The sequence below is a fragment of the Cajanus cajan genome, chromosome 1 (assembly GCF_000230855.2).
Source record: "Cajanus cajan strain Asha chromosome 1, NIPB_CcT2T_4, whole genome shotgun sequence".
In the NCBI taxonomy this organism is placed as follows: domain Eukaryota; kingdom Viridiplantae; phylum Streptophyta; class Magnoliopsida; order Fabales; family Fabaceae; genus Cajanus; species Cajanus cajan.
The window spans coordinates 41,470,218-41,542,306 of NC_138517.1; the positions used below are offsets into that span (position 1 = coordinate 41,470,218).

The following is a 72,089-nucleotide window of genomic DNA, read 5'->3' on the forward strand; positions in this document are numbered from 1 at the left end:
AAATTGGGTGCATTATTGACACAACTAAGGTAAGAAGACTATCTACCTTGGGCACCACCAAGGAAGTAGCATGAGAAGTAGAACTAAATGAAGTCCACTTCTCCTTCACAAAATCTTGAAGTTGAGATTCTTTTTCTTTAAAAATAATGGACTTGTGAATCTCTTCTTCAAGATTAGTGGCAGCGTGAAGGTAAGAGTTAAGGTCTTTATGAATAAAGAGAATAGGTTTCATAGGTTCTTTAGTGATTAAGCAATTCTCTTTAGACATAATTCCCTTAGAGGATATTTCTTCCTCTTTACTCTTCCCTACCTTTTCTCTTTTTCTTTTGTTTTTCATTTGTGCTTGATCCTCCGCCACTTGTTGAGGTGAGAGAGGATAAAGTACAAATTTCTTTTCCTTGTGAGTGAAGGTAATTTCATTAGTAAGACCATCATGTACAGTTTTCTTTTCAAATTGCCATGGTCTTCCTAACAAAATATGACAAGCTTCCATTGGTACTATATCACATAAAGCTTGGTCCTCATACTTCCCAATGGAAAACTTGACCTTCACTTGTTGGTCAACTACTATGTCACCATCCTTATTAAGCCTTTGCAAATGATAAGGTTGAGGATGTGGCATAGTAATTAAACTCAACTTTTTAAACAACCTAGTGCTACAATATTTGCACCATGAACCACTATCAACAATGAGAGAACAAGCATTATTTAAAACATTACATCTTGTATGAAAGATGTTCTCTCTTTGTGATAGGGTACCACTAGGTTGATTATGAAGGATTCTCCTAAGCATTAGGAGCTCTCGTTCATAAGGATAAATTGGCTCCACTTTGGATCTTTTAAGCTTCGTTTCAACTTCACTCTCACTAGAAGAGGAGGTAGTAGTCTCTTCTTGACTACTATAAGTGTCATGCCCCCTTAAGATCATGACTTTCTTTGTAGGGCATTGAGAAGCAATGTAGCCTCTCCCTAGACACTTGAAACATTTAATATCACTAGTCTTTGTGCTAGTGTGTGGAGTGATGAGATCTTTATCCTTATCTTTATTTTTCTCTTTCTTCTTAGCCAATACTTTGGAGGGTTCTGAAATAATTTTCTTTTCAAAAGGTTTTTCCTCCTCCAAGTAGTCTTTCCTAAGAGATCTAGAGTGGGAGCTTTCTCTTTTAAAAGATTTTCTCAACATTTGTTGTTCTACCCTTACACAAAGTTGGACCAAGTCATTTAGGTCCCTGTAGGGTAGTAGCTCCACTTGGTCTCTAATCTCTAAGTTAAGACCACTCATGAATCTGGCTACTGTAGTGGTTTCCTCTTCTCTAATACATGCCCTCATCATGTATAGCTCCATTTGTTGCCTATATTGTTCAACAGTCATATCTTTTTGTTGGAGCCTTTGGAGCTTATTCATAAGCTCCCTGCCATAATAAGAGGGAATGTGTCTCCTCCTCAATGCACTTCTAAGATCATTCCAATATTGGATAGGAGGATCATTGTGGAGACGTCTTTCTCTTTCCAAAGAGGTCCACCAATACATTGCATGCCCTTGAAAGCTAAGGGTTGCAAGAGGGACTTTTCTCTCTTCACTCACCCTGTGGCAAGCAAAGAGTTGCTCAACCTTCATTTCCCAATCTAAATATGACTCCACATCATCCTTTCCAAAAAATTGTGGAAGATCAACTTTGACTTCCCTATGCTTTGTGGTCCTTCTAGGTGGAGGTTGGTAGTGATCCCCTTGATTCATGCTTTCATTAGGGGATGTGTATTGGGAATTGAGCTCCTACTCTTTTTTTTATGTTTCTTCATATCTTCTTTCAATTTTTCTTCCTCTTGCTTTAAAATTCTCAGTTCTTCCTCAAGATAAGCAAGATGTCCTTCTCTTTCAATTATTTCCTTCTCTCTTTCAATGGACTCTTGCTTTTTCCATAGTTTAAGTGATTTGAGCTTTTTAGTGATATAAGAAAGACTTTTTGGAGAGCTATCACTTTCACTATTGGAGGAATTTTGAGACATTTTAACTCAAGAGATATTTTTCACACAAAAATAGTTTTTATGAAAATAGGGTTTTGAAGTGCTCTAGACTTGGCACTTGGAGGTCTAAGAGTACAAATTGAACTTTGGAGGGAGGTGAGCTACTAAAGAGCCACTTAATAACCAAGCCTCTTCAAGTAAAAATCTCTAAACCCCCTTGTACTTTTGTCTTGCACAAAACAATTTTCACAAAGAACTTTTCTAAAGAAAAACAACAAACAAGTGCCTATGTGTACAGTTTATAAGTTGCTTGAAAACATAAAGAGCATGAAAACATAAATTGCTTGAAAACTTAAATGACTGAAAACATAAATTGCTTAAAACATAAATGGCTTGAAAACTTAAAGACAAGAAAACATAAACTAGACGTTGAAAGCAAATAAACCTAAGTGAGAGCTTGAAAGGTATCAAAGACCTTCAAGGACCACTCTCACAAGTACTACACGTGATTAGCTATAAGAGTTCTTAAGGAGAGATGGAGATACACCAAAGGCACTCCAAGACACTCCTTAATAAAGGCCTTGTACAAAAATTTAGAAAGCAAAAATTACAAGTCAAAATGAAATTCAAATTTGTTTCAAATGAAATGTAAATTCACACTCCAAATGAAATGTAAATTTACTCTCAAATGAAATTAGTGGCTGCACTTAATTTCAAGGAAAACAAAATAGCCACTAATTTAGAACAAATTTAGAGACGGATTTTGTAAGGAAAAACTAGTTTTAGTAACCAAAATTTCCGTCACTAAATTTAGTTCTAAATTTTCACAAAATTTTTCACAATTAGCTTCACTCCTTCTTGCTCCAATTCAGCCACCAACTGCAGCCTCACAAAGGTGTTTCACTCCTCTTTTTAGAAGTAACCTTGAGGTTAGTCACTTCTAGATGTTTCCAAGAGCCTAGCCACCAAGAGAGAACAAACTCCCTAAGCAACCACCAATGCCTTCAAGTGGATGTCCTTTGCCTTGGCCTCCTACACCTTTTAAGAAGCACTCAACCACCTTCAAGACTGAATATTAGTGCTAAAAACTGAAAAAGAACAATTTAGAATAGCTACACCAATTGGTAGAAGAAGATGTGACAAACTAGAAAGAGTTCCACAAAAATGACAAGCAACAATTAAAGGAAATTTGGAAAGCTAGCACTCACAAGAATAACCTATGAATGGCACTAGAATGGATTACCAAATCAAAAGCTAAGATTAGAAAACAAAATAAGACTCAATAATGTGGCTGGTCACAAAAATTTACATGCCAAAACAATACCAAAACCGAGAGCTATACATCACAGATTTTCACTCCTTTTTGGCTTTTTCTTTTGCTTTTTCTTTCTTTTCCTTTTAGCAAAATATTTTTCACTTCTTTTTTTTTTTAATGTTCAGGAGTTTCAATGCCTTTTACACACTTATATATCTCGGATTTAATATAGAAAAACTGCAGTAAAAATTTTACACAAAACAAGAGATGTCAACAAGCATGTTTTCACTAGTGCTTCACTATTTTGTAGGAATTTTAGGTCAAATTTTTAAGCACTATTTTTCTTTATTTTTCTCATGCAATTAGGAAACTTACACCTCTGTTTTGCCTCTGTTTTATAGCTCAAAAAATTTTAATAAGGTTCAGCCACACAACAAATCACAAAGGAACCTAATAGGAGAGTGTTTATGAACTTTTCTTGACAAAACTTTTAATATGACATAAAGGAAACCTAACTCTAGGAAATTTGCTAGAACTAATAGCAAATTAAGAACTCAAACATGTAAAATAAAAGCACATATAGTAAGGTACAGATTTAATAAGCAAAGACACAAGAAATTTTGGACACAAACAACACAAAACAAAATTAGGTCAAACAAGCTAGTCTAGGAATTTTCAACATACAAAGGACTACACATGACTTTCTAGGACAAAACAAGTGATTCAAAAACAAAATCTATGCAATATGAATGTTGTCCAATCACGGACACATGTTATAGAATGGAGAGACTCAATCAAAAATTAAAAACGCATAAGTATAAGAACACCTAGGCGCACCACACAAATTGATTCAAGAATAAGGAACAAGCAACAATATGAATCAATTATTTCTCATGTGACAATTAGGATCCATCAACATATGAACAAAATTAGATCCATACAGCAAACATAAGAAGACATGTAATAGGAGGAAGATACAACACGGATTCTATTAGAAAAAGTTAGAACAAAAAACCTCAAGAGCACTAGGCTCTGATACCAAAAATGATGGAACTAGGTGAGGAGATTGATGTTCCTTCACTTTGCTCCATGCTTAGGACCGTGAATGATCTTGAGGTTAAGACTCCAATGGTTCGTTGAAGCTCCTTGAAGTGTTCTTCAATGGAGAAGAAGCCTTGAAGTGATTCGGTGTTCCTTAGCTTGCGTAGGAAGCTTGAGAAACCAAAACAAAGTTGAAGAACTTTGTTAGAAACCTAGAGTGTAAGTTCTCTATGATTTTAGGAGAGGACTCTTGAGAGAGAATTCTGAAGTTTAATTCTCATTAATGTCAAAAGTGTATACAAATGAAGGAGTTACAAATATATAGGGAAGAGGTTGCTTGTAGGAGAAGCTAACCTTAACCATGGTTCAATAGGAACCATGGTAAGGTATACTTAACTCCCACGGTTTAGGTAGCTTGTAGGAGAAGCTAACCTTGACCATGGTTCACTTAAGAACCATGGTAAGGTAGGCTTACCTTGCTTGAGTTTAGAAGCTTGCAAGACAAGCTTCAAAACTCAAGAAGGAATACTTAGAAATTTCGGCCAAAGGAGAAAGAAAGAGCTAGGCAGCCTTGAACCAAAAATGCTCCATGATTTAATTTCAAAATCCTTGATTTGGTTTAGTTAGGTTCATCATATGATGATGAGACCTAGCTAAATCAAATCTATGAAAAATTAGGAGCAAAATGAGTCCAATATGCGAAATTTTGCCTAGGCCTAACTCAGGCCCAATTTCTAAGCACACCCTCAAGCATTGCTAAATGTCACCCCCCTTTTCCCTACTAAAAAAATACAAAATGAATGTATCAACTAGGAAGGTTAAATGGAATTGAATTCTCCAAGTAACCTGCCTCAAAATCAATATACAAACACTAGGAAAAGTAAGTAAAGTGCCTCACAAATACAAAGGCAAAAATAACCTATACAAGAGACTACTATATGTACAAACAAATGAAAAGGTCTTTAAGATCATCCCATTCCTCTTGGTTCTTTTAAGATATCACCTCTTGGATTCCTTGGCCTTGGCCATAGTCTATCATCTAAGTACCTTAGTGGCCAAGGTCCGTCCTCCCGAGTGAGACCTGCATATCCCCTCATGAATTTCTCTCAAAATGTAGTCCGCTTGTGTTGAGTCGATACATTTCAACAGTGGTGCCGAGAAACCCTTGCGATATAGTTCTCCGCCTACGACTGAATACCTGGCTACTTTCGTTTAGAGTGTTTTGGCGGTAGAAGGATCGGATGGCTCTTTTCTAAGTTCAATGTAATTCATTATTTCAGTGATCCAAGTCTGGGTAGGCTCATCGACCAGCATACATTCGATAGGTGTCACACTTGGAGTTGCAAGGTCAAGGTGAGGTGTAGTTTGCAGTTGTCTAGGTTTTCGGCTATTGCTAGCCAACCGAGCTAGCTGATCGGCTCTCTCATTGTTTTCCTTCGGGATGTGTTTCACTTGGACTTCATCAAAAGTGTTGCGCATTCTCTGAAATAAATGATAATATTTCAGCAAGTTAGAGTCTTTCACCTAGAAGTTATCATTTACCTATTCCGATACAACTTTTGAATCTGTCCAACACATTTATCGTCGAGCCCCGATCTCTTGCGCCAGTCTTAAACCTGGCAGCAATGCTTCGTATTCGGCCTGGTTATTTGAAGCTTTGAACGCAAATCGCAAAGATTGCTCGAGTATCAGCCCGGTTGGTGCTTCAAGGATTATTCCAGCTCCACTACCTTGGTTGTTGGAAGACCCATCCACATGCATCGTCCACAAGTCACTCACGAATTGTCCTTTCGGCTGTAACTCATTAACAAAATCCGCCATGCATTGAGACTTAATTGGACCTCGTGGTTCAAATGTTATGTCAAATTCTGAGAGCTCAATTGACCAGGCCATCATTCGCCCGACCAACTCTGATTTGCGCAAGACTTTGGCGACCGAGTAGTTAGTTCGGACTATCACACGATGACTTTGGAAATATTGTCAAAGGTGACGAGCCGTGTGAACTAGTCCGAGTGCCACCTTCTCTAGGAGTTGATACATTGTCTCTACTTTCTGCATCATTCGACTGATAAAGTATACAGACCATTGTACTTCTTTCTCTTGTATCAAAACGGCACTGATTGATTCATTTGATACGCACAAGTACACAACCATATCTGCCCGAGGATCGGGTTTAGAGAGAATTGGGGGGGGAGCCGAGACGCTGCTTCAACGCCTGGAAAGCCTCTTCGCAACTGACAGACCATTCAAACTTCTTTACCTTCTTCAACAAACCAATGATAGGTTTTGCTATTTCGGCCAGGCATGGGAGAAATCTTGACAGAGATGTGAGTCGTCCGGCTAACTTCTGGACTTCCTTAAGATTCTGGGAACTTCTCATATTGATGACCGCCAGGCATTTATCAGGATTGGCTTCGATGCCCCTTGTCGACAGCATGAAGCTGAGAAATTTTCTACCAGATACGCCGAACACACATTTTTCTAGATTTAGCCGCATGTCATATTTGCGTAGTTGCTGGAATACTTCTGAAAGGTCAGCTATGTGTTGGGCGAGGTTTCGGATTTGATGACCATATCGTCGACGTATACTTCCATATTCCTGCCGAGTTGGTGTCGAAAAATTTTATCCATCAACCTTTGATAAGTTGCTCCTGCATTCTTCAAACTGAAAGGCATCACTCGATAGCAATAATTAGTCAAATCGGTAATGAAGGCTATTTTTTCTTCATCACGAGGATGCATGCGGATTTGATTATATCCAGAGTAAGCATCAAGAAAGGTGAGGATTTTGTGGTCTGATGCGCCGTCGACCAATCGGTCAATGTTTGGCAGTGGGTAAGCATCCTTTGGGCATGCTCTATTGAGATTAGTGTAGTCAGTACACATTCTCTATTTTTTGTTCAGCTTCTTCACCATGACCACATTTGCCAACCATGTAGTGTACTGAACTTCCCGAATAAACCCAGCATCAATCAGTTTTGCAACTTCTGTTTTGACTGCGAGTTTTCGATCAGTTCCCATTTTCCTTTTATGTTGAGCTACCAGTCGTGCTTCGACGCATATCAACAATTTGTGACACATGAAATTTGGGTCTATGTCGGGCATGTCTGACGGTGTCCATGCAAAAAGTTCTTTGTTCCAAATAATAACGTTGCTTAAGGCAGAACGATCCTCCTCTAACGCATCGGCGCTGATGTATGTTACTTGAGATGAATGTGATCCGATCTGCAGCGGGATTTTTTCTTCAATTGGTTCTATGTGCTCTTTGTCATTCATTCTCGGATCAAGATCCCAAACTGGCAATTCATCTGATGCCGAAGGGTTCATGACGTGAACCCTTTTTGATTTTGGTTTCCTTTCTTCCATGGGAGCTATTCGCAAGCTAGCGAAATAGAATTCTCGAGCCGCCTTCTGATCGCATGGATTGTAAGGATCCTCCCCTTGTCAGATGGAAATTTCATTGCCAAATGTGGCATCAACACGATTGCCCCAAGATGTTCAGTGATGGTCGACCGAGAAGAATGTTATAGGATGTGTTGGCTTGCACCACAATATACTTCACCTCAATCTCCCTACATTCCTGCCCATCAAAACAAAAATGAGTGAAGAGCTTAATGTATCCCCTAGTGCTTACCCTTTCTCTTGAGAAGCCAACCAGGGGATCATCGTATGGAATGAGCTCCTTCTCGGAGATACCCAACTGTTTGAAAGTATTCCAGTATAAGAAATTTGCCAAACTGCCCTGATCTACCAATGTTTTCTTGACTATGCAATTATGAATTTTGACACTAATCACCATTGGATCGTCCTGCACAGGGTCAATGCCTTGGAAATTAGCATCTGTGAAAGTTATAGTTGGCAGTCTCCGAGCAGGCTGTCTGTCAACAGCGTGGATCGAACGAACGGCGCATAAGTGTCTCTTTTGGGCTGAAGAGGTTGGGCCTCCTCCGCCAAATCCACCTGTGATTGTGTTAATGACTCGCCTATGTGAAGTTGTGGGCTTGTCTTTCCTGTCTCGTGATCTGCTTCGTTCACGCCGACGCCCTTCAAGACGGTCTTGCCTATACCGGTCATGGTGTCGAGATTGATATGTGGACCGATGCCGAGATGAGTCTGGCTGATCAACGAAATTCTGAAGCTGTCCCTACTTAATCAAATCTTCAATTTTGTCTTTTAGTGCGGCACATTCCTCAGTAGAGTGTTCACGATTGCGGTGATACTTGCAAGATTTGTTGGTATTAGCGCGTGGTGGAGTGGATGCTCTCTTCAGAACTGCCAACACCTCAGACGCAAGAGCTTGCTCTAGTACCGCCGCCCAACTTGCATTCAAGGGAGTGTAATGAGAGTATTAAGGACCACGCACGGGCCGTCCCCGAAGCATTATTTCTTTATTGCGACCCCGAAATGGTTGTTCAATTGTCTTCTTGGTCTTTGTCAGGCTGTCGGTGCGTTCTTGGTTGCAAAATTCAGCTAACTCTTCCATTTGCATATACTTATCTGCTCTTCTTCACAGGTCGTTCATGTCCGAAGGAGGCTTCTTACAAATGCTATTGACAAACGGCCCCGGCTTTAAAGCCGTTGTGAGGTGATGGAGTGCTACGGCGGGGTTAAGGTCTCGAATTTCGAAGGCTGCTTTGTTGAACCGATCCATGAAAGCCCAAAGCGACTCCCTCTTGTCTTGCCGAAGGTTGATCAGCGATAAAGAGGTCAGATTGTGGGGATGACTTGTTGCGAACTGTATAGTGAACTGAGAAGACAAAGTGTTGAACGAGTCGATAGAATTTGGGGGGAGCCGAGTGAACCAACTCAAGGCCCTGCCTTTGAGAGACGTTGGAAAAATTCGGCACAAAGCAGCGTCATCTGTGGTGCTTAACGTTACCTACGTAAGAAAAATGTCAAGATGCTCATCAGGGTCTGTTGTGCCATCATATTTATCAATTCGTAGAGATTTCTAGTTATCCATCAAAGGTAATTGCATAATAGAGGGTGTGAAGGGGTGCCGGTGTGATCCAATGGTTGTTAAGTCTGTGGAACGACCGACAGTAGGCAAGGCCAAAGGGAACTTTTCGAGCGCAATGGCCGAGGCGTGAGGGGCCGAAGTGTGGACATCATGAGATTGGTAAGACCCTTGGGTTTGCGTGTTGGTTGGCTGAGTAGGTTTCCACGAAGGATCTTGTGGTCGTGGGTTCGGGCCCCACGGTGGGCGCCAAAATGTACCTGTCTGAAGGGAACACTAGTAACTTTCTTATCTTTTGTGGGTCGAACGAGTTCTCCAAACGAATATTCTAACGAGGGGGAGGGCACCTGCAAAAGGAACTCCGACGCTCAAGTCAGGACAAACACAAATATCGATAGCAATTAATGAACAGTGACGTTACCTCGTGACATGAGCTATTTATACTGACATTAATGGGCCCTGACTCCCATGGGCCCTGCAACAAGATTACCATATTAGGTAATACGCCTATAATCGGCTTATTGATGTGATTAGCTCTTAACCCTTGATTAGGAATAATCCTTAACTCTTGATTATGAGGGATCTGAGTTTATGTAGCATTTGGTGGCCGATCAGTCATCGACTACCTGGTTCGGTCGTTCGGGTGTCAATAGGATATCGGCCACCTGGTGGCCGAATGGTCTCACTAGTACAAAGAGCAATAAAGAAACAATGAATCCAAGTAATAAATCTCGCACATAATCATCGAGATATCAATAATTGTTACAATCATTCTAACTAACCCTAATTCTTCACTTAAATTCCCCTCTAACTTAACTGTCAAAGTACCTTTGCAAATGCTCTCTCTTCGTGGACTGTGGAGCAACAAGGACGTCACAATCATTGGGAGCATCTGCAAGATCTAGGTACGAACATTTGGCACCCATTTTGAAATTGAGGTGAAACTATTCTCTGACTACACATGGTTTCCACCCGAAACTTGATCATAAATAACACCACAAGAACTTCTATAACCAACAACAATGCCATTCCCAAATGACCGTCACCTGCTTCCTTAGTTCCTTAGTAGGTGAGGAATTAAAATAGATGAATGAAAACTTAAATTCAATTTTCATTGTCATTGTAAAGTGAGAGGAAAATGAACTATTGGGGCCACACTCATAAGCATCTCAAACTGCAAGTAGTTATCTACTACCATAAAAGTGCAAAAATTATAGATCTTGTATCTGTAAGCAATTCTTTTTGTGACTTCATAGTTTGCCTTTTGAACACCAACAATTTGAGGTTGCAAAAAACGTGTTGCCGACTTTATTGACAAAGTGTTGAAGTAGTGACTATAAAACTTTTTTTGCATCTACACGTACCTCTTAAAGTACCACAGTGCAATATTGTTGACATTGTGCAAAAATACATTAATGTCATGCTTTACAAAGAGACTTCTTGAGACAGAATATCATACTTGGGAAAGTCTCAACTTAGCTCTTTTTTGCTAGTAAAAAAACAACTGATTTGGATACACTATTTTTGATGTCAAATTGTAGAATTACGTGAAAGCGACAGTTGACAGCTCATTTAGCGCAGAAATACACATACAACAACCCGACAAACATTTCATTGAAGTTTAATAAATATTTTCCCGCAGAATAATTGTTTGAACTCCCACATATTTCATACTTGTACATAATGAATGTAATAGCTTGTTTAATTATCTGGCAACTTAACATCCCAACAGAAGTTGTAAAAATTCACAAATAAAAAACAAAACACAAGTTGTAAATAAAAGTACTTATGGAAATTTATCAAAAGTGGTTATGGCCCAACCGTTTACAGAGAGGGTCAAGTTCAACCGGATAATCCAAAATGCAGGTTGGCTTATTAGTGCCCTGACATATTGAAAGCATGAGAAAGAACTTTGTCTATCCAGTTGTTCGGCACATCATTTTGGTCGTATTTCATGCTGACTTCATCCAACAAAGGATCTGTTTTGATAAATCTCCATCAATACTTTTAAAAAAAATGAAATAATTTTTTTCATAAACTAAAATTAATTTATTCATGAGTTAAAAACATTTTTAGAAAAGTTAATATAAGAAAGATTTTACAAATTAGCTTAAGCGTATAGTTAATTATAACTTTGAAAGAAACTTGTTTCTTTTTTCCTTTCTTATTTTCTTCACTTATAAGTACTTACAAAGAAATTTATCTAAACATGGCCTAACTTATTCATGATATGGTCACCTAGGTCTAATCTGAGAAAGCCTATTGTTCCATATTGCATGAAGAATCATATGAAATAAGTCATACTTAACAGGAACTTTGTGCCACAAGAAGTGCTGCTGAACCTTCTTTACTCCCAAATGCAGTGCCACCAGGTACTTTTCTTCTGAGATCAAGAGAAGTAAGTTTCTGAGACTAGGGATATTCCTTTCATGAACAAACACAGAAAATTTCTCCCACTTCAATACCTCAAATAAAGAAGGCACATAGTTATCTCTGATATGAATCATATGATAACCGATACACTCAGAAAAAATGGCCTCAATTATTCTGGGCATGTGAACCTCGTAACCTCTAGCACATATGCAATACTTGCTGCTATTCATATACTCCATATACATTCTTTTACCTTCCAAATCATGCGACATTGGACCAAAAATTTTCATGTCAGGTTCTTTAGTCTCCCAGTGTTTTAGCAGGATTGGACAGAGATAACCGTACATGCTTCCTGCAAAAAAGGCAAGAATAGATCAATTTGAAGGAGGTTTTCCTGCAAATCCTTAGAGGATCATTCATAGGGTGTATATATGTAACAGGTAGAGTAGTGTCCTTCCCTATTTGGAAGCCTTTAGCAACAACAGAATTATGAAGAGACCTAATACAATCTTGCATTGCTTTGTGATATGGGAGGCCTGCAATTGCATACATCTCAATGTGTAAATATTGCAGAAAATTCAAGCTAAACCATAGATTCAGGTTCATCACTTCAAACAATAATATAGCATGGAGTCATTAATACATTATCCCTTTACATAAATACTAATAAAAGTGATGCATTGGAAGTGCACCCAATCATGACAAGCAACAAGAAAATGGTCTGCTCCCCCAGTTCTGTTCCAGAAACGGTATCTTCCTGTAATTAACTCCACATATTTCTCAAGGTATTACTCCATCTGCTTAAGGTCAAAAAGGGAAACTCTTAGCATTTGTGAACTGAATGGTAGGTAAAACAAATGAGCTTTTTGGGGATCTCTCACAATGAACCTTTTATTTCCCTCCATCAATCTCATAAACTACCCCTGTGAGGCATAAACTCCTCTCATCTTTGGTTGGTGAAATATAGGTTTTTCCCCTTCTCTATAGATAAAACTTTGAGCTTGCGCTCCATCAGTTCATAACTCCTTTAGAACAGATATATAGATGTGCTTCAGTTATCTACTGAAACAAGACCTATGCATGAGAACAAGTTAGGAGAGAAAGAAAAAGTAGGAGAGGGTGTCTCCAGGCCAATAGATGTAATGATGTCCACATTTATATTTGCAGAATTAAACAATAAATTAATTCTTGAAAGGACAAAACTTAGGTACAATTATTTAGGTACTATTGATACTATTATCTTATTAGAATTAAAATTTTATTTTGATAATACGTGTAAATGTATACTTCTAAGATCTGTACTAAATGTAAATATATATTAATGCAAATTACTGAGGTAAAACTTAGATTAGAAACAATACCAATCATACACAAAAAATTGTATCTAAGTTTTGTCTTTCTTAAAATTGATTTTAGCAATTCCAAATCTACTCAAATCAATCATAGTAAATTAGTAACACACTAACCAAATACATACAGGGCAGCTTACAACTGAATGACTGATATATGAATGATAAGAATGAAACAAAAACACTCCATAACACAATGCTATACATCTAACATATTGAAGAGTTGCCAAGGATACCTTGAAAACTTGGAAACATCTTGGAAAATAGGTGCATAAAGTCCTGAAGAATTTGGTATGGCAAGGGCATTTTCAATCTCCAGTTTTGCAGATAAGAGTTCCCAGTCACGTCAAGAAGACCACCTTGGCCTCTGTCATCAATACACAATACATGAAAATTAGGACTCCGTACAGATTCCACAGTAGCTAAAACTGGAACCACAAAGCTAAAGTCCATACCATATAAGCAGAATTAGAACTCTGAAGCAACAAAGAGATCATATGTGCTATTGAAGTTGGCCACACCAACCTACTCCTAGTCCACGATGTACCCATCTTAAGTTTACTATTCAAAATGGACAAAGGAGAATTCAACACTTGTTGTTCCATTTCCACAGTTTGTATTCTACTGACATTTGAAGGCTTTTCTACAGCTAGTAACATATCAGATGGCTCAAATCAGCATACTTGGGTCTTTTCTGAATGAAACTGTAAACTGCATCCTCATGATTTCCCACTTTAAAACTCCTATTATTAAGAATGTGACCCTTTCTTGAATTTCTGCTCCCATCAAATTCCAATTCTTTTTCCAAATCAACCTTTTTTTCAGAAGCATATTCCTTTGAATGAGAGGCAAAAGAGACATTGTTTTCTGTGGATCTAAACACACCCATATCCTCTGTTTCTCAAGTTCCAGAAATGAAAAGTTCAACTGGGAAAGCCAATGAGCTACTATCATCATGCAACAGAGAATAATAGGTTGTCCAACAACATTGGAAAACAACTATTACAGCAATGAACATGCCAACAATTAAGAGTCTCCTTAGAAGTTCTTCAGTCATTCTTTGAAGGGCTGAATTCACATTTATCTCCAATAGATTTTTTCCTCAAGAATGATTGTGCAGAAGCCTGAGCTTAGCATGGTAAATATCAAAAATCAATGTTAAGCACAAATACATTGATCAGTGAAATGATTTAAAGACCTTGTTCGGCAATGCTAGTGCTAAAGAATCAAATTAATCACCTTTTCCACCTGCTAAAAGTTTACCATAACAGTATTTATCATAAAAAAGTTTAAAATTAGGTTATCAAAGATAGAGTCATTAAGAAAACTGGGGGAGAAATGGACAGGGATTGGGAGTGAAAGAATATAAGATTAGGAATTATCCCATTTATACTCACAATTTTAAGCGACATGATAATTGTCTGCTCTATGACAAGTACACAGTTATTTTAAAACTCATTTCATATTTTGATCATTCATGTACTTTATGTTTTCTTTTTTCTTAATCAACAAAATGATCTTTGCAACATATGGCAGCACTAAACACTCCAAATTTCAGCTAAAATGGTCACTAAAACCATAACAGACATCGCACATTCTTCAAATATCCTATAGACACCATTCCACAATGCGAAATTTGGCCATTTTGGAATAAGACTACCCAAGCCATTACTGACTTCACTCACCAACTGTCCAAGCACTCCATAACATATTCATCAATCACACAAGCAAAAGACAATGGAAATAAAACAATAACCAAGTTTGCATTTGAAAATAAGCCTGGCAATACTCTAATTCTAACTACCCAAAAACAAACCACACTTCCCCAATGCCCAATCATGACTTTAACCCATTAGAAGTGATTTCCAATGTCAAACTTCAATTAAAATAAGAATGTCACATAACAAAAACTATCAACCTACCAACAAAACATAAAAACGAGGAAAGGGGGTAAGACATATAACTTATCACTTATCATTATCATCATCATTCATCACCCATAAACAAGTTTCAATGATTCTACAAGTAACACAAAAGTGAAATTGAGAATGAATCAATCCAACACAACAGCAGCACCCAACTCCTTAAGCTTCTCCATGATGGGCTTAGCCTCCTCCTTAGTGAGCCCCTTCTTCAAAACACAGGGAGCCTTCTCCACCAAGTCCTTCGCTTCCTTCAGCCCCAAGTCAGTGAAAGCCCTCACTTCCTTGATGATCTTGATCTTCACAGCAGCATCATACTTCTCCAGCTTCAAATCAAAGGCGGTCTTCTCCGCCGCCGCGGCCGAGGCCACCGCGGGGGACCCGGAAGCCGCGACGGATGGCGCCACAATGCCGGCGGCGGGGGCGCCGTAGCGGTGGAGGCCCATCTTGAGCCGCCAGAGGACGGTGAAATCATGCCTCTCGAACCTGTTGAGGTCGAGAAGCTCGTCGGCGATGCGCTCCACCTTCTGCGCACGCGCCTCCGTGGAAAAAGCGCGCGTGAGGCTCAGAAGCCTCGTGCCACACCTTACGCCACTGTGAGACATTCTTTTTTTTTTTCTTCGTCTGACGCAACGAGGTTTCGCGAAATTATGCCAATGGAGACCCTGTTGGCACGAAATGAGAAACGGAAAGTGAAAACGGTGTTCCAGAATGACGCAACGGTGTGGTGGAACTTTGATTTGGTTCAGATTAAAGAAAAGTGAAAACCTCGAGTTTGGTAGTGTGATGAGGAGTATAGAGTAACGAGTAGTTAAATATAATTAAAGAAAATAGAAAAAGCGAGAGAGAGAATGGGATTACGGAGAACGTTCGACGGATGCTTTTTCCGGACACCGGATGATGTTGATGATGCACTGCGGCGGCCGCGCTTGGGTTTAGGCTTCGGAATCTGTTTGCGAAAGTGGAGCTTGTTAGATTGGCACTGACATGCGGGTTGGGTTCTCTTTTACAAATATGAGATTTTTTTAATTACATCCATCATACATAGTCTCAAAATTAACAACAACAAAAAATATTAATATGTGTATGATTTATACTCATTAAATATTATTTTAACACATTTAATAATTATATATTAAATATAAATTTTATTAATCTAAATGTTAAATTATGATTCTATAACACTTGGTGTGTTTATGGTAAATATTATAAAAATTATATAGTAATTTAAATATAATCAAATTATTTATATTTTAATATATTTTGAAATGTATATATTATATTAATTTTGATTTATATACAAAATTTTATATTAATTTAAGATGATTTAACATTTTATATTAATCTAAGATGATTTAAAATTTTGTATTAATCTAAGATGATTTAAACTATATATTAATTTTTATATTTTAATATATTTTAAAAAAATTTAAAACTTACTATTAAATTTAAGGTTTTTAAGTTTTATAATATATATATATATATTTCAAAATATACTAAAATATGAATATTTTTATTACTTTCAAATTATTGTTCAATTTTAACAAAATCTGATATAAACATACAAGGTAATAAGACATTATAGTTTAATGGTTGAATCTATAAAATTAACATTTAATTAAAATTTATTAAATGGTGTAAGAGTTAGTAAAAGTTACATCGATATTGTTTAAATTTATATATATATATATATATATAATTTAATCACCTTCTTGTTGTTGTCCAATTTTAACATTTAAAAGCTAGTGGGACGACCGTTCAAGGTTCTAGAAACACCATATATCATTTAGTATATATAATATAAAAATTACAAAATTAAATTATTAAAAATATATTAGGAAAAATAAAATAATTATGCTTAGTTAATCAATAGTCAATTTTTCTTAGTCGACAAAAATTTATCAACAATTTTAGAAAAATAAATTGGTAATATTTATATGTGAACAGAAAAGTGTGATGTTATAGACTTATTTTCTTTTTTCCTTTTTTGTATGAACATCCATAAGTGTTAACGTAAAATCATAAATAAAATATTGTTTTAAATTTTCTCATATTTTCTTTATCTATAATTTATTTAATTTTCTTTCAATTTTTTAAATGATGACCTATCTTACCATGATGAAATCTGAATATCAAATAATTAAAAATCTCCATCCCTTTGTCACAAACTTTTTATGATGTGTCACTATTATTGATCTATAACATCCCATTTTTTTCAAATAAGTTAATAAAAGATCTTCTAATAAATTAATTGGGATTTAAAATATTATGAGTGATTTGATAAGATAATATCTATTAATTATATTTTTAAATTTAAATATGTGAGATTAATTAGGTGGATTTTTTATTGATGGACTATACATGCGGGTGGGGCTTAGGGGTTTGTTAAAATACATTAGTAATGTTAGGTCTGTTTCACATGTGATCTAACCATATATTGTGAACTGAAGAGGGAAGCAAACCGAAGGCAGCTGGAGGGGAACTCGAAGAGCAAAATCTTGAAGCTAGCGTCGATTAAGGTAAGGGGGAGTAAGAACCTTGCTCCGGGGTGTATGATAACTATTAAGTAGTAAGATTGACCCTAATCCCTAGGATGTGTGTATGTATGTTGGAGAGGGATTAAACTCGATCCTTTTGTGAACCCGAATGAAATTGAATGTTTTGTATATGATAAATGCCTATATTGATGTGTTGGTTCTAAGAATTATGTATAATTATGAACCTATGAGTGCTTGTGGGTTCCAAGGGAACCCTAAGGATGTATCTAAACCCTTAGGTCGAAGCTAATTCATATTGATTGTAGATTGCATGACTAAAATGTGAATTAATTAGACTATAGAAATCCCTTTAACATATTCAAATCCTATAAATCGTAGAAACCACATATTTGAAAAATCACGAATTATGTAGATCAAGTTTTACTTATATTGTGCCGAACTGGGAACAACAAAATGCTTGCGACCTCGACCACACCAAGTGCGAGCTTAGTCTCAACAGATGTGAAAGTTTGAAATACTTGCGGCATTATTAACATCAAACATGAGTATAGTCACATCAGGTGTGAGGGCTCTAGAGAACCTCTGGATGCATCTTGTTGGGAGGATTACACCAATTGTGATTCCTTCCAAAGGCTCGTTGCCTTACATGTGTTAGGCGTAAGGTGTGCCTCATCAAGCACAAACTTGTGTTTGAACTTAATTTTTATGTTTGTATGTGCGAGTAATTTGTGTATAAAAGTGATTGTGATAAGTGAAAGTGATACGTGACGAGTTGTGAAGTGATAAAATGATAAATGATAAAGCGTGACATATTATGAATGATGTGTGATAAGTGAATTTGTATAATAATTCATTGAGTTTTGAATGTCATGCATCATGTGCATCTATGTTTTATGATGTACACGGCTAGGGAATATCCCCTTGTGTTAAAGCTTGGGAATTAGTCTTTGGAGATAGTTTGGCTTGAGAAGTCCCACTTTCACCCATTGTGTGTATAGGTGCATCTTACACAACTCAACTATCTCGACGAAATCCTAGTAGTATATCCTTCTAGTGAGAGTGTTTTGATGACTTGACCTGGCATATGCTCCTATACTACTCAGCCTTCAGGTAGGAAAATGTGTTTTTACTAGCACCACATGTATATAGATTATGAGAGTCTAGTCTATATACGACCATAACATTTTGCTTGTGTTTAAGTTGTATTTTGATTGATATCGTGATGGAATGAGATGTAAACTGAGTTGAAATTATTGTATAGATTGATGAGGAGTTTAATTATTAGTTTTATATAAAATGTTTGTGAGTGACTACCAACCTTATTCTACATCGCTAATAGGAGTGAGATATGTTCTCACTTCCTTATTTTTCATCATGGATAATTTATATGTGGTTGTAGAAGGCTTCCTTTTTAGAGGAATCTAGTTGATTGAAGGGAAAGCTCTAATACCAATGATATCGAAGATATTGAATTATGTTTCATGTTTTCTATTTTAGGAATTTTAGTTTACTTTCCTTAAAACATATTTTCCTTAAAGTTGTAATAGCTAGGCATTAGTTTAGTTTATTTGAATTTTGAATGTGATACTATTTACATTTGTTCGAAGTTATTCAATTACAATATTTTCTTTTTTTTTATTATTATATTATACATGCAGGGTAAAAAGTGTCACAATCCATTTTGCCGTTGCATAATGGTTTCTAACAATAACTTAGTCTCGTACAAATGTACCATACGTTTAGTCATTTTTTTTTATGTAATTGTGTTTAACTATTTGTATATTTACACTTTTAGGTTTGGGAATTTGGGTCATAAGTAATATTCAAATATTTATGAGGTGACATTTTTCTAATTTTGCACAAGGCACAAAAAACTTAGGGTCAGCCTTATAAGCATTCAAGATAATATAGTTATAATTCAATAGTTAAATCAACATAATTAATTTTTCATGTAAAAAATATTGAATAGTATAATAGTTGGTAAAAGTTATACGGATATAATTTGATCTTTTAATATTATCCAACAAGAGCACGTTTTATTATAAGAGATGAAATGAGTAATTCATAACCTTTAAATTATAGATAAAAATAATTAATGGTCAAGCTTAAATTTCAATTATAGATATTCTGTTACACAATTATTACTATTATCCATTGCAAAACTAGTGAAATCATCATTACTCACTATCGCCACCATCATCGTCATTGTCACAATTGTCATTGTTGTTGCCACCACCATTATCTCTGTCGTTGGCCAAAAGGTTACTATAACTAAGGATGAGAATAGGTTAGGCCTTAAACAAGGGCCTATGACCTGACCTTTTTGGCCTAACCTGACCTATTTAATAAAAAATGTCAAGTTTAGGATTTTTAAAAAAGTCTATTTATTTTAAAAGGCTAGACTTAGACTTATAAAAAAATTGTTAGACTTGATAGGTCAACCTATTTATCTATATAATATAATAAAAAATTAATATACATATATTATTAACAATATAATTATATAAATAAATAAATAAGTTTATAAAGCAAAAAATAAATTATCAATACTTTTTTATCACTCCACTTAAACATTTTATGTACCCTATTTATAGAAAATAAAAAAAATTGCAAATAGAAACTCTAGTCGTATCTTCATTTACTCTCTTCTTTTATCTTCAAGGTCATTGGTTGGCTAAGTGCCTTTGTTTTTTATTTGTGAGTTGTGACTTCAGCTTCAACTTTCAATCCTTCATTCATTTTGTGACTTCATAATTCACCTCTTATCATTCATTGACATCATCTTCCATCTTTAACCTTTATATTTTACCGTCATCACTCAACTCATACAAAAGCAATCAACAACTCTGCAACTTTGCATTCCTTCACTTATAGGTAACTTTGTCCATCGTTTTCTTTTTGTATGTTTTCTATATTTTTTTTGTAATTAGATGATTCTCGTTGATATAATTTTCTTATTTGTTTCACAATTTTGGATTGAGAAAGATTCAATGTTTCTTTCTTATATTAAAGACTTGATCATGTTCATAGTCATGATTATTATATTATTTTTTAGTGTCAAGGAATAACTTCACTATTTGAGAACAATGAAGGAGTTACATCTATCCTTCCAACTATCGATGGACTAAATGCACATGAACCAATACCAACAAATCCAAGTCAAGTGGTAGAGTGAAAAAGATTAAGAAAGTGATATTGTTGTGATTAAGAGGAAAAGACAAAAAAAAAATCATTTGCTTGGAATGATTTTGATGAATTTGAAATTAGTAAAGGCATGTAAAAAGTTATTCGTAAATACTGCAAAGATAGATTTGCAATCGGTGGGATAGAGGCTAGCACTAGTCATCTAAAAATGACATATTGAGAATTACTTAGAAAAAAAGATACATATGGCTGAAAAAAAAGTAATTTTTCATGCTATTTCAACCTTCTAATCATGTTAATCCATTTGTGAGCTTTGGTGTTAGATATAATAATGAGAAGATGAGAGAAATAATTACCATTGTTATTATGGTTCATGAGTATACTTTTAGAATTGTTAAAGATGAGGTCTAGATGTGGGGCTTCGAATATGAAAATTCAGAATTTCAAAAGATTACTTATAAAACAACAAGACATGATTGTTTAATTAATGATATATGAGGCTGAGAAAAAATAATTGAAGATTTTATTGAAAAATGTGAGCAAGATTAGTTTAACAATAGACATGAGGAAATCAAGCCACACCAAGTAGTTGAATATATATATGGTTATCATCGGTCATTTCATTGTTATGACATGGAAACTTCAAAAAAGACTTTTGAGTTTTGTTAAAGTCCCTACTCCAAGATGTGGAATTGATGTGGTTGGTGTAATTTTTAAATGTTTAAAGGCTTGGGTATTGAAAATAAAGATTTTTCAATATCTATTGAGGATGCATCTTATAATGATTCATGCTTGAGAACTCTAAAGGAGAACTTATCATTAAGTACTAAGTTAATTTTGGATGGTTCATTATTTCATGTTAGATGTTGTGCTCAAATATTAAATCTACTAATGCAAGATGGACTGAGTAAGATTAAGGTTATTATTTTCAATGTACGTAAAATATATATCAATCACAATGATTTTAGGTTGAAGGCTTTTTGTGATGTTGTTGAACAAAAGCATTTGAAAGATAGAAAACTAATTATTGATTGCCCTACAAGATGGATTTTCACATATCAAATGTTGTTAACTGCTTTGAAGTTTAAGATTGCTTTTGTAGCTTACAAGGAAAAGGAGCCACATTATGATTATGCACTTTCACTTAAAGATTGGAACAAAGTTGAGAAAGATTGTAAGCTTTTAAAAGTGTTTAATCTAGTCACACATAATTTCAAGAAGTGAGTATCCTCACTAAAAAAAGTCCTATAGTAACACAACTTTTAGTGTCACTTAAAGCTATATTTACCTATATTTTTTTCTTACATGTCACTATATAATTATAATTTTACCTTCTTTTTATTTTGTGTCACTATTGTATTATTATTAATATTTTTAAAAACAACAAAACTTTATTAAATCTGACTAATTATTTTACTATTATTTTATTATTATTTTATCACTCAATTATTAATATATTTTAATATATTAAATCTTTCATTCTTTTACTAATATTTGACAAAATATCTATTACTAATATTTTGGCATTTAATAATATTTTTACTGATTATCTCATTTTATCATGGATCGAAAAATATCTTTATTAATATATTTTAATTATTAAAACTTTTGTTTAACGAAAATGAAAAAGAAGCGAAAGATATGAAAGTGACTTTTAGAGAAAAATTTGCATAAATAAATTACAATGGCATTACGTGACAAAGCTATGAAGTGAAATAAGCAAAAGTTCAAAACAAGGTTAGAGAGATAGTGAGTTCCTCCCGTTGTTAATTGTCGAAGCTATTTGGAAGATGATTTTGCGTTGTTTAAGAAAGTAGTTATCGTCATAGGAGCTCTCTTAGGTATTTTCAATCTACATCTAAATCTCTATTCATTCTTCTTTTATTCATGGTTGATTTTAAATTTGGAATCACTCACTTCACCGATCTCTATTTTTTATTCATCATTGTTTTATTGATTCACCATTTCAAGGTTGAATTTGTCCAATTTCAGGGTCAATCTGTCGTTTATGTTGATATAGTAAAAGTTATAATCTATAGTAATATTTGTTTATAGTTGTAACCTCATCAATATCATTTTGGTTGTTAAATTTGAATTTGGTAGCATTCTATTTTTGAATCCAAAAAGATAACTATAGTTGTAGCAGATTTTGCCATGTTTGAGTATGTTAGATTTTGTCACAAGTGCCATAGAATGTAACAATAGCAACAATAGGTGTCTATTCTTCATGACAATAGGATTCAAATCTATAGCACTATAAGATAATAAAAACATAATAGAGAGTTTTTAATGTCTTTGACATTCTAGCACCAAAAAATAACTAAAGATTTGATTATTGTTTATGTTTTAGAAGCATATTGAGAAAACTATGAACCTTCTTTGGAAAGACTAACGTTACACCAACTTAACACTATTACATTACTTTTGTTTCTACAATAAGGAGAAAAATAGGAAGAGAACAAAGAAGCATGGAATAAGTTGTGTGATGTGATGGAGGTAAAGTGAAAAATGTGAGAATATTAATGTAATGATAACATTACTCAGCTTTTGGAAATATACTCAATTGACAAGAGTTCATAATGCTAATCTATTTAGTAAAGAAGTAGTCTAAAATAAATATCTATTTTTTCTTTAACCTTATGTGTGATGGCGTTGTTCTTAAAGTTGGAAAAACTAATTTCTACTATTTTAGGCCCTTTTTTATCTATTTTCTTATTGTTGAGGGGTCTTAATCCTAATGAACTACATGTGCTTGAAATTGCACACATATATTGTGTAACCTCTTATGCAAATTGGTCCCAAACTTTATAAGATTTAGACATGAAAATTATAGAAATAATCTTCTTTTGCTTTGCTATGTACACTTTATTTTACATCAATAGTCTATGTTGTAACAATTCTATCTAGGATAGTTAGATTTTTGAAAGATTAATAATTAAGCTTACTAGCTATACAAGGTTTGAGAGTTAGGATGGATAATCAAATGCAAATTATGTTGGAGTTATAGTTTTATTATACTAATTAACAATTTAAAATGAAATCCAGTTGCAAGTAATTCTAGATTCTTTGTGCACTATATTGTTGTGCAATTTTTTTTATAACTAAGTAAAAAGGGAATCTCAACGTGGCATGGTTTAGGTGATGACAGAGAATTGATAAATAAACAAAGTGGTTAAACTTTTTTACTATTATTATAATGGTTTGGCTTACTTTGTGTGAGCATAGTTTTTATTATTATTATTTTTTTTGAGTAAAACAATTAAACAAGTCATTCTACCAATAAAAAAAGTGAAATTCACCTTTAACTTTTAATTTTAGTCCACCATTTTTTTACTCAAATTTTAATAGAAAATAAAATTTGATCCCATGCATGGATTTAATGAATTTATTGTGTTCAAATCAGTCTCATACACGAGTTTAATGAATTTATTGTGTTCTCACCTCTCACATCTCTAATGAAAATACACGTGATGGCAATCTGTTAAGAAATGGATAGATGATTCCTTCTCTAGATTGCTCCAACTCCTTGATCTTTTCCTTTAGGAGATTCTGGACATGAAAGGTCTAGAAAATGAAGATGACTCATGGAAATGAAGAAGAAGGAAGCACCAAGGCCAAAGGAGCAAAGGATTGCTCAGAAGGTGCCTACCTAACCTAGAAGCCTTCTAGGTTCCCTAAGAACTAGGCGTGAGCAAGGGACTTTTGAGAGAAAATTTTGTTGAGCAAAATGATTTGAATTCTCATATATTCAAAAGTGAATCCAAGTGAAGGAGGTGAGCTCAATTTATAGGCCAAAGGAGGAAGCAATTGGCGCCAACTCCTTGTTGTAACTTTAGGTGCCAAAAATTTGAAATTTAAATAGATCAAAATTTGAATTTCAAATTTTCACAGCCATATGATACTTTCATGTGCAGCTACAATTTCATTTAGATGTTATTTAGAGTTAATTTGAGGGTACTTAGGGGCTGATCATGTGCAACCAACTTTAGGATAGCACATGCGCACTAAATGCATCTCAAATTAAGCCTAAATGTAATCTAAACTTGCCAAGTTTGCCTAATCAAACTTCTCCTCTCAAATCTTAATCTAATGAGCTAAATACACTTCCAACCTATCACAAACACTAAGAAATAATAAAAGAAGCAAAATATGAGCCCAATATTGGGTACCGAAATACCCAAGGCCCATTAAGCTTGAGAATAGGCCCAATAAGCTTATGGCCCAAAAACCCTAATTTATGTGGCCCAAAATACAAGAGCAAAATATATGTAACTTATACTAATATAATATGTACAAATAAGGTGTATCAATGTATGACCCAAGTGAAGAGTACCCTAGGCCCACCAAGCCCATTGGACCCACCAAGCTTTGAAGTAGTCAAATCATTATGAAGTCTCCTGACCATGGCTCTGGTGGTTGGACCCTTGGTCCATGCTCCTCCATCAACAGGACATGAGAAAACCAATAAGAAAAAAAACACGAGGTTAGAAGAGAGATTGGAGTAGAAGTTAGTGATTCTGGTAGGTTCTTGCAACACACCCCACCTATCCAATTCAATTTTTTTTTGTTTTATTCACTATTTTAATTCTATAGCTACAACCACTCTTTGTTGCAAACCTGACCACCTATGCTACAATGCCACTCGTAAAGCTTTGGTATTGTTGACACATGTAGTGACATTATTATACTGGTTCTCAAGAGTAGTCTCTTCCAAGTTAGCCCTATTTTTCCATAGTATTTTAAATCTATAAAGCTAGTAGAGTTCCTTGAGCATATTTATACAATACTTCATTATGTTTTATAGCTCCATACAAAATTCTTATGAAAGATTGTAAACCATCACATAAATTCTTGATGATTTGTGCTAAAATTCTTTTCTAGTTTTTATCATATCAGAGTGATAAAATTTTGATTCTTTCTACTTAATTGACACTTGAACTACCATTTCCTTTATCCCTCTTGGAATTATGAATAAAATTTTAAATTATTTTTTCAAACCTAGTTTTTCTATTACCATGAACTGTGATATTCCATGATTCCATTATAACTAAATGGGGAATAATTGCCAAGAACTATGTAGTTTTATTTTTCTTTAGAATCGCACTATGGGGAAATCAGTGATTGGCTAACATAAATGCTTGTTTTTCCTCTAAATAATAAGGACCTTATTCTTTAAGCCATTATTACGAGTATTTGTCAGCAATGGTGGTTACAACAATTACTTTCCATGGTATAGGTGATCTTACTCTTGTAATATATATAGAAATGATTTTTATTTAGCTACAATTATTTTCTCCACTATGTTTATATTTGATTTTTATTGTTTGTTATACTATTATTTTCATACTATTTTTCAATTTATTATATTTGATGGATAAGTGTTGGATTTCGATCAATCTCAAGTTAATGAGAAGTATGTTAGGGGGATTCAAAATTTGCTTGATTTTGCATTTGAAAAATCATTTAAGGATGGAAAAATTTTATCTTTTTGCACCGAATGTGTTAAACGTGATTGGCACTCTCAAATGGATGTTTATGAGCACATAGTCAATTGTGGTTTTCTAAAAGGATATACTGATTGGATTTTTCATGGTGAAAATATTGACACTTCTATTTCTGAGAGTACATATCAAGTAGATAGGAGATTCGATCATGACATTGATACATTAATTCATGATGCTTTTGCAATGCATGTAATTAATGAGGGCCAAAATATACAGACATGGAGGATGAGAATGTCAAACCATTAGTAAATGAAAATAATGTTCAACAATCATAAGTTTATTTAGATAAGATTTATCAGTTGTTGAAAGAAGTTGAGCATGACCTTTATCCTGGTTGTAAGAATTTCACAAAACTCTTTTTCCTTGTACATCTCTATCATTTGAAATGTTTGAATGGGTGGAGGGATAAAAGTTTTTTAATGTTGTTAGAGTTGTTAAAGGATGCTTTACCAGAAGAAAATACTTTGCCTAAGTCATTTTATGATACAAAGAAGATAATTTCAAGATTGAGTTTAAGCTATGAAAAATTTCATGCATATATATATCCTAAGGATTGTATATTGTACAAGAATAATTTTAGCTAATGATAAAAATGCCCAAAGTGTAATTTTTTAAGATGGAAAAATAACTCTAATAATGATGAAGTAAGAAAAAAAATACCTGCAAAGATTCTTCGTTGGTTTCCTCTCAAACCTATGCAAAAACTTTTTATGTCATCCAAAATAGCTTCTTTTATGACATGGCATAAGTATGGTCGAACTAAGGATGGACTTATGAGACATCCTATTGACTCTTTGGCATGGAAGGATTTTGATAATCGGTATCCTGATTTTTCTTCTGACCCTCGGAGTGTTTGATTAGGTTTGGCTTTAGATGGCTTTAATCATTTCAAAACTATGGCAATTCCTCATAACATAGTTTGTCATATTGATTCCTTATAATTTGCCTCCATGGATGTGTTTGAAACAATCTTTTTTTCTTCTCACATTACTTATTCCTAGTCCAAAAGGTCCAGGTAATAATCTTAATGTTTATATGCAACCTCTTATTGAGCAATTGAAAGAACTATGAGAAATTGGGGTAAAAACTTTTAATGCATGCAGAAAGGAGTCATTCTAAATGCATGTTGTCGTTATATGGACTATTAATGGTTTTCCTAATTATGCAAATTTTTCTAGTTGGAGTACTAAAGGTAAATATGCTTGTCCATGTTGTGGCTTTAAAACTGCCTCTAAGTGGTTACGTTATAGTAAAAAAAATTGCTATATGTATCATCGTCATTGGTTAGAGCCAAAAATCATAAGTGGAGGTACAATAAAGGAAATTTTGATGGAAGTCAAGAGTTTAGAGCTTCACCTAGGCCACTTGATCAAACTATTGTTTTAAGACAATTAGAAGAACTTGAAAACTCTTATGAGAATGAAATTGGGGATGGGTCACCATGGAAGAAGAAAAACATCATGTACAAGTTGCCTTATTGGCAATATAATGTTCTTCGTCACAGTCTTGATGTAATGCACACTGAAAAAATTATTTGTGATAATATTGTTGGAACATTATTAAACTTAGAAGGGAAATCAAAAGATAATGACAAGGCATGTTATGACCTTGTTAACATGAACATAAAAAGTCAACTACATCCAAAAATACATCAAACTAGGGGGTAAAGGTTGTTGGGCCCGATAGTCCACCTGTTGCTCCACCATAGTATGATATTGTCCGCTTTGGGCTAGGCCCGCACGGTTTTGTTTTTGGGCTCCTTCCCAAAAGGCCTCATACTATATGGAATGGTGGACACCCTTATAAACTAGCCAATGTTCCTTCATTTTATAGATGTGGGACTCAGGATGAATCCCAACAAACCTCCCCTCAGACCAAGGACCACATGTCTCGTGACCTCCTCCCCTCAAGCGATAATCCGTCACCATCTTGTACCGCCGTTAACTCTACGGGACACGCCGCCTGAACACCACAATATAAGGAAGACTTTCGACACAAGGCACCAAGTTCGGATCTCCATCGCGAGGCACAACACTGAGGGTCTTCCCGCATCAAACCCAGCCGAACCGTTGGCTCTGATACCACTTGTTGGGCCCGATAGTCCACCTGTTGCTCCACCATAGTATGATATTGTCCGCTTTGGGCTAGGCCCGCACGGTTTTGTTTTTGGGCTCCTTCCCAAAAGGCCTCATACTATATGGAATGGTGGACACCCTTATAAACTAGCCAATGTTCCTTCATTTTATAGATGTGGGACTCAGGATGAATCCCAACAAAGGTTATTTACCTAAAGCTTCTTACCAAATAACATCAAAAGAGAAGGAAACATTTTTTGGAAGTGCTTAAAGCAATAAAAGCTTCAGATGAATATACATCCAATATTTCAAGATGTGTGCAAGTGAAATAACACAAAATAATTGGTTTCAAAAGCCATGATTGTCATTTTTTAATGTAAGAGTTTCTCCATATAGTTATAAAGGGTTGTTTACTTGACAAAGTGGGTTTAGTTATATTCGATATTTGTCATTTTTTCAAAGAAATATGTGGCAAGGTGCTTAGTGTGCATAAGTTGGAGTGTTTGGAGCATCAAATAGCTAAGACATTATGCCAATTAGAAAAGATATTTCCTCCATCTTTTTTCACTATAATAGTACATTTTGTTATTCATTTGGCAAATGAAGCAAAAGTTGGATGCCCAGTACATTACTGGTGGATGTATCTAATTAAGAGGTATTAAATTTATTTTTCATTCATTTGATTGTAATTTAAAATTATATAATAAAATGTTATTTCTTATTCTATAAATTTAACTTATATTTTTAGTGTTTCTCCTTACTCTAAAGTCTTTTGTTCGTAATCGAGCACATCTAGAGGGGTCAATTGCAAAGGGATATTTAGCTCATGAATGCATAATACTTTGTTCACGATATCTCTCTAAAGTAGAAACTACTTTTAATCGGCCAAAGAGAAATGATGATGGCATTGATTATTTTTTATGGAGAATACAAGTCTTTCTCATAAAGGTCGACCACTTGGGAGAAAAAGTAAAGTTGGATTCAATGTAAAGAAAAGAAAACGAGTTTCTAGTGTGTCATTTGATGAGACAACATTACTACAAGGTAATAGAGATATCATTGTTTGAAGAAGTTATCTCTTCATCACTATCAGAGTCTTTATCCATTAGTCCCAAATTCACAACTTCATTATCTGAATCACTTGTAGAATCCATATCATTATGCACAAAAGTTTTGATGATGCCAAAGTAATTATAAAGAATTGAAGAGATTCAAAGTTGAGCTAAAGCAAGTTGATGCAAGAACAAGATCTCAAATATTACATAGATAAGTCTTGTCAACTTAGCTAAAAATGTAAGAGAATCTTTTAAGATTGCAAGTATGTTTGGCCTTAAGAATAAGTTTTCAAAATCCTCAATTTAATCTCTTTAAATTTAAGCAAGTTTTGAATCTTTTGAAAGTAAGTAAACATGTTTTCAAAAGACATAACAAAAGCTTTAAAGAATAGTTCAAACATTTCTTAAAAGATATTTATTAAAGAAATTATTGATATAAAGTTTTCTATATAAAAGCTTTTCAAACCATGCAACAATATGTTCTGGTAATTGATTACCATCACTGTAATCGATTACCAGGAAAGGGAACTTCAAAATTTGAATTTTAAGATACAACGTTTCAATTATATTCAAATTTATAATCGTTGTAATCGATTACCAAACCCTTGTAATCGATTATCAGTGTATCTTTTCAAAAGAATTCAAATAGTTACACCTTTTCATGAAAAGATACAACCATGGGATTTTTATCTATAAATATGGATGATTTTTCTTTAAAGAGGTTACGAACTCAAGTGTGAAAAAATATTACAAAAATTTCTTGGCCATAATCACTTGCAAATTCTTTAAGAGTTCTTTAAGGATCTTCATCTTGTAATCCCTACTCTTTAAGAGAGACATTTGTTAAAATTATTCTGTCATTCAATCTGTAAAGGAGAAAGTTTTTTTCTCCCGGGTGTTAGTGGATCTCAACACAAGGAAAGAAAATTCCAAGGTGTTGGAAGATTCAAGTCTTGTAAGGATTACAAGGATAGTGATATCTCAAGTGAGAGACTTGAGGACTGGACGTGGGCAGGATTGGCTAAACCAATATAAAATCGAGTTTGCAATTCCTTCTCCTTACTCTTTTATTTATTCCTTAATTTGAATGCGTTTAAGTAGTGTGTATCTTCATTCTCTACATATAAATTTATCTAAGGAATTGAGTTTATAAGAAAGTAATTCAAAAAATTTTCATTAAAAAATAAAGTTAGAAAACTTAATTCACCCCCTCTCTTAAGTTGTATGAGGCTACTTGTCTAACATTTGATTATTTAAAATTTCTTTGGTGCCTTACTATATTAATATTTAATATTTTCGTACTTTTTTTTTCATAGAGAACATCTTGACCTTATTAGGAGACAAAATTGTTGATTGTCACCATATGAAACTGAAAAAATTCATAGTCATACATTTCCTAATTGGTTTCATGAATGAGTAAGTGTTAAGGAGAATTAAATTCCATGGTTGAATTTTGTAATCAATTGACAAAGTTTTGTGACTTATAGGTTGCATGTTTGGAAAAACAATATAGTACATTAGTGACAAAGGATATCACGTGGTTGTCACGAGGTCTACTTCAAATGGCTAGAAGATATAGTGGTTATATTGTTAATGGAGTTAGGTTCCATACAAAAAAGTGTGAAAGATGCTTAAAGTCCCAAAATAATGGCATTATTGTCACTGTTAAGACAAGAAGTTATGCTAGTTCAAGATATAAATACCTAAGAAAGGGTAAATAAATTATTATGGTGCTTTAACTAATATAATTCAATTGGATCATTTGGGTAGATATAAGGTAATTCTTATCTAATTTGATTGGGTTGACATAAATAGCAGGTGTAAAACTGATAATTTTGGCATGACATTAATTAATTTCAAATGTCTACAACATACAGGGGAATGATATATGTGATGATCCATTTATTTTTGCATCACAAGCTGAAAAAGTATTTTATGTGGAAAATGAAAGACAAAGTGATTAGCTTGTTGTTGTGCTTGCTAAAGCTAGAGATATATATGATTTAGGTGATGAGCAGTCTAATAAAATAGAACAAATAAAAGAACAAGGCTTGCAAGAGATAAATGACAATGATTTAATTAGGGTAGAAGTTGTTGAAAATAATGATGATATCATGGAAGTCATAATAAACATGAAAGATGCTCTCCAAAATGCCAATGTTGAAGAGGAAATAAAGGGTTGGGGGTGAAGATTTCTTCTAATTCCTTTTTCTAATATATAAGGTATGTAATTTTTTTGTTATACTTTTACTTTATATGTGTATTTGTTATTGTTGTTGTTGTTGTTGTTGTTATTATTATTATTATTATGTGTTTTTTTAAATTTAGTAAATATATATACTAACATGGCTTTGGATTATATGTAGCTATTATGGGGAGATGCAAAAAATTGCATATTATTCATAAAAATTAATCTCAAGTTAAAAAGCTACCAATTGATAATTCTAATGGAATTACTATACAATATCAAGAACACAATCCTTCTAATCTAGAAAATAATATACAATTTGGAAGAGGTATACAATTTTTATTAATTTAATTTCTTATATTTTATATTAAAATTTAATACTTTTTCAATTAATTGTAATAGATGCTACAAGTGATCGTATGACATCAAATCTTCATCTCCAGGCTCAAGAGATAGGTCATGTTGAATCTCAAACCATTCTTTGTATAAAAGGAACTTTAAGATGAAGTAATTAAGTTTTATTATACTTATGTTATCTTTAATGATTCTTTCTTTTGTCTTTTTATTCTTAATATTTAGAATGTAAAATTAGAACTTGGATATTTCATACACATTTCTCCAAGTATCCTGGGAGCTTTTATACTAGTTATTAAGATCCTTTAGTGCAAAAGAGCACATTTATATCCTTGAAGCAAGTTTATCCCTTATATTTTATATTTCCAATTTTAATTTCGTATATATTATAATTTTTTTTCAATTCATTATAATAGGTATTATAAATGATCATATGGTGTCAAATGATAATCACCAGCCTGGCCAATCACACTTAGAGCAACAAACCAAAGATTTTAGTCATATTGTTGAATCTAAAACTTTTCTTGACAATACAAGGACAACTTTTAATGGAGGTAACTAACAACAAATTGCCTCGTCTTAAATCATATAAAGATAGAGAAACTAAAGTTAATTTATTGCTAGCTACTTTCTCTTTATTTGCTTTTAATTGTATTGTAGATCTCATATATTTAGTTTTATATATATATATATATATATATATATATATATATGTATGTATATGTATATATTGATACTTGTGTGATTTAGGTGGAAAGAAGACTAGAGGTTATACACATATGTTAGATGTGTGAGATATGTCAGATGATGAATTCGTGGTTGTTGATGTAGATGCTTTGGGAAATCCTATTGGGTCAAAAGGAAAAATTCTTTTAAGTGCAATTGGAAGCTTGGTAAGGAGGCACCAATGTGCTCTTATCCATTATCTTAGTTGGAAAGACATGCCTGAATCTAATATAATTGACATGCTTGAACTATACAAGTATTATTTAAATTTTATAAGTTCTAATTAATTTCATCTTTTGTAATGGTTGACTTGTGAATTGGTTTCTATTATTGACTTTTATGATAGAGTAAGTTCCAATTTGTTTCTGTATTATTTGAGCAAATCAAGCGAATACTAAAGGATAACATGAGTAATAAGTAGAGGCAATTCAAGCATGATTTGAAATCAAAGGCATATGATGCAAGTAAGACTGAGGAAGAAATGACTGCCAACATCCCAAACATGATCCTTCTGAATATCGTGATTTAGTACATCATTGGTGTTCTAAGAAAGGAAAAGTGTGTATATATATAATATCATTAACATATTGTTTAATATAAAATTTATTTAGAAATACTTTTTATATTTATTTTTTTTAACATGGTTATAAGACATAAGTAGCATGAATAAAAGAAGTTGTTCAAAATATGAGGATCTACATTGCATGGGTACCAAAAATATCCCAAGGTTAATTCATGAGATAGTTTTGTTTCTTTCAATAATATTTTATGTTACTTATACTTACATGATTATTGATATTTCATTACTTACATTAGAAAAAAAACATCGAGTGCATCCCTCACGAGTTGAAATTTATATTCATACTCAGACTTGAAAAGATAGGAGCATTGTGAATGAAAAGACAATCCATGTGATTGTAAGAATTTTCTTTCTATGGATAATGTAAATTATTGATGAAAAATAATTGAGCTTGAAAATGACATGTTAAATATTTGGGTTATTTTTAATTAAAATGGGTTTTGATGTAGGACGAATTAAAGAAGCATATGATGGAGGTACAAAGTTTAGGAGGATCTCAAACTGCTCCTGATAATACAAATTGGAAAAATGACATCTATTCAAAAGTGAAAGAGCTTGAAAAAAGAAAACGTGTATGTTGTCTTGGCAAACTTCCACTTGCAAAAAGTTCAAATACTACAGTTCAAAGTTCTAATATAGAACTTAGAATTCAAAAATTAGAGAAGGTACTTGAAAATCTTGCTTCTTTTCTTCAAGCACGACTTTTAGGAGTTCAAGAGATTAATGATATTATTCAAGCTGTAACTGAAATATGTTAATTTTGATCATATTTAACAAAATATTACTTTACATATATTTCCTTTTTATGTTTAGATACCCGATGTTACAAGTAACATAAATGATTATAATAATAACATGTAGTGAGTTGCAAGTGGTAGGTGGTAAGTGATATCGATAAAGGTAAGAAATTTGAGTTGAGAAACATAATCATATAATTAATTTTTGTAATTTTAAATGCATTTTTATTATTTATGACTGCAGGTTCTTTATTAATAATGGGGTTTATACAAGCTTATACACATCAATAATGGGGTAGGATATTACCCTTAGGTAAATAAAGATCTTTTACTATTCATTGAGCTAACATTATAAATAGTATGTTATGAGCATGGATTGACACTGTTCTCTTTTTGGGATATAAAATATTGATATTAATGCTAGCTTCTAATCAATATATGTTTCAAGTTGAGAAAATAAAAAATTTAAGATAGCTTAAACCCATAATGCAAATATGGGCATTATGATTACTTATGTTGAGCAATGCAATTATTTTCATGCTAAATGGACTTATCAAAAACTATCTATTTTGAACTACAACTACAAAATTCTATAATTTTTTTTTCATACTTTTCCTTCTCACCACCATTTTAGCAATGGAAACAGAACATTAACAAATTGATTTATTTGCTTTTACCCATTCATATTTTAGAAAATGAACTAGAGAACAAAGGTAGCTAGTACACATTGCACTCACATTTAAATAGTTGAATTTGTTTCTAAAGTATATGTTAACTAGAAAGCATATATTGTAACATTCTAAAATTTAATGCTTGATATTTTTTTTAATTTATAAATAGTTATAAAAGGTATAAAAATATATACAATAAATAAATAAAATTTTTGTTTATTTGGTACGTGAAATTATTTGTTCTATTTACATGTGAATTTTTTTTCATATCTATAAATTTTATTATTTTAAGTTGTGAATTTTTGTTTTAGGACATGAATTTAAACATTTTATTGTGTAAAAGATCATTTTGGTTTGAAAGAATATTTTCAATAAAATTCCAAAATTTAGTTTCTACCACATTTTTTTCTTCAATTAATTTAGTACAAGTACTTCATGTTTATTTTGACTACAAACTAAGCATTAACTTTACTCTACTTCTTCTTTTATTTTTTTTAATGATCATATCGATTCAAGAATAAAAAATAAAAATAAAAAAAAGAAAGAGAAAGGATAATAATAAAATTATTCATTGATTTGACTTAAACTTATCCAAAAACTTATTTTAATCCTTTTAAATCCAAAACAAAACTCTCAAATATCTCATTTCTCTCATTTCTCACGGATGCTTGGAGAAGGGAAGGAGAAAGAAAGCTTCTTCTTCATTTTCTTTCAAATTTCTCTGCTACTAAGAGAAGTTGTCAAGTTTTTAAAGCTTCCTACTTCATTTCTTTTAGTTCTTCTCTTTTAGTTCTCTTTTGTCTTACCTTAATCTTGTTCACTTTAGGAGAAAGTTCTAAAAATCTCATTCTTTTGTCATCCTATCTTGTGTGAAGCTTCTTTGAGGTAAGGGGAGTTGATCCCAACCTTCAAACTCTTACTTATTATAGCTTCTTTTAATTTTGAAAACTTGTTAAGAAAATTCGTTACTCCATTGTTTTGGTATGTGTTTATATAGTTGTTATTTTCAATTTTTGATGCCAAAAATGGATTCCTTGGGTATGAAAACCTAGGGTTTGGTTTAAAGATCTCTCAAAACAGACTTTTCTAGCAAAATATGAGTAAAACAAGTTTTGAGCACTTTTGTGAGCTCAACTGTTTGGAACACGAAAATAGTGTATATTTTTTGGATGGTTATCATACTTTAACACTATTTTTAGTGTTTAAAATTTTCTAACAAAGTGTGAAAATGCATGTTTACACATTTATTTTCTGAAAAAATTGATTTCTAAGCAATTTAGCACTTATAATTAAGACTTGGTATTTTAATGCATCTACTGTTTTGTTTGTTTCTAGTTGGTTTCTAAAATAATTTAATTTTGTCACTTTGACCTCAAAAATGAATTTAGAACATGAATAACCTTTGAGAAGTATTCACTACAAAGAAAATGATAAATTATGACAAACAAATTGCGACGGTTATCTAGAAACCGTCGTCGCTTTGATATTGCGACCCTTCATACGACAGTTTTTCAAAATCGTCGCAAAATTGTTCAACATTGCGAAGGTTTATCGTAAACTGTCGCAAAATTTGTAGAACATTGCAATGATTTATGATAAACCGTCGCAAAATTTGTTTAATATTGCGACGATTTATCAAAAACCATCACAAAATTGTTCAACATTGCGACGGTTTATTGTAAACCGTCGCAAAATTTGTTGAACATTGCAACAGTTAGTCATAAACCGTCGCAAAATTTTCAGCATTCCGATGGTTTACTATAAACCGTCGCAATCTACAAGACAATTTTTTTATTAAAATTAAATTTTTTTTGAAATATTATGTATATTATCTTAATATACTTATATTTTATTAACAATTTTATATATACTTCCTTTAACATGAGGTACACGATTTTTTTTTTCTTTATATAATTTCAAAATCGTGACTAGAATATAAATTTATCTTTCAACAAACTTATAAATTTATCTTGTATCTAAGATGTGTTAGAGTATATAAATAAATATAATTATCATTTTATAACTTAATTTTTGAGTTATCTGATAACATATTATTGAATAATTTACAATGTTAAATTTTATAAATTTTATTTTAAATTCCATCTTTTTAACACTATTAAAAATATAAAAATAAATATGTTAAATTTTATAAAAATCTAGTTTAATTTATTTATGATATAAATATGTTTTTAATATCTAATATATGTTTTTAGATGATAATTTATTTTAAAATATATCTTATAATAACAATTATAAATGGAACATAAATCTTCTGATTTTTCTTATTTTGATTTTTTTAATCAATATATACAATTTTACTATTTTTATTTTTTCAATCAACGTATACAATAAATAAAAAACACAAAAGATAAACATGCATGATACAAATTTTATTTTATCAAAAAATTATTTATTTTAATATATTACATTATATATGTGAGTATTAAGACATATATATATATATATATATATATATGAGGGGGGTTATAATTACATCGGTGGAAATTTTACTAAGTGTTACACCGCTCAATAACTTTATATTAAATGTGAATTTTGTAAATTCAACCGTTAAATTGAAAATCTTTTACTCTTAAATCATATATACAAAATGTTATATTAATCGAAGATGATTTCTTATAAAATTAAATTCAATCTATCGGAAAATTTATATTTTGGATGAGAAAATTTTTGTAGGAAAAGCTATATTATTGATGGAATATTTCAGAAAAATTTATATTTGTCGAAAATGTAAGAACTGGTTTTAAATTTGATATGAAAATATTATGATTTAATTAGATAAGATTTTAAGTTAGTATTTTATTAATGGTTGATAATTAAAAAATAAAACAAGGATAAATACATTTTATGAATATTATATCTTTGATTTAAGATAACTTACAAAATAACTCTTGGTAAAGTTATTCCACTCAATAACTCATGGTGTGTGTTGAATTTCATCAATCCAATTAATTGTTAATTTAAAAGTTATTAAATTTTACTAATAATTAATATAAAAATTTAATTAGTTTTGGAATAAATTATTTGCTAATTAACAATATTGAAACATTAATTATTTTAAATTATTTAACTAAAATCTTATTGACAATTTACTATATGATCTTAATATTTTTGTATAACTAATATCTGGTTTTAAATTTGATATGAGAATATTATATATAATTAGATAAGATTTTAAGTTAGTATTTTATTAATAGTTGATAATTAGAAAATAAAACAAGGATAAATATATTTTTTTGAATTTTATATGTTTGATTTAAGGTAAATAAATATATTAAATTAATTAATAATTATTTAAAATATTAAAATTTAATTTATAAGTATGTAATAAATAAATTTTATAATTTTATAAATTATATTATCATTATAAATTATAAAATTAATAAATTTAAATTATAATTTTAAATAAAAATAAGTAAATGTTAATTATAAAAGTAAGTACATATAAATAAAGAATAACTAAATATATTATTATTATTATTATTATTATTATTATTATTCGTAATATAAAATTATTATATATTATTATTATAATACAAATATGAGATTGTATATTTGAGGATGACTTAAATGAATTAATTTGTACAAGTTATACTGACAACATACATATACATTTCGATAGCCTACTCATCAGAATTTCACAGTTAAGCGTGCTTGACCTGGAGTAGTACAGGGATGGGTGACCTTTTGGGATGTTTCCCAGAAATTGCACAAGTAAGGATAAAACACGCTAAATAGTGAAATATCGTGAAATAAAACCATTGAGAAGCCAAATATGAGGATTGTTACATTAATAAATTTATTAAAATTAAAAAAAAATTATAATTTTTGAGGGTAAAAAAAGGGTCGTAATATTAATTTAGAGACAGTTGGTGCGACAGTTGATGAAAGGGTCGCAATGTTAATATAGAGGCAGTTGGTGCAACAGTTGATGAAAAGGTCGCAATTCCAAGTTTGCGATGGTTTGTGCAACGGTTCTGATAATCGTCGCAAAATTGTCTGGTGACGGACAATTTTGCGACGGTTCCCAAACCGTCACAATGTTGTCTTTGCGGCAGTTCTAAGTGTCGCAATGTAGGCCATATAACCGTCGCAAAATCGTCATTTTCTTGTAGTGATTAAAGTTTATTATTATTTTTTTATCATTTTCTATAGTAGAATTAAAATAATACGTACCAAGTGATAAAATGATGAATTTATAAATTTCTTTGTTTATTTTGTTTTGTATAGTCTAAAATTGATGCTTGTAATATGAAACATTTATTTTGAAATCATAGGTTAGTTGCCAAAATGACCAGACCGTGAGAGTGTGAACTTCGACAATTTAACTATAGTGTGCAAATTTATTTCTTATTTATATATATTTTGAATTGTGCGACTTAGTTGAGTTCGGGGGTGTTCGACCTTCAGCATATTGGTTAGGATGATATTGTAACACAGGGTTATTGCTTGTGTTGACCTAAATTATTGGAATGAATTGTTCGAGATATATGAATTTATAGTTGTTATGTTGCTCGTTTATTTATGTGGCTTTTCTTGTATTTTATTTTCCTTTGAGTGCTAGTATGCTAGAAATGTTTTGTATTATTTTCTTTCAAATTGGTTAATGATAATTATGGTATGTAAAATTAAGTATTAAACAACAAAGTGTGAGTTATGGTATAAGGAAACTTTAAGTGGTCGTGTGGATAATTACAGAGATACAATAAAGTAGAGGAAAAATGGGTCTTTTGACCTTGGGAAGTTGGAAAGTAGTGAATCTGATAGACATTTGGTGTACACATTTGATGTGTTAGAAATCACAGGCCTCACGTTCCACTTCTAATGCTGATGCAAGCTGTACTTTTAGCTAAGGGGTCATATGCGCTGACATTGTATCTATTTGGAGCGTTGACCAATCGACAATTATCCACGTGCGACGGAAGACCATCATGACTTAAAGTTTTTGACGACAGTGTTTGGGCCCAAGTTAACAAATTAATATGTTAATGATTCTTTTAGATACTTGAAGTAAATTGTTGAGAAAACCATTGGGAATTGTTGGATGATTATGTATTTGTTTATTTTATGATGTATTGTATTTTTTTTTAATGTTTGTGGAGTTTGAGGAGCGGTGGAAACTCATCCTTATAGCCCATATTTTAGGAAATGATGACTCCACAAAGAACACTTTGTCTTGTTGAGTATCGGTATACCCATGTGATAACCATAAAAGCTAAGACACATGTATTTTATAGTTATTATAGATAGTTGGTACATACCTTAAGCGAGCAACCCCAACCACTAATTACAATAGAGGTAAATGTGAGTTTTATGATACCTTTCAACTGCAGGCCAGGCATGCAGATCCATCATGTACGATACTACTACGTTTATTATGACATAGAGAAACCTGCAAATGCTTTAAGGTTTTATCAACAACTTTTTGATCATGATGTTTTTGGCAAGCCTACCCGTCAGACTTTTTAACAAGACATAGGAGTTCAAGTGTATGCTTATGAGGGAGACTTTGATCTTGAAAACTTAACTATAGAGGAACAGGAATTATGTGATAGTTTGTTTAATGAGGGTTAGTTTATATAGATTGTTGTTTTGCTCTCTTATTTTGGGTAGACTGCTTTGAGTATAAGTTATTTTCTTTTGGGGTTGTATTTTTAGGATGAGAAATTTTCTATACTCTCTATGCTAATACTCAGTAGTGTACTTAGTACCTACACCTCATAATAATTTTTGGGGTTGCATCCTTCATCTCTTGAAAAACAATCATAAATGTACATATTATAGTTGTATGTATGGGGATATAACTTATTGACTGTTTTTGTACATTAAGTTACTTGTCTTTTGAATTATTGTCCTTATTTAATTATGCTTATTTTAGCAATATAAGTTCAATTTATTTTTATAAATTTGAAGGCGTAATTAAATTTTTTTTTAATTTTTTAATTTTATATTTATTTTATTTTATTTAACTTAACTTTATTATTTAATTTGGAATGGTTCTAATACGAAAACATCTCCTTAAATGTATACATGTCTTTGAAAGAAAGAATATTTGTATGATTTATTTCCTTTAGTCAATGGTTTTAAAGTAAAAAGGAAATATATTTTAATAGCTTATTTTGGACGTTACATATATGATGTTGTAAATTGGTCTGTATTCTTTATGCTAGTTAAAATTTGTCTTTCTCATTGACATCATTTACAATTGTTATGCATGGGGGTGAACTTTAATAAGATCTTGTTTTCTAGTTCTAAACTTTTTTTTATATATTTTTATTTGTTACTAAATCATCTTATAATTTCTTTTTGTCATATGCAAATTGTTAATATTTTCATTATATACTAAAGGAACTCAAAGAAAGGCGTTATGGATAATTTTAGAATTTCAAATTTCTTTTTATAGATGAATGATAATATTTTTTTTCTTTGTTATATGAAATATTAAATTGACTTAGTGATGACATAACGATTTTTTTTTGTCATGAATGGATGAAAAAGTATAGTATTTCATGATATCATGGTATTGTCGTATTAAATTGGTATGAATGGATGAAAGATTTTATTTCTTTTAAATTTTTATGTATGGATGACAATATTTTTTCACATGCTAAATAAATAGATATTTAGAAGATATTTATTGAATTTGTGATATTACTAATGAAATTTAATTTTCTTACTATTATTTTCTTTCTTATATAAAATTAAATAAATTAAAACTATTATCCCTAATATAGGTTTAAGCTATATTGACACACAATATATATTGACATATGTTAATAAATTTATTCCTAAAAAATGTAGGTATAAGATATAGAGATACACAATATATGTTGCCATATGTTAATAAATTTATTCCTAAAAATACATGTATAAATTATAGTGACACACAATGCATGTTGGCATATGTTTGTAAATTTATTCCTACAATTACTATAATGTGTAACTATAGGATATAGTGACACGCAATATATCTTTTTAAATTTCATTCAAAATTAACACAAATTTTTCTGTGGGCATATGTCAAGTAGGTTTATATCTACATATATTATATCTATAGTGACACTTTTTGTATGTTACTAAAGGTAACATTTCTTGTAGTGCCTATTGCAAATTTATATCTTGCACAAGTGTGGAGAGTGAAAATGGTAATTGATAGTGAAACTAAAGATGAAGATCTTTTATGAGAGAGATGACAACTCTAAAGAAAATGAAGTTTGACAAGTATTAAGGGAAATGTAATTTACTTATGGCTATTACAAGTGTTTTAGATCCTAAGGTCAAATTTCATATTGGTGATATATTTTTCCTTTGATATATAAACCTAAGAATGTTGCTAAAGAGAATGTAGTGAAGGTTTAGAAGTCATTAGAACAATTATATGATGAGTATATCACTTTGAGTTTGGGAGAGCTATCTTCTACAGAAATAGGTCATGGTGATAATAATTCAGTATCTTTTATTGGAGTTAATTCTTCAATATCATGACTAGATTTGACCATATTATAAGCATGGTGTGTGAAAGGGAAGCTATTCCTCCAATGAAATCAGAATTACAAACTTATATTGATGAAGGAATTTATATTCCAAGGGGGTAATAATAACTTATTTCGTGCCTTGGAGTGGTGGAGGAACTACAACATGAAATATAAGGTTTTGTCAAAGATGGATATTGATATACTTGTTATTCCAATCTTAACTATAGCATTAGAATCAACATTTAGTGCCTAGAAGGAGAATCATTGACGAATCTTGCTCTAAATTAAATGAAGAGTCTATTGAAAAACCCATTTGTGGTGGAGATTGGCTTTGACACAAATATAATTTAAAGAGAAAGTTGAAAGTAAAAGTTTGTTATTTTTACATAAATTTTTACTCATTTAATAAAATAGTTATTTTTAATTCATTTTATAATTTACTATTTTTTAATTTTGAAGGTGGATGAAGGACATGAAGAGATCACCTTGAAGATTTGACAACTTTGGTGTTGCTTGATACACTTTTTTTGGTTGTCATATTATAATTGTGTTAGCTTTTAAATTATTATTTTTGATAATATTAAATTGTTAGTACCGATTCTATTGCATTATTTTTAAATTATTATTTGTATTAGTATTAAACTAATTATATTGAATAATTGTATCATCTTTTTAAATTACTAAATTTTTTTATAGTTAAACAAATAATCTGAATGAGTATTATCATAACTACTTTAATTTTTTAAAATAGGATTTAGTTATTGAAGATATGTCAAATGAGATAATTGAAATAATTAGAAAATTTTTATTTTGTAATAAGATTACCTTATTTCATAATTTGTACATGATTATATATTAATGTACATGGATGTACATGAGCTATTTTTTTAATAGAAAATAATATCATGTATTTCCTTTTTGACATTGTATATACACTCGATACTCTTGAGACCACCCCATATATAATAAGTATTTTTTTATTTTGTAAGTTGTTATCATAATTATTTTAATTTGTTAAATGAGTCTGTTATTTAAAATATACTAAATTAAATATAAAAATATTTAAAATATTTTTTTATACAATTATCTTTTTTTGTTATAGATTAGGATTATAGTTTGTGTGTGATTATATGCTAACATACATGATTGCACATAAATTGTTTCTGTAATAAAAAAGTTAATGATTCACTTTTTTCTCTTTATGACATTATATATATTTCAAAATTTAAATTTTAATAATATTGACTAAACTATATTTTATAATGCAAACTAAAAAAATAATTAAAAGTGACATATTTAAAAATAAATTTGTTAGTTTTTAAAAAATTTAAGTTTATTGGCCTATTTAACACTATTAATGTAAAATAGGCTAATAAGTCAAATCAGACTTTAAAAAGGTCAAGTCAAGCCTTAAAAAAATCCTAAATAGATAATAGGCCAGATTTTTTAATTTTAAAGAACAGACTCAACATATATATTTAAAGTCTGACCTAGCTTAACTTATTCTCACCCCTAGTTATGACGACGACAATAATGGTGGCGATCATGATGGTAGTAGTGACAATTATATCGTTATTATTGTCACTGTCACTACCACCATTGTCATTGTTGTCACATGACGGTAACAACAATAACAATGATGGTAATGGTAACATAAATGCAACTATCACCATTGTGATTGCCACCGTTATGTTTATTGTCACCACCATCACCACTATAGGTGACACCATTATCTCCAGCAGCATCCAACTAGATCAACATCAATGCAATCCAAAATGTCGACCACTTCCTAAAGTTAACACAACTAGTCCATGAACACGTGCACTCATGGCCTTAAGCTAAAGAAACAATAAAAAGAAATTTGCCTAAAAATAATGTGTAATGAACAAAGATAAGAGAAAAAGGAAAAGAACATTAAAAGAGAATAAATGTTTTTCAATTGTACTCTTGAGACCTCTAGAGGCCTTTTATGAAATCTTATGATGAAAATAGTTATGTCTTATCAACAATAACTCCCTTGTCTCCTAAAGAATAACATCCATCACTTCTAATGTTAGAAAATAGGTAAGAAAAAGGAACAAATAAGATCCATTTAATTTCTTTTTAATAAAAAAAATTAAACGTCCAAGCTCACCACCACAAACTAACTAAAGAATAAAGTAGATAGAAAAGTCAATGATAATATTTGTTTTTCACTGATGTTGTGACAACCTCTATCTCACATGTTTTAATAAGCATATAATTTTGAAATGGAAAATACGATTTCTAAAAGGGTAAAGTTTTTTTTGAAATAAACAAAATCCTCAAAAGGGTTATCACATAATGAACTAGAACAAAGTAGTAGCGTGATATAAGTAACTATTAAAATAATGTCAAATGAAAGCTAATACCAATTCTAAACATAGTAAAGAACAAAAGCTCAAATCTTAGCTACCGCCTTGATCTCACTTCCTATCAGAGCATAAAATTCATCACTATATCTAGGTATTGTCTCCATCATCATCAATATCATGATAATCCTCAGCTATAACAACATAGACAAGAACAAAACCAGAAAAGGGATAGTGAGAAACATTTTACTATATATGACTCATAACTAGGGATGACAAGTAAACCCATATTCGTGGGTAATGCTCAAATCCGCCCAACTTTAACGGGAAATACTCAGTTTGACTAAGCACAGGTAATATCTGATTCATTAAACTAAGTACAGGGATAGAGATGAATATATACATATACCTGCTCGATGCCCATACCCGTACCTGTATTCACTTAAAATTTATAAATATTTAATTTTTTTTAGATTTTACTTAAAATTTATATAATTTATTACTCTATTTTTAATTTATGTCAAATAAAGTTTAATTAATGTAATTTTGTAATTATTATTTTATGTTGAAATTCTTATTTTTATATTTTTTTTCAAAAATTAATATTTAATTAATTTTTGGACGAATACGGGTATACCGATACCTAGCAGGTATGGGGATGGGGACACAAATTTCATATTTGCTAGGTACGAAGACGAGTATGACTATAGGGTACAAGAATAGGAACAAGAATGGGTATAGAGAAACTTGCACTAACCCCACCCCATTGTCATCCCTACTCACAATGTAAAACATAATTGAATAGCCAAACACAAAAGGATATCACAAATCAAACATAGCATACCATATTCAATCACAGATTCACAACATATTTCAACACATATATATGCATTAACACACACAATGCAATGGACACAAACTACAATATGCATATGCATGTGGCACCAGTGAAATCACATCATGATGCATTGTCTTATTAAGATACACAAAGAGTAACCTAGGAGAACATGTCAGAAAAAGCCATCACAACACTCTAGGGAATTTTGGGATAACAATGTCGTGTAAGTTACAACCATGAACACAAATGGACGGAACTAGAGCTCGCAAACCTGACTATCTCCAAGGTCATCAATTCCTAATCTTTTACACAAGGAGAACCTCTTCTAAAAATATATTTCATATTGTATTTATCCAAAAACATGTATACATATGATGCATGTCATACAAGATCCAATGCAATGTCATGTTATCACATTATCACTAATACAAAGCATGCATGCATTACTCATGTCACTACTAAGCCAATGTGCTCAAACTTCATCCTTGTTAAGCCTCAACTTAGACTTTGCGTAGCATAACCCTCACAAAATCCATACACACCAACATATCATGTATTAATATCAACTAACATTATTTGATTCATATACAACTTGCAATTAGATGAATAACATACTTAGCATACAATGTTCCTTTGTCAACATTAACTAGTATAAGAATTAGAGATATTGATCACACACTAATCGTAAGAGACGAAGAATAAGAGGTATAGGGTGGCACCTGACATGATTTATCTAGAAAGAACACATTGCACTCTAGACAAATTGCACTCGACGACGTGACCAAGGTCACGCTCGATGAAATCATCACAGGGAGCCCCCTAGAGCTCCCCCACCTGACAGGGACCACCCCCACGACCGACATGAGTGACACTAAGAGTAAATTGTGCTCTTGACCATTCTCATGCCCAACAGCCCATAGTGGCACCTGACATCGTGTCAAAAAAACTCAAATTGTAAAGAAGCAACAATTGCACACAATTAATAAGAATATCACTCAATTTATGATTCAATCGATAAAAATGTTCTAAAGGCTGAATTACATATCTAAAAGCCATTAATTACACATTCTCACATATTCATCTCAATTATCTCATTTTTACTCGATACGTCATTCCTTAAGGTTCCCACAAAAACTCATTGATAATCCAAGATCCATTAGATTAATAATTACATACAATTAAATACACAGGCAAATCAACAATATCAATTAGAATACTAGAGAATCACATAGAATATAAAAACAAGTTAAGATCATAATTTTAGATTGCTTTCTCATACAACAAATACGATAGAGAAAGATATTTGGAGGTCAATTTCATTGCCCAACATATATCCCACGCCAATAATGAAACTACTCACTCCCCCTTACCTTGATAAACACTAGATGTAAAGCACAAAAATGTAAAAATTGTAAAATGAGAATTGTAAAAATAGTAAAACAATTAAACCATATTTATACTTCCCTTTTCTCAAAATTTTTAAATAAAACATAATTAATTAAAATTATATTTTCCACATAAATAAAATGCACTTATTTTTTTGTCACAAAAAAGTTTAGATTAAGCTAAGGCATGACCATGCAAGACCAAAGCCAATCGCTAATCTCTTTAAAAAAATTTAGTGAAATTATAGATCACTTACTATATTTTTAACGCAAGTCTACATGGAAGGATATAAAACATGTGAGAACTTGGATTCTATCCCAGGTTCTATCTAGTTAGAATGCATTTATTTAAAATAACCTAATTAATTAAAATAAAACTATTATTAATTTATTTGTGAAAATCTTGGGTGTTAAAGATGTGGGACATTTAAAGGCAGCAACTGTAACACCTCGATTTTCACAGATTATATGAATGCTCAAAGTCTAATAAGGGTGATTTAGTAGTCTAGAACGGGTCGTTCCCAAATTGGAACGGGTCATTCCAAACTACTAAAAAGACCTATTTTTGGTAGCCCAGAATGGGTCGTTCCCTAACTAGAACAGGCCGTTCCAAACTACTAAAAAGGCCTATAATCCTAGTTGGGAACGGGTCATTCTAGTTTAAGAACAGGGCGTTCCAAACATGGTCGTTATGTGTTAAAGTGCAACCCCAAAACGGGTCGTTCTGGTTTAAGAACGGGTCGTTCTAGATGTGAATGTTACACATGACAAATGAGTCTAGACCCGGGTCGTTTCGGATCCAAAACAAGTCGTTCTAGCCACTCCTAACATCTATAAATAGCAAACTCTGGCACTACTTCTAGACACACTCTCTGAAGACCAAGGAGAACCCAGAAAAGGAGATCAACCATATTCCGCTCTAGCTTCGTCTTCTCTTATCCAGGAAAGGGGGAGTGAGAAACCTCGCTCGCTCGGGAGTGTGGGAATAATTGTTGGGTATCTGAATTGGCCCCCAATCCCTTGCCTGATGCATGCTTCTAGGAACAGGCAAAATATGAATATTTTCTATTTTGCCTTTTGTTTGTTTTCTTGTGTTCCTTGTTAGATGTGATGTATGAATATGTGATTAATTTTGAAAGTAAACAAGTTTTGATATGAATTAGAGTGTTCTATGGATTTCTGAGAGAACCCTATGAGAAACAGGCCAAATATAAATATTTTCTATTTTACTTTCTGAATGTTCTGTTGCGTTCTTTCTGTGATGTAGAGTGTAAATATGTATTTGATTTCCAAATTAGATAAGTTTTTATATGAATTAGAGTGCTCTGTGGGTTCCTGTGCGAAACTCTATGCCGAATAATTATGAGTATGACTATGTGAAATATGAACAAATGACATGAGACATGATGTGAATGAGAATGTGCTAATGAGATAAGCTATGACTATGAGAATGGGAAATGTGATGAAATGAGATAAGACATGAAATTCCATGACAAGTGAAATGTTGAGACAATGAAATAGTGAATGTGTGACATGCATCATGTGCATATATGATCTATTCAGGTGTGTCGCTTATGCCACATACCAATGATGTAACAAGCTAACAAGGTGTACCTTAAGGTCACGAATGATGTAACAAGCTAACAAGGTGTACCTTAGGGTCACTAATGATGTAACAAGCTAACAAGGTGTGCTTAGGATCACCAATGATGTAACAAGCTATTCTAGGTGTGTTGTTTAGGCAACACATCAGTGATATATGACTATGAGACACGTGACTGGTGCCACATGCATGCATTTATGAGTCGAGTCTATAACATCATTGCATGATGAATGATTGTGTATGTGTTACTGTTATATGTGAAATTTGAATTTGCACCTGATTAATGAGTACTATGACTATACTTGTATGATTTGTTTGTGTTGCCTAACTGTTATTTCTACACCTAGAATCGAGTGAGATGTTTCTCACTCCTTTTTTATTCTTTGTGTGTGTTTAAATTGTGTTGCAGGTAATCATTAACATGAGGATGTTGGTAATAAAGCTTAGGCTTCAGTTGGGCATGCTCTGATAGGATATGTGATATCGGGACATAGCTAGGCTTAGTTTAAGATGCTATTTCCATTAAATTATTTAAAAACTCAGTTTTATTTCTTTGTAATTTCACTGACATGTTATTTGGATTCAGTTTATGAATGTGAACTATTTACCCTTATGTGGTTGCAGATTTAGTTTTTAAAGATAATTTTATTTTATAATTATTATATATGCATGTTAGGGTAGTAGGTGTCACAACAACAATAAAACTAAAAAGGAAATACATTTATGTGTGTCTTGGTGTTTTTTTTTCCTTACTTTTACCATGCATTTTGACCCATTGTTCTACTATACTAATGTCATGCTGTGAAAGACGCATAAATAAAAGTGATGCACAACAATTTTTTTTCAACAACTATTTTATTCAAACCAATTCAATGAGAAACACACAAACATACTACATGGAAATCATTATTAGCTAGTACTTATGCGTACCACAACCTTGTATTGTGAGATACACCGGTACACCTAATTAATTAAATAACAAACACAGGCACAAATTTTAGCCAAACATGAAGTCCCACAAGCGTGAAAGCATGAATGGTTTCACCAAACATTCCGATGAAGAGAACCACATTGTCTATTGTTCATGGCCATGACAACACCTGTAATTAACCGAAGTTACCTCCATTGCACGACGACAATCGTTATTGGGGCACGACTTACGGTCCACAATGTCTGTGGGGTAGCCATAAGTAATCACACTCTCTTCACATCTTTTGGAGCTATGTTTATCCTTGATTGACTCATAGTACTCTTTGAAAGCCACATCAAAGCTCACATCCTCATGCAACTTGCCATGCCACTTGAGGGCAAAGTCCCTGACCGTCTCAAGCATGGCCTCACCGTGACCTAGGAGCTTCACATTGTACCCTTTGCTAAGAATGACCCATCCCTTGGGGTCTTGCTTGAGGGAGAGAAGCCTCCTTATCTCACTCGTTGCAAAGTCTGCTTTCACCCCTTCACCACCCTTCATTTGTAGTTTCCTACTTGTGAGCAAGCTATCGATGGCGATCCAAAAATGTGGCACATTTTTGGGCTCTTCTTTTCCTAGTTGGTATGACTCTATGGTTATGTCTACTGGCAAGTTGATTGTCTCAACCTGCCTCTTCAGTGTCTCTATGGCCGTTGTGAATTCTTGGATCCAAATTGGGTCCGAGCCTCCGTAGATGAAGAGATAACAGTCCTCTTCGATCTGAATTTTCCACATTATATATATGCAACATTTTACCACTAAATTTTCCAAATTAATAAACATAATTCTGATCTGGGACAAAGGAATATTCGGTACTAATCACACACTTTGATTTACATTCTTTCTAACACGTGGTTAAGTTTAAACCCCAGCATAATACTCTTATTATTATTTTTTATTAATAAGTGAACAATTGTTCACATATTATATACTAACGCATGTTGCTTTTTATTTCTATTTTTCTACCATATCCTATTACTTATTATATCTATATTTCTATATGTTTTCTTTCTTTTTCATCTTGATTATTTTTTTTTATTAGTAGAAAATATTACAATAAAAATAACAAAGTTCGAATTTATAATCTGTATATATTATTTCAATCCTCTATTACCATGTCGACTTCAATGTTCTCACTCTAATTATTAATCAAAGATATTGGTATCAACTAATTTGTTTACATATTTTTCAATCAATATGCATTAGAAAAAGTTTCCTAGAAACACCTTTATCATGCATACTCTTTCTTATACAATTTTTGTTATTTAGTGACATATATAAGTTTGTCCTAATAAATGATGTGAATCTCATTTTTTTTTTAATTTAAAAAAAGGAATTCCTATAATCTTTAGTTAATGGGACTCAAGTGTATTCGATAATAAAATGCGTGTTAAAAACATTGTACGTGTTGATAACATTTTTTTTTTATAATAACATATCGAATAGGAATTCTACTTAAATGTTTTTGTGTTTTATCTTCTAACATTATCAAATAGGACATGCAATGATTCAAGCACTGAATACTTACCAAGTTCCCTATTCTTGTGTTGCGTTTGGTTATTTCAGACCAAAACCAGTTCCATTGCTGAGTAAGTCGGGTGTGATCAGAGGTTCTAAATGGAAACCCATCAATGCCCCACATAGACATAATTTGCCTTGTGTCACTGTTTTCCACCTTACCTTCGGGACTTATCAATGGGATAATAGGTTTCTCCCTGTAGTTGAACACCTCTTTGATCAACTTGATGCCTGTTTCGAAACTGAAATCTTTCACCACGTACCATCCAATCTTAGTACGTTGTAAATTAGTTTCCAATTCCTTCCTATGTTTCTCATTCCATTCATCCACGATGGGGATCCACAGAATCTTGAAATCCTCCTTCCTGTATCCTTCTACTTCCCTTGGTTTCTCCTTCAGTTTCTCGCTTATTGATTTTAGAAGCTGAGTCTCCTCATCAATGTTTTCGAGGCCCGAAATGAATAATAAGACGTGCTTCTTCTTGAACTCTTCGATTTTAACCTGTTGGAGTATAATGCATTAATTAAAGTCATGAAGAATACACTTAAAATTCATGGATATAGTGTAGTTTTTCTTTCTACGGCACAATGTATTACGATATCATGTAAATTTTGTCTCCTGTCTTTATCAATATAAACGAATTATTTCATTATTGTTTTAAAAAAAAATCTTCTATTATTTTCTTTTGTATTATCAACATCTATGATAAGTTTATATTGAACTTTTTTTATGATAATTATTATATATTAAAAGTGATTTTTAATTACTTAACGGTATAAAAAATTTTCTGATGCATAAAAGTTTAACTCTTAAATAAAATAACAAGAAATTACTTTTATGACTAATACTCTTGTAGCAGGAATTTGATAAAATAGAAATTAAAATATATTTGAATTAATTTTTGGATTAAAAATTGTTAATTTTTATAATGATTATTACATTAAAAATGATTTTTAATTTATTAACAATATAAATTATTTTTATAATGATAATGCATAAAAGTTAAACTCTTTAATAAAATAATAAGAAATTAGTTTTATGGCTAATACTCTTGTAGCAGGAATTTCATAAAATAGAAATTAAAATATGCTTGAATAAATTTTAGATATATATATATATATATATATATAGTTTGAAATTTTTATGGATCGATCTTTACTTTTAATTTTTGATAAATTTTTTACTAGTTTTAATTTTTAAAATTTTGTCGATTTTCACTTTTAGTCTTTAAATTTTTATTCTATATAACATTTTTATCTTGGTGTGAAGATATTTTGTTAAAGAAAAATTTCAAAGATTAAAACCAATAAAAACTCATTCAGAAACTAAAAGTAAAAAATTGACAAGATGAATAACTAAAAACATATTTAATCATAAATATTTTTACAGATATTTTAAGGAAAAAAATAAAAATCTTTTATCTTTATGTTTTATTTCCGAAAATAATTAAATATATATTGACTAATTCTATCTACCATGTTCCTACTTCCTACCATGCTGGTAAGAATTTAAAAAAACACTCATCAAATGCAGGGAAAGAGGGTAAAACAGTAGAAGTGGTAATAATTTTCCCCAATGGCTACCTGTTCTCCGGTGAAGCCATTATAAATATTCTGCCTTGATTCCCTGTTCTCACTAGAGATGATGAGTGCTTTCAAAACCTTTACAATATCTTTACCAGTAAGGACGATACTCCTACGCCTGGTGTAGTCGTCTATTCTTCCTGCAATTAGAAAACACAATATCTTATATCATATATACATGAACTTCATTTACTTTAGAAAGGGAATAAGGTACGAAGCACATAATAACTAACCTATCTCCCTGCTACACAATTCCAAATTGTCCTTAAAATTTCTTAGAATTGAGTCAAGCTTGTTCTCAAAGGTTTTTGGTAATTCATGTCGCTGAACCCTGAATCATAAATCATTAAATTTGACATAAATTAATCTACGAAACATCGATATACATCTAACATAATACAGACACTGGCACACAGTTAATCTCCAAAAAGTAACACACGAAAACACGATATTTATATGTAAGGTTTACAACTTTTATATGATATTGAATCTTAGAAAATACATCGGATAATTCTTATGAAAACAAGTCTCATCATGTATTAAAAAAAAATGTTATAAATCTTACAATATTTATAAATAATTTTTTTTTATTTTATAATAAAAACATTGGATAAGTATTTAACTAAGAATGAAAGTCGACTATTTTTTTTAGTTAATTTGTACTCAAGATTATCAGAAAAAGTCTTAAAACTGATAGAGAAGTGTCTGAAGGAGTAAAAAAAATAAAATTAATAATGACATGATATAAATACGTTAAACGCAAAAGGTGTTAAAACTGTGATAGAGAAGTGTCTCAACTGAAAAAACAATAACATTTTAATAATAACATGATCATATAAATACATTAAACGCATGTTATTACGTATCTGACACATGTAAATAAGTGTGTAATAGATAGTATTGATGGAAGAGTTTGATGAGAGGGAAGACTCACTTATACTCAGTGAACTCATCAATCTGACCAGTGCAAGTGACAAAGGTGAAGATGGCCCAGTAGACAACAACAGGGATCTGATGCAGAGTCTCAGCAAGAGCAGGAACATCCTTAATGTCATGCCTGGAACTGATGAGCCTCTTCCACTCGGTGATGCACTCGATCACCTGCATCACCTTCTTCACCACGCTGCTGAAGTAGCTCAGATGCTGCTGCGTGTTCTGCTGCACCACCACCACTCCGTTCAGATCCGCCAGCGATCTCTCCACCACGTTCCACTCCGTCGCCGTCACCGCCGGACAAAGGTACACGAACTTCCCGTACTCCACCGCAAACGCCGCTTGCACTATCAGCGCCTTTGCGTCCCACGAATAGTGCCGCAGCTGCTCCAGGATTAGCATTGTTGTGCGACGCGCGTGCTGTTCTCCCCGCGGTGTGCATAACATCTGCATGCGAAAACCCAAATTAATACGTTGCGTTCGTTACTTTTCTTTAATATTTTGATTCAGTTTCTTCGGAGTTAGCGATGTTCACCAGGTAAGCAATTCGCTTCAGTTTCGCAGTGAGTTGTTGGGAAGCTATGCTCGTCTCTTCCCTCAACCGTTGTTCACCGTGTTGGCCACCCATCTGTTCATGAAATCACGTGATAATATACTATATATATGGTACGTAGTGCCCTCAAAAGGTAAATGCAATTATTAAAAAAAAAATTGAATATATTTTTAGTTCATTAAATTTAACAAATTTATTTTTAATATCTTAAATTTAAAGTTATTATTTTCAGTCATGTAATTTTTTAAAATCGTATTTTAGTTTCTTAAAACATTAATAACACCTAAAAATGATAAATTGAGATAATTAGATAATATTAATTAAATTTAATTTAATATTTTTACTAATATGAATATTAATAAGTAAATTTTTTTTAGGGGAATATAATAAGTAAATTTTTAATAACAAAATTTAACAGATTTTTTTAATAAATTTGAATATAAAGATTAAAATATATTTTTTTAATTATAGAAACTAAAAGTATTAATTTTATATTTGAATAACTAAAAATATTTTTTTTTATATTTGAAAGATTAAAAACATATTTATATATATATATATATATATATATATATATATATATATATATATATATATATATATATAATTTTTTTGAAGTAAAATTATTTGTTATATTGTTTCCTTTTACGTTCTATACCAAGTGTATCTTTTATAAAATAAAATAAAAATATAAAAAAATCTTATTCAAAATAGAAATAACTACTATGACATGATCATGAAGTAATTAGTTATAAAGAGGGTATAACAAAATTACCTTACTAATCACTTTATCCGTAATCTCAATGGAGCACTTGATAACCGTTGAGGCAACGGTGTGAAGAGATGTTACATCGCACTTCTCAAGGCAATGAAAATGGGTTCTGTAAACATCATCCAAGATATCTTCGTCCCTCATATCTAATAGGTTTTGCACCCCTTGCTGCACATTGGTGCTTGAAAGTGAGTTGGACATGTTGGTGACTCAGCCTATAGCCTACAATACCCTACAAGTCAATTTCAAAGTAAACGATGCCTCTTTCATTTGTATTGCCTCATTTATAGTTGGCAAAAAAGGATAGGGCATGGCTTTACGACGCTTAGGTGAGGCCCATGTAGCACCATATATGATTCTTTTGAGCATAGAAGGAACTAAAAAGCATATGGATTATAATTAATTATTGAAACAAGAAAGCATAAGCATCTGAATAATGTAACTTTTCCTGTATGATCCCTATGTTTGGAAAGTTAAAAATAAAGAGTTAAATCGCTGTCATGTGAATTTCACAGTACCCCTTCATGCCTTTTTGATCATGACTCTAGTATTGAATGACGAACAACGTTTACCACGTACAATTCCCTAGACTTTCGCTTTCCAAGACAAGAATGAGGATATGTATGAAAACATGTTGCACTTTTAGGATTCGATCAAACCTACAAGAAAAGAATCGTGGTAACAGTTTAACAATTGTGGATACTTGTAAATTGTAATGATAACAGTTTAACAATTGTGGATACTCGTAAATTGTAATGATAAGAAACATGCCGATGAGGAGAAATACTACAAGAGCATATTTGAATAAAAAAACATTTTACTGAAAATATTCTTTATTTTTGATAAAAAAAATTCTTAAAATCTCTTTTATATTGTACTTAAATAGACTCTAAATATATTTTTGAAAACACACCTTTAAACATATTATCTATATGATTGATGGAAATTTATTCAAAATCATAAAATTAATTTGATAGGTTTCATGTTTTATTTAACGAGTTTTGCACTTAATTTTATAGTTTCATTGAATCTTAATCACAAAAAGGAAGTGTTAAGAGTAATATGTTAGAAAGTGTCACTACAACTCCTTGATAAATGATTATAATATATATATATATATATATATATATATATATATATATATATATATATATATATATAGAGGAGGGTTCAAACGACACCGGTGTAACTTTTACTAAGTGTTACACAGCTTAATAACTTTATATTAAATGTAAATTTTGAAAATCCAACCGTTAGATTGAAAGTTCATATCTCTTAGATCATATATGTCAAATTTTGTTTAAATTGAACAACAACTTGAAGATAATCAAAGTGTTCATATTTTAGTATATTTTGAAATGTATATATTACGTCAATTTTATTTTATGAGAATGAAGTATCAAATCATCTTAGATTAATATAAAATTTGATATATATGATCTAAGAGATATGAACTTTCAATCTAACGGTTGGATTTTCAAAATTCACATTTAATATAAAGTTATTGAGCGGTGTAACACTTGGTAAAAGTTACACCGGTGTCGTTTGAATTCTCCTCATATATATATATATATATATATATATATATATATATATATATATATATATATATATATATATATTATAATCATTTATGACCTAACAATTCAAGGTGTAAGAAGCAATTCAGTTTGACTCAATTTTTATGAGTCGTATTTTTGTTGACATAATTTCGTCAAATAACGTATAAGATTAGGTCAACTTATTCATTCAATCTTTTTAATTTATTTTTTTGGACTTGAATTTCAAAGGTTACTACTATCAAGCACATAAGTTAATTAGCATGTGCTTGTTCAATTGGATCAGAAGTATCGGATTCAAATTTCGAATATTTAATTACGTTAACATACACTAAAAAAATATATAAATTATTTATAATTTCCATTAAAAACGAGTGGATATATGAGTAAAAATATATATTGAGCTTACATGATTTTTTTTTACATTGTTTTTATTAACAACGTTGAATTTTATCAAACTTAAATATATTTTATAGACTTATTTTAATTTTGATTTTTATAATTATTTTGTTTTTTTCTTCATCTTTCTAAAAAAAATGTAGACATTGTTTTTGCTCTAGGAAACAATTATTTAGTTTGGTCTATTTCTTTGCTATGGTTGAATGTTGGATAATTGTATTAAAGAGACTCAAATACTTTTTCTATGTTATGATTTAAATGTTCGAGTATTTATAGGTAGAATTTTTTACCAATATAATATTTTTTTTAAAAAAAATTACAAGATTAACAACTGTGCAGGTTTATTTACCATACTAGAACCATTTACTGTGTAAGCTCAGAATTCAATTCTCGGGGAACCGAATTCTGAGCTTCAAAGTGTTATTTTTTTTGTTTTTTCAACTCAGAATTCGGTTCCGGGGAACCGAATTCTGAATTGGTTTTATATATATTTTTTTTCGTGTATGTGGGAAAATTTGGGCAGAGGTTGGAAGTGGAACGGCTCGTTCCTAAATCAGAACGGGTCGTTCTGCTTAAAGTCACATAGTGAATTTTTTGAAATTGAAACGGGCCAAGAATGGGCCGTTCCGTTAATTCTTAACTCTGGAACGGCCCGTTCTTGGCCCGTTTCAATTTCAAAAAATTCACTCTGTGGCTTTAAGAAGAACGGCCCGTTCTGCTTTCGGAACGGGCCGTTCCACTTCCAACCTCTGCCCAAATTTTCCTACAACACGAAAAAAAAATATATATAAAACCAACTCAGAATTCGGTTCCCCAGAATTCGGTTCCCCGGGAACCGAATTCTGAGTGGAAAAAACAAAAAAAAATAACACTTTGAAGCTTAGAATTCGGTTCCCCGGGAACCGAATTCTGAGCATGCACAGTAAATAATTCTAGTGTGGTAAATAAACCTGTACAGTTGTTAATCTTGTAATTTTTTTTAAAAAAATATTATATTGGTAAAAAATTCTTTATAGGTAACTTCAATTTTTATTAATGAACATTTTATTAAGAAGATCAAATGAAATTAAATAAAAGAAGAGATACTGACATGATGATCGACATATAATTATTTTATGAAGAAGGATTCAATCTCTATGTCTTTTGTGTATTAAATAAAGTTGTTGCGCATACATGTTTTCATATTATTACACAACAAAATTTTATCAAATTAAAAAATAAATCAAATCCATAAATAACTTTTTGTATTTTAAGATATTGATCACTAACTTTTGCATAGAGATTGAAATTATTTAGCGTGTGACATACTGATTGTAACCACCCATCCCAGAGATCGGGGATTATATATGCGATTAGAATGAGAGAGTGATGATGCGTAATTAATGGACATAAGTGCATAACACGCATTTATCCTTTCTCACACTTGTTCCTTATTCATACTTTGCTTGGTTGTGTGGTACAAGTTTGGGAAGAAACTGTTTAAGTGTATTTCACTGCAATAAATGTTATATACAAAAAGTGTCACTATAACTATAATATATATACATATATCTATTTAACATATAATTATACATAATTTTAGTATTAATTTTGAATGAGATTTATTAATATATTTTATATATTACTATATCTTATATTTACATTTTTTAATAATATACTAACATATATTGTATAAGTAAAAATAATTTTTAATGATAATTTTTGTGTTATTATAAAATGTTTTGTTATACGACAATTTTCTTTGTAGTGTATTATAAAACACATGTTCTGCGTTGGTTAGGTACAAAAGATTAAATGTTGTCAAATGAAAATAATTCTTATATTTTCCCTTTTAATGTATTTCATCTCAACAAATTTTGTAGTTTCATATTATTATTATAATATAGAAACAAAGTATCTCTTTCCTTCAACTTTAATTAAGCTGAACAAAAAATAATTAAAAGAATAAAACTGAACAATAATAAATTAATAATGATACCATCTACTTTTCCCATTTCATTCATTCTTTACTCTTCTCTCTAATCTTTTCATTTATTTTTCTTTTCCCGACCAAACAAGCGTGAAATAGAACACCGGTATAAATTAGTAACGTAAACGAAACAAAAGAGTCAATTAAGATGTTAAAATAGATTAATTAATAAATAAATTTAATCTATTATTTTTTATATTTTTTACACCAATTATTTTTTATAGGCTTAATGGTACCTTTTGTCTCTTGCAATCGTATAATTTTAATTTCTTATATTTTAATTGATCAATTTTGGTCTCTTAATTTTTAATTAAACAATTTTAGTTCATTAAGTATCTCACTTGTGTAATTTTAGTCTTTTAAGTACCATAATTAAATGATATATTTATTATTACTAAAATTACTAACATATATAACTTAAATATGTCACAAATTATATATTTTTCAATATTTGAAAGATTAAAATCATATAATTGTAATATTTAGAAAATTTAAATTTTTTAATTAAATTTTGAAAGATTAAAATCATCCAATTATAATATTTGAAAGAATAAAATTGCTCAATTATGACCTTAAGAATCCAAATCACGCAATTATAATATTAGATAGATAAAAAACACAATTAAATTTCTTTTGTATTTGTCTAATAAATTTTGCGAAAAAACCACAGTAATATTCAAACATGAGAATTACATTTCATCTCATTTTTAATTTTGACTAATTATTGACTTAATATTATTAAATATTTTTAATCAGATGCTTATTAATTAATAATTTTAATTTTGTATTTATACCTATATATAAAAGGATATGAGATTATAACCTCTTTTTTGTCTTTATATTTTTTAAATGATTTTATTTTTAAATTTTAAATAATAAAAAATAATATTAAAAACTAACAATATTTATCAAATTCAAGGCTCCAACTCAAAAATTTTGAGACTTAAAAACCAATCACACACTAGTTTATTTAATGAACATTAATAATTCTTAAACATATTTATTAAATAAAATATAAAACTATAGAATCTAATATTAATTCTTATATACTAATTTTTGAGTCTTTCTTCTCATGCTCAACGTCGTCAATCTTACACCTAGAGAGATCGAGACAGAGCTCTCTAATTGGAATTGTGTCTGGTGTCACAAAGGTGTGCCCGATGTCATATCAGAAATCTATTATGTCAAACTTTGAAAATTATCTCCTTTCAACTGAAAAATAGCTTAACCAAACATGCAATAACACCAAGCAAGCCTATACACCTCATAAAACTTATATATAAGTCAAATTACAACATACAGCATCAATCTTTCAAAATCACCCTAGTACACCTTCATAGTTCAAAACACCAAAAACACATCTCTCATGCCATTCAATTCAATTTTGACCACATGTAAGTCCACATTTGATGAAAACAACAAAAAATCATTCATCAAATCACCAAATCAACTCGTCCTAGCTTCCCTTACCTCAAACTTCAAGCAATCCAAGAATGAGGAGAAAGGAAGAGAGATGAGTTTCCAAGCTTCAAGCTCACAAGCCCCCTTCTGGATCTCTAATTCTTAGCTCAACCTTCATATTTGCCACGATTCTTACGCCTCAGAGGAACCTAGAAGAAAGAAGAGAAGAAGAATCATAACTTCTCTGTTTAGATTTCTCTCTTTAAGGCTCTACAAAACAAGAGGTTATAAAGCTCTGCTCAAAACAAAAATTTTATGTACCTTTTCTCTTAAGGTCAACTAAACTTCTGACCAAAGATCCTAATAGCTCACCCAACTCACTTGGTTTTCTCCACAATGTTCACCAGCTCGAGAACAAGAAAATTTACATGATTAACAACCCTCTAGAGCAACAATATTGGTTTTAGATGATGGAGTCAACACCAACGATCCAACGAAAGCAACAAATTATGATGAAGTAACAAATATTCATACAATGTGCACTCAAAGCAAAGTAGGAATTTTCAAGCCTAAGAAGCTCTATGTAGAAGTACTAAAGAATGAGGAACCAAATGAGAAGGAGCCAAAGACAATTACAGAAGCATTAGGAAGACCAGAATGGAAAAAAAAAAGCCATGGAATTTGAGTATGCAACACCTATTTCTAATGGAACTTGGACCTTAGTGCCATAACAAAGGACAAAAGAATGTCAGACTCAAAATGGGTTTTCAAAACCAAATACAAGGCGGATGGGACAATAGAAAGAAGGAAAACCAAACTAGTGGCAAGAGGGTTTCAACAAACACCTAGTTTAAATTATGATGAAACATTCAATTCAGATGTTAAGCTTGCACAATAAGAATTATCCTATTTATTGTTGTTCATTTCAACTGGGAGTACGACAAATGGATATAAATAATGCTATTTTAAATGGTTATCTCAAGGAAATAGTTTTTATGTATCAGCCACAAAGATTTGAAGACCCTAATAGACCACAACATATTTGTAAGTTGACAAAAACATTTTATGGGTTAAAACAAGTCCCAAGGGCTTGACTTGTCATGGTGAAAAATGCTCTTTTAAGTTGGGGATTTCAAAATACAAGAAGTGATTCTTCCTTATTCCGCTTTAGGGGAAAAAAGTCATTATTCACCTTCTCATCTATGTTGATGACATTACTGTAACAAGTAACAACTCAACCTTTTTGAGAAATTTCATTAAAAAATTAAACTTGTTTTTTTCCTTGAAGGATCTAAAGGAGGAGCTGCATTATTTTCTTGGCTTAGAGGCCAGTAGGGATTCAAGTGGAATCTATCTAAAGCAACCAAATATGTCTCTAATTTGTTAAAGAAGTTTAATATGGAGAATGCTTCATCTTGTCCAACACCTATGGTTATAGGAAAAAACTTCACAACAAAAGGAGAAATAATGAAAAAACCATCTCGTTTTCAGAGAGCAATAGAAGCACTTTCGTATCTAATAAATACCAAGCCTGATATTGCATATTTTATGAATAAACTAAGTCAGCATATGAGTGACCTACTGTTGATCATCATTAGCAAGGAATGAAAAGGATTTCCAGGTATCTTAAAAGGACTATGACATATTCTTTTCACATTAAACACTATGTAAATTTGGACTTAAATATAATTAAATATAATTCAGTAACTATTTGTATTCCTTGATTCTAGAATAATATTCCTTAAACTTAGGATATCCTTTATTACAATTATGTGTATAAAGGTACCATGTATATATCATTCGGTTTGAATAATCAATTAGATTTCTTATTCTTTATTTTTCTAACTTAATTCTACTCTAATCTTTCGTCACCATATCAACCCTGATGATTCTTTAATATATTTCATCTTTGAATGAACTAACTATTCTAAAAATATTATTAGGCTAATAAAAAACATAATAATTAAAATTTCTTTGTATAAATAATTAAATATCTACACATCAAAGTCATAATAAGAAAGTAAATTGATCATTTGGATACACTCCAACAAGTGAATGATCAGGGAATGGGTTTATCCAAATTGTTGTGTGAAGCACTAGAGATTGTACCCTTTAATAGCTACCTCATTATTCTTGGAAGTAGGTTTGATTCCATACAAATTAAGACAACTTCCCAGTTATTGCGAACCATTGTCTCACTAAATTTAGGCATATTCATCCAACTCCACGTAGGCTTGGTTAGTCACGATGTAAGGATCCCAAGGGAGTTAGTGTTGACTATAACAGGTTACTTCTTGTTTGATTGACAATGGTGGAAATACTAGATATAGAACATCAAAAAGAAAGGAATTTCATATCCATAAAATCAAAATCCATAATGGATCAACGATTGTTTTAATTTTTTTTTAAAGAATGTTAATAACATACTCTCTAACATATTCTTCTTATTGATTATAATTTTATTAAAAAATTATAAAATTAAAAGATAGAAATATATTAAATAGAATATGAGAATTACCTAATTTTTATATTTTTCAATAAATCTTAACTAATTAAAGAGTATATATTTAAATGAATCTGTGAGAGAATATGCTATTAACATTTCTCTTTATCATTGGTGGTGTAATAAAAACATTTGTCTCATTATTATTCTCCAAGTTGATTAGAAGATAGATGTCGTGAAAAAGGGAGGGAAAAAAAAAAAAGTTGGCCAAGAGCCAACAGACAACTAGACATAATGAAGCCACTACTTTACTCTACCACTATGTCTACATAGCTTGTACTACGGATGGTAAAAATATTACATGTAAATATCGGTCACAAAATTTGTTATAAATTTTAAATAAATAATTAAATGACTATCTACTCAATAATAGAATAAATACTAATAATAAGGTATTTATATTCGTGGATATATGTAATTTAAAATAATCTTAACTATATATTAAATAGTTTAATTTAATTTATTTTTATATTGAATATATGTGTCATAATTATTTGTTAGTATAAATATATGTTACAAAATTATTTTTTAATACAAATATATGTTTCTAAATTATTTGATTGTAGTTTTATTTTATTTCTTATTTTGTATATAAAATTTTACATTTTCTCAAATATCTAAAGATATTTGTAGATATATAAAAAAATTTCTCAAGTGACATGAAGCTACTACCCACACTCACCCCGCCCCTTGCCCTCCTAGTTTGTTAGGGTAAAATACATAAAAGGTGTTTAAAATCTAATCAGTTTGGTTTGGTTTTGAATTACAATGTTAAACTATTCTAAACTAAGGGCGTGTATTGGATTAGGATTTTAAAGGACTTTTTTAGTTAAAAAAAATCTTGCGAATTTTAAAAGATTTTGTAGGATTTTCATGATTTTTAAGATTTTGCAGGATTCTACAAAACTTAAAATCATGATTTTAATGGATTCTGCAAGACTTTTAAATCAGGATTTTAATGGATTCTGTGGGATTTTGTAAAATTTTCGTGGATTTTTGACATTTGATAAAATTTCAAAAAAAATTTCATACATTCAAATTTAAAAAGAGTCAAAGACAAAAATAATGAAAAATAATAATTTTTAGATAAATAATAATAATTCTCCATAATATCTTATCCTTTTAAATAGCATTCACCCACATATTCATAGTTATACTAGTCCTCCAAGCATTAGCGTCTTTTCGCTCTTGCTCCTGGGTTTGAATAATAGGTTCAAAAGTATGAACTTCATTAACTGGTAACGTTGAAGATGAAGGTTCATCTACCGCTTCAATTGAAAATTCATCAGAACGACATTCTTTACGTAAAAAGTAGAAAGTTATGTAGTGTTGCACATATACTAACACAAGTTCTACTTATGTCTTAAATAAAAATGGAGGTACTGACTTGAAAATTGCGAACCTTGATTTAAAAATATCAAATATTTTCTCAATCACATTCCTTAAAGACGCATGACGAAGATTGAACAATTCTTTCTCATTTTCAGGGTCATTACCCTGACTTGCAAAATTTTGTAGATGATATCTTACACCTCGAAATGGAGCTAAAAATTAGCATCAATTAGGATCCAAAATCTACAAAAAAAAATATTTACCTAATTACATATGCAATATATATAATATTAGTATAATAATAATAATTATTATAATTATTATTATTATTTAAAGAATAAGCATTTAGATATATAGAATATATATATATATATGTATATTTATATATTATTTTAGTTATATATTATATGATAATTTTTAACGATATTTATAAATGTAAATTATTCTAACAAATATTTTAACAATATTTTCTCTTTTAAAAAATAAGCTAATGAAGACATAAATCCTAAACCCTAAAAAATTAGATACTGCAATGTCTTATGTTAATTTTATTTTTTTAAAATATAAAAAAGTCCTAATTTCACAATATAAAAATAAAAAGAAAAATTCATAGTAAAAAAATAAAATAATTGTTGAGTCGTAAAAGGAGGGGGGATAAGAGTAACAAACTTAAGGGAAGGAAAGAAATCGCAATTTTTATGCTGAGAGGGTTCTTCCCCCAATTAAGATCCATTTTCATCTCATTCTACTCACAGAAATCCTAACAAATTCATCTTATATATATATATATATATATATATTGTAGAGATTATGATATCAATTTCATCTTTCACCTTTTTCTTTTCTTGACGTGTGTTATAAAAAAAATTACCACTTAAAAGTTAAAATTTCAAGCATTTTTTTGTGTTATATAAAGGAACAAATTCAACTACATAGAATAAAATAAAACAAGTCAATTAAAGATAACGAACAGAAAAATAGAGCAAATCAATGACACTATCATTTACGTATCAGAGTTTCACAAAATAGGAGAATGAGATGAGAACAGTACTACAATATTATATATGAGCAATGAATAATAGTGTAGTATTATTAGCAGAGAAAAAATGGAGAAGACAGGAACATAGGAAAAAAAAGATGAAAAACTCACTTGAAAGTTCTTGAAAAGTCACTTCAAACAATCCTTCAAAATCCGATGGGTTTGGATGAGATTGTTTTATGAATTTAGTATTTATAGATAATACTATAAAGTCCTTCAAAATCCCTCTCACACAACAATCCTTTAAAATCCTTATATTTTTGAATACCAATGGATTATTTTTAAGATGTAAAAAATTTCAAATGAATACCAATGGATTTTAATGGACTCTTTAAAAAATCTTGAAAATCCATATTGAATACCACTGAATTATTTTTAAGTGACATAAAATCTTAATTGAATATCAATGGATTTTTTTACTCAAAAAATGTCTTTTAAAATCCTACGAAATCCTAAACCAATACACCACCCTAAACCAAACTGCACTTATTTATAAATAGATTTTTTTTAAATACATAATAAATGTATACAATACTGACACATAACATAAAAAATGTTTTATAAAATTATAAGTTATTAAAAGGTGTTTTCCTATCCAAATATACATAATAATATTTAAATGGTTTTTTAGTAAAATTATAAGCTACTAAATTAAATATTAAAATAAAAAAATATGTACACTCTTAAACAACTAACCTTATATTATATATTTTTAGAGTATTTTTTAAATAAAAAATTATAAAAACTACAAAAACTAAATCAAATCACAAAATATTGATTTGATTTGAATGTTATAATTTATTCAAATTAAATCACATGAAACCATATTTAATTTTTTATTTGATTTATATGACTTTTATGACAAAATTAAACTAAACTGCATGGAATACCCTAGAAATACCCGCAAAACCAAAATAAAAGGAAGGCATTTTGCTCCCCTTTAGATACAACGTCAAACACTAATTGATGAGTCATTTTATAAAAGTGAAATTTGGTTAATCGATTTATTTTTTATAAAGGAAATCAATTTGATTTTTTTTAAAATATGAATCGACTTTTTTTTTAACTAGATCAATTCGATGTTGTTATCTATTTTATATGTATATATAAATTTTTTTAAAAAAATAAATTGAACTGACCTACTTTATTAAAAATTGATTAGATAATTAAATTGATTTTACAAAATGAATCAATTAAAAAAAATTTATTGTGGATGAGTTTAATTATGAATCGATTTGAACATACTTATTTTTAGATAAATTTATGCCTAATGGTGTGTTTGGATGAAGAAATTTACAAATTCAAGGAATTTTAAATTCTTGGTATTTGAATTACTTTGATTTCAATTTCTATCATTCTTAAAATATTTTGTTTGGATAAATCAATTCAAATTTATCAAATTTTAAATTATTAGGTTAGATATGATAATTTGATTCCATCATGGTAAAATTGATTTTAAAAATATATTTATATGTTGAGAATTTTTAAATTAAATTTTATAAAAATAAATATTAGCAAATTTTTAAATATTTAATCATTTTAAAAAATTAATATTATATAATATTTAATAATCTTAAAAATATTTTTGAATATTTAATAATTAAAAACATGAAGAAATAAGAAATAAGATAAAATATATAAATGAAATAAGAAGAAAAAAAATATGAGAAATTTCAAATTCTTACTTTTTTTAGAGAATTTGAAATTCTACTATTTCAAGGAATTTCATAAATGCTTGAATTTCAAATTCTTTATAAATTCTCTATCAAAATAAAGTATAAGAATTTTGGCGTGTCCGAGAAGGATTCATGTAAAGCAGACAATAAAATGAAGCCCGCAGCAAATTTTGTAGCCATCAAGTGAAAAGTTAATGACATGATAATTACACTAAGACTAATAAAAAACGAGTTCCAACTCTTGTAAGCCTAACCCACTCACTTGATAAGTGGGAAGTGGATAAAAGTTTCGTTCATTGACAACTACCAGCTATAAAGGTCCTATAAATATGGGAATTGGTCCCAACCAAAATGGATGCAATTTATCATATTCATATATAGTTGTGATGTTTTACGGTCTTTATTTATCATTTTCTCTTTTAAATTAATTGTTTACTGTTCTATTTTATTTTAAGCATATTTAAAAATTTAGGTAGTATTTGATAGTGGAACAAGATAAAACACAACAGAATGAAACAGAACAATAATATATTTATATTGTATTTAGTAATAAAATAATAGAACGGAATCATGTTTTATATTTTGTGTTTGGTGTTTGTTAAACAGAAACAGGAAGTTTAATTACATAATTGAGAAAGATAATCTCACATTTTTTTGACTTCTATGAAAGAAAAAAAAATCTTTTACATAATTCACCTAAAACATTATTATATAATTAACAAAAATAAAAAATAAAAAACTTTTGGTTATGCTATATGAAGGTCCTAGTCAAAAGTGTGACAAAAAACACAATCAGTTTAGTATTACTCATTCTACTTGATGTAAAGGCCTTATTGGACAGTGCTGTGGGTGGTAGTGCTGGTGTGGATTCCACAACATTTATTGCAATTTTCATTCCTTGGGAACAGAAGCCTCTGCCACAAAGGAAATAATATGGCCTTGCCTCTAAGAGCTGGAAAACATCTCTCCCTCCTCTTGTGATGTTATTAATGAAGCTTGTGTCAATACAATTTTCATAATTTGTTTTGTTCACTTCCAAAACATTGTAGATGTGCTTGTCAAAACCAAAATCTATGTACACAAAGGGAAATTGGTTAGCAAAGTACATTGCATATGCATATGTGAAGTATAATCCGTACTTAATTAGTACTCCATCCGTTTTTTTATAGTCGTTTAAGGTTTTGCACGGGACTTAAGAAAATCATTAATATTTTAGTTTTCAAAAATATTTATTACTTACTTTCCTATTTTACCCTTTATTTTTTTTTTTTTTTGCATTTTTGAGACTGTTGAACTGCAATCTACTCCATTAATTATTAATGCATTGATTACACGTGAACTGTAACATACTGGTCCTTGAATTAATGGTTATAGTTAAAGAGTCTTGTAAATAGTTGTCCCTCTTTTTGTTTTTTTTATAGTATTTTGTTGGGAACATATTGTTATTATAATTGCACATTAACTTTATATGGGTAGTTGGAGAAAAAATAGATAGACATTAAAAATAAATACACACATTGTTCAGTAAACATGTATTAATTATCAAGGGTAAAAATGGAGAAAAAAAATTAATAAGTCATTGATTTTAGTAAAATGACAATGAAAAAAAAATAACAAATTTTGACAAAACGACTATGAAAAAAAATGGAGGGAGTATATAAAAACGATTTATGTTTTTGTGTAAAAATTTTCAAACTCTTTTACTCTTATAAATTATAACTATCTTTATTTCATTCAATTACATTTTCTTTCTCAAATTTCCTTCGTTTATTAAAGAATCACTTAATCTATTATTTTTATTTTATTATTTTTAAAATATAAAAAAATAAAGTGTCACTTTTACATTTATAATCAATTATGGAAATTGAAGACACTTACATAGCCAATCACCCTTGTAGAAGTGCTCATGACTTGCCCATTTTGTGAAGTTAACTTTTGGTGTCCATGTATACCTTCCTCCTCCAACCCTGTGTAGTGTAGGGTCTCTCCCTTCAATTTTGTAATGCCCCATTATTGTGAAGGTCATCAATATGCATAAGATTATTTTTCCCCTAAATTTCATTCTCGACAGATGTGTTTTAAGTATGAAAAACTTCTTTGGTAAAAGGAAACAAGCTAGGAACTGCACACAATGTTCATATGGGTCAGTTTGTATAACCAATTTCAAATGATAGAAGATTTTAAATGAGATTTTGATTTTGGAGTGTGCAAAAAGAAGTATTTTGTGGAAAATTTCATGAGGGTTGAATCATCACAAAAGTGTGCTGAAAATTGATGCCAGATTTTGTGTGATTCTACCGGTTTGGTTCATTCAAAAGTACTAAATCATGCTTGTTTCAATAATGCTAGCAGTTCTTTAATTATTATAGACAATCAAAAGAAAAAGACTTAAATCAAGATTAAGGTTTGGCAAAAATTGAAGAAAAAAAAAAAGAAAAGAAAAGCAAAATAAAACACGCGTGTAGTGCTCATGAATTTCTATGGTATCAACCAAATGTGGCTCATCAATTCTACGTTAGTTCAAAAATTAAAAATAAAAAATAAAAAAAAGATTTTATGTACAAAATTTCATTACAAAGTTGGACAGAACATGCTCCAATGTTTCCTTTCCCAACAAAAATAGAACATCTCAGCTAGAAAACAAAATTAATAAAATGAAGATTAAATATTAATTTTTAATAGAGATATATCTTTTTCTAAATCATATTATTTGTACAAAATATTTACCAACTTTGTCAAAAATTAGTCACCATTATTTTTTGAATCTTCCCTCTCAATTGTATTTTTTGAATTTTTCTCTTCTAAAGGTTATTTTTTAGGGAATTGCGCTTTAGAAAATAAAGTGTAATAGTAACTATTAATTAAAAATTCAACTATTTTTATTATAATTAATTTTAAGTAAATACCCTACATGCTCTCTGGAAAATAGTAATGGATAGATTTTTGAAAGATTTTTTGTGGCATCTATGTTCCTAAATTTTAATTTCATTATGCAAATTAATTTATCTATTATACTCGATTATTCTATTAATCTTGTGATCAATTAACTACTAATTGTCACGTTAGCACGTATTCTCTCTTCCAATTAACATAGAGGATGACTATCATTAAGTTCTAAAACCTTGCATTATGATTCATATTAGGTGATAAGGAGAGAGAGAGAAGAACCAGTTACAAGAGATAATAAATGTCAACCTAATAATTAACCTATTCAAGAAACTAACAAAGTTAGTAACTTAGTATAATAGAAGGATTAATTTGCATAATGATGTTAAAATTTATGAACCTATATGCCAAAAGTTAAATGTAGGGATCTATTAGTCACCCTTGCCACCTTTCAAGGACCAAATTGGGTGTTTGCTCAATTAAATTTATATTTTATTATGCATGAATTTGATTTTATCACAATTTTCAATTGTTGATTCTCTAATCAACAATTGTGAGTGCACTTTATCCTCTAATGTACACTCTCATTTTAAAAGGGCTAAATTCACATTTTTTTCTATTAAAAAATAGGGATGACATGGATAGGATCTTATAGCACTCATTCATGTACCTGTGATTAAAACTAATACATGTACTTGATCCAATATCTGCGTAGTTAGCAAATTCAATCCTCATCCTTGTATTTGTTGGGTACATAGATCCCTTATACATGCATTCATGACTCCATTTTACTTATATACAAGGTTAATAATAATAAATTAATAAAATTTAATTAAAACAATTACTACAATTATATTTTAAAAAAAAATCTTAAATAATTTAAACATAACCTTAAAAACAAACACACGTAATATTAAAAATAAGTAAATATAACATTGATTTATTCAAACTCAAGACATAAATAAACATTACAAAATATAATATCCAACATAACAATTGTTAAAATTAATGTTTCAATCTATAACAAAAACTCTTATTAAACTTGGACGTCAAAAAACAATATATTGAAATTGACTAGCTTATAATTATATAGGTTTAGTTATGTTTTTAGTTATCCAAGTTTTGGGTATATATTTTTTTGGTCCGAAAAATTTAAAATTTATATTTTTAGTCTTCAAAATTTCATAAATTATTATTTTGATCCCTCAAATTTAATATTTATTATTGTAGTTCTTGTAATTTCAAAAATATTATTTTAGTTTCTCAATATATTTTTTTGGGCCTCAAATTTAAAATATGTTTTTAGTTTCTAAAATATAAAGAATTATCATTTTAGTCTTTTTTTCAAATATCATTAATAAATTTGTCATACAAAATTCTTTAATTAGCATCATTATTAATAAAAACATCATATTAAACATCATATTTTTAATTAACCACCGGCCGTACCCCCTATTATATAATTACTATTATTTTATTTTTTTAAAAGTCATTAATTACAAAGTATTCCTTTCACAATAGTGTATATTATATGAATATAATTACAAATTTTAAATACTATTGTAAATTAATCCCTATGAAGTTATCGGATATAAAATCACTCAATATAGTATTATTAAGAATTAACTAAAGCATGGAGTGTAATAACTAAAATCAAAGGGAATTAATCAAAGCATGGATTAAAAAAAAAAAAAAACTAAAGCATGGATTGTAATAACTACTAGATCGACTTAGTAACTTACTATTATTGTAATTTTTATTAATATAAAAAATTAAAGCAGTCGAATTTTTGTCACGATCATTAAACCCACCCAAAGAATCGCATAATACTTTTTTTTTCCTTTGGTTCCTTTCTTGTAATTGCACTAAAAGTTGATGTTATTATTAACTTAACTATCACATAAAAATTAATGAGATGCTAAAAATCCTCGAATAAAGTATTATCATCTACTTAGTTATTAGTTAAAGTTTAATAGTGTTGAATCTGATCAAAAACTAAACCTTATGTAAGTCCATCTTTCATTTTCTCTCTGTTTTTTCTTCATCAACTTCTCATAAAGCTACGACAAGCCTCATTTTGTCAAATTTTTATGCGGATTTTACACTTATAATGCTCTATGTTGACTTTTAGCTTCATGATTTATTTTATTTTTCTTGATTTAGCTTCTCTCATTACGAGTTACATTTCCTTTGAATTATCTTGATTGTTTACGTTAATATTTAAATTGTTTAAGTTATCTTAATTATTTGAATTACTATATTTAAATTATTTCACCATTATTGCAAGTCTTAACAATCTTTTCTCATTTTTTATTAGAATTAACTTTCAATATATTAGCTTAAATGTTCACTCATTACAAATATAATAATTAATCATATATTTTATTGTAAATATTTAGTTATTATTAATGTAGACATAAATATTTTAAAAAAATATTGTATATAAAATTATTCAAGTTATTATTTCTACTATAATAAAGTCAGAAAAGTGAATTATGTGATTGAGATGTCAGAAAAATGAAATTCTCTTCCATAACTACAAGAGGCATCTACTATGTTGATTTGTTAAATTTTAAATGATTTACTGAATTTCTTAATTTAACTTCTTACAGCATGAGTTACATTTCCTTTCAATCATCTCAATTGTTTTAATCACTACTTAAATTAATTATTTAAATACATTATCATTTGAATTGTTGAAGTTATTTTAGTAATATTAGTTACCCTATTTAAATTGTTTGATTCTATCTTAAACTCAATAGCAAAGTTTCAAAAGAAAAGACGAAAGAGTAGTTTTGACAACTCTTAACAAATCAATTATATTTGCAACACAAAATTATTTTGAGTAAACTATCCCGATGCATAAGATTTTGTGAAATTACACAAACATGTACTTTTTCTACTACTACAATAATCGCCCTTAATTATTTAAAAAAATATTACACTTAAATC

At 30.5% G+C, this 72,089-nt stretch overlaps 3 protein-coding genes and 2 pseudogenes across 4 annotated transcripts; 1 reads left to right on the forward strand and 4 right to left on the reverse strand.

Annotated features, from left to right (window-relative positions):
- Nucleotides 1-11,299: 11,299 nt before the first annotated feature.
- Nucleotides 11,300-14,654, reverse strand: LOC109801263 (putative glycosyltransferase At3g07620). The gene is given in 4 exon segments (XM_029271964.2): nucleotides 11,300-11,993; nucleotides 11,995-12,127; nucleotides 13,177-13,307; nucleotides 13,396-14,654. Coding segments are annotated over 3 exon segments (744 nt in total). The 5' UTR covers nucleotides 13,247-13,307; nucleotides 13,396-14,654; the 3' UTR covers nucleotides 11,300-11,452.
- A 145-nt stretch (nucleotides 14,655-14,799) lies between these two features.
- LOC114914875 (uncharacterized) lies at nucleotides 14,800-15,883 on the reverse strand (annotated as a pseudogene). Its single transcript, XR_014428153.1, has 2 exons — nucleotides 15,724-15,883; nucleotides 14,800-15,527 (listed from the first exon to the last, which is right to left on the reverse strand). The product of XR_014428153.1 is annotated as an uncharacterized LOC114914875 (transcript).
- Nucleotides 15,884-32,477: 16,594 nt separating this feature from the next.
- LOC145954545 (zinc finger BED domain-containing protein RICESLEEPER 1-like) lies at nucleotides 32,478-42,428 on the forward strand (annotated as a pseudogene).
- A 6,451-nt stretch (nucleotides 42,429-48,879) lies between these two features.
- LOC109801550 (protein SIEVE ELEMENT OCCLUSION B) lies at nucleotides 48,880-54,637 on the reverse strand. Its single transcript, XM_020362649.3, has 7 exons — nucleotides 54,377-54,637; nucleotides 53,584-53,676; nucleotides 53,050-53,495; nucleotides 52,349-52,446; nucleotides 52,116-52,255; nucleotides 50,542-51,033; nucleotides 48,880-49,733 (listed from the first exon to the last, which is right to left on the reverse strand). The coding sequence occupies exons 1-7, from the start codon at nucleotides 54,572-54,574 to the stop codon at nucleotides 49,119-49,121; spliced, it is 2,082 nt and encodes a 693-aa protein (XP_020218238.1). The 5' UTR covers nucleotides 54,575-54,637; the 3' UTR covers nucleotides 48,880-49,118.
- Nucleotides 54,638-64,794: 10,157 nt separating this feature from the next.
- Nucleotides 64,795-68,603, reverse strand: LOC109799995 (early nodulin-like protein 20). Its single transcript, XM_020360669.2, has 2 exons — nucleotides 68,130-68,603; nucleotides 64,795-67,322 (listed from the first exon to the last, which is right to left on the reverse strand). Exons 1-2 carry the CDS (start codon nucleotides 68,311-68,313, stop codon nucleotides 67,003-67,005), a joined length of 504 nt encoding a protein of 167 aa, XP_020216258.2. The 5' UTR covers nucleotides 68,314-68,603; the 3' UTR covers nucleotides 64,795-67,002.
- Nucleotides 68,604-72,089: the final 3,486 nt, after the last annotated feature.

What these genes read in the sequence shown, in the direction of transcription:
- LOC109799995 (XM_020360669.2), bottom strand. Translation starts at nt 68,313, where the DNA reads ATGAAATTTAGGGGAAAAATAATCTTATGCATATTGATGACCTTCACA. An exon ending in CTACAAGGGTGATTGGCTAT is followed by an intron (nt 67,323 to 68,129) that starts GTAAGTGTCTTC and finishes TTGTGTACATAG; the next exon opens with ATTTTGGTTTTGACAAGCAC.
- LOC109801550 (XM_020362649.3), bottom strand. Translation starts at nt 54,574, where the DNA reads ATGTCCAACTCACTTTCAAGCACCAATGTGCAGCAAGGGGTGCAAAAC. An exon ending in TGAAGCGAATTGCTTACCTG is followed by an intron (nt 53,496 to 53,583) that starts GTGAACATCGCT and finishes TTTCGCATGCAG; the next exon opens with ATGTTATGCACACCGCGGGG. An exon ending in ACACAAGAATAGGGAACTTG is followed by an intron (nt 49,734 to 50,541) that starts GTAAGTATTCAG and finishes TGGAAAATTCAG; the next exon opens with ATCGAAGAGGACTGTTATCT.